We start from the raw sequence: 72,089 nt of genomic DNA, 5'->3' as shown, positions 1-72,089 counted from the left end.
TTATTTTTTTTTTTGTAGGGCCCCAGTTCACAGCCAAAGTCTGCAAAATCTTATAGAAAATCCATCTATTTTGCTCTGGAGCGAGGGGAAGCACTGAGGAGCGGTCTGCAGGGCCCAATTTGGCCAAATTGGTCCAATTGCCTTAAGGTCAGCCCTGATGAGACTGTAGGGGTTGGACTGACAAGCCCTGCACCTTCCAGGTCCTATTCAGAGTACAGACTCAAGGACTTGTTATGGAAATAAAGGGGAGGGCACTTATTGGAAATCAGTTTTGTCACCTATTGCCCCCCCCCCAACAAAGTGGCACTAATAAAGAAAAGTTCCAGGGTGGCAACAGAAAGGAAACTAAAAATGCTTTCACAGTTCATCAGAAATATCCAGCAATATCAAGTTATAGGAAAACTGGTGCTATTAACCGTAACCCTTCTAGTTGGTTAATTGATTCAGCAACTTCCATGCACATGACGTGTAATGCTATCCCCCCCCCCCGACTTAAATGATAAGTCTTCAGAGGCAGCTGCACTTACAAATGGAAACAAAATATCTATGAAAGGAAGAGGAGCAGGTTTGCTCAAGTGTGTTGCAGATGATGATGATGATGAGGTAGAAATACTGTTTGTAATGAAGTGAGAACAGTAGTTTACTTGCTCGAATTAACAAATAAGAAAGTTTTGAGAATTTACATGCTAGATTAAAAGTGATTAATTCATTGAGAAGAGGATTGTAAGAAAAACACTGGGGACTAATTTGAATAGTAGAGTGCCTGGTATCTGGTGGGCAATCTACTTTATTTCCACACTGTAGCTGCAGACCAAATCACCTGTCAGGAGAGCTATGAGATTCAGGTGAGGGTCATATGCCTTGTCAATCTCAGCAGGTATATAACAGGAAGACCGTCCCGCCAGGCCTGCGTCCTGGGTCTCCAAGAAGTAAGAGGTGGAGCAAGCAATTAGAACAAAGGAAGACCAGCAGGAGGCGGAGGATGATGCGGCGTATATCTGGCCTTGGGAGGGGCTGGAAGCCAGTTGAGTCAACTGACTCCGACAGTGAGGAATGAGTTGTGGAAGCTGAAAGCCTGTTATTGCTAAATAAACCTCAACTAGTAAAACTGACAGCATTCCGTGCCTAGTGCTAAACCTACATTGAAAATGCCAAACTTAGACAAACAAATTTTGATGAAGTTTTGGATGATTTTGCTATGAGGAAGGCTAGGGGGGAAACATTTTAGCCTTACTGTATTTGATGGTTGTAGTTTACTTTTTAATATGGATTTTAAAACTGACTTTTAAATGACAACATAGATTCTAAAAGTGCCACACTGTCGGGTAATCATGATAATATTATTTACACTTGCCAGGCAATATAATTTGTAAACTCAAGGTGTTGTTGTTTTTTAAGAATAACATTACAATTTCATTTTCCTAAAAAAATAATGCTTATTTCACAAAAGGTTTACAAAGTTTTTATTGCAAAAGTTTTTCAGTGTTATTTTTTGCATTTTTAAAAATCACCATGGTATTTAACAATAAGATCTTACATCCTTTAGAGGAGAAATTGTGAATTGCAGAATTTTAAATACCCGTCATCATCCTTGGCTTCACTCAGTTTTGTTTATAACACTCTTCCATTTTCTTCTGTTTGTGAGGGTGAGGGTGGGGGATGGGGATGGGGATGAGGATGGGGATGGGGCCTCACAAGTGGAATAGCCTAGGGCCTTTCTTCATCTAAATCCGGCCCTGCTTGCCAGGGTCCCATTGTGGTCTCCTCTCCCCTAAGGTTAAGGGGGAAACCAGTGGCGTAGCGTGGGTTGTCAGCACCCGGGGCAAGGCAAGTAATTTGCGCCCCCTAACCCGTGGATTTGAACCCCCTAACCCTAACCCCCAGATGTTGCGCCCTGTGCGGCCGGGCCCCCCTGCACCCCCACACTACGCCACTGGGGGAAACAGATGCACAGGACCAAACTGCATTGCGTCTAGTTTGGCCCTATGTTGCTTTGAGAAAATGTAAAGTGCAGTGTTGCAGTTTCATTTTTCATTCCCACTGGGTGGGGGGGGGGGAGGGGAGGTTTGGAATTGCTGTGTGAGATAATTCAACCAAACCAATATTAGCGGGTAGTTATGGTTATGATGATGCAGCCAGTCCTTTCAATGCCCAAATTATTTTGCCCCATTGATGCCATGTTCGCAAATGGCTGATCTGCCCTCAGTTTGCTAAGTTCATGTCTATCAGGACTGCAAGGCTGGGCATGCTTCTCTGGGAGTTAGTCACATTGAACTCTATGGTAATTACTTCTGGATGAGATCTGTGTATACTTGTGCTTTTAAGTGCTTAATGGAGCGGGGGGGTGGGGAATGACACCCAGTGATGTTATGGTAAATACAAGAAAGCTTTGTCTAGAGGCAAAGCAGAAGTAGAGACAATGTGGCAGGGCTAAGGGAGAGAGGGAGACATTATAAGCTTGAGCAGAGAGAGTTGACAAGGCAGAGAGACACAGGGAAGGAGTATTGCATAAAATGGATTAAGCCAGAAAAGCAGAAAGCATTAGAAAGAAGGGCTCGGGGTAGGAGGAGGGCACTCAAGGACACTGCAGCAGAATGTTACAGCACTGGGTATCTGCAGTGAACTTTACATTCCTAGCAGCATTCATTAGACTCTGCGGGGGGGGGGGGGGGGGCAGGCACTTGCTGAGGTAAAACATGCCTTAAGACTCTGCAATATTTATGTAGCCATGTGACAGTGGTGCCACACAACCAAGAGCATCATCACCACCATGGTGTGGGATTGAGGAGCTTCAACACAGCCGTATAGCACCAGAGCGGGAGCGGCAATTTTATTTTCTCCACTGGTGTTTGCTGATGTCCTGCCAACTGGACTGCCCAAGAGGCACTTCACCTTGGGAGGAATTTGAATGCTTCATTTTCATCTCCAAAGTGTCCCAGGTTCTGCCGCCTGCTTGTCAAAAGCATGAAAAGTGGCTTGTTTACTAGGCCTGAGCACTCTTTATTTTTGAGCAATTAGCCACTTGACAATCTTGATACTGTCTCTTTCTAAACGACAGTATCAGCAACTGTTTAATTATGGGCTTACGCAGCTCTGGCAGATAATTAATTGCGCCCACACACAAAATCACATCAAGGTGTTGCCAGTACCATGACTGTGTCATGTTCCAAAGGTCGGCTGGCAATGAGAGAGCTACGTTGAATGGTAAATTCCTCAGGTGGCTCATAGGGAGAGTGAGCCATATATCCTACGTTCCAGAGATTAGAAGGCACTCTCTTTTTGAAGGGCTATGTGGTCCAAATCCTATTTAAAGATAAAGAATGCTAAGAAGAGAGAGTGGGGGTCTTGAAGTAACAATCTGCACCTTAACAGCAGACTGATCAGGCACCCAAGTCACATGTCTCCCCCCGCTGTGCTGAGATGTATTGCATTTCTATTTATATTATAGTAATGAATTCTAAGTGTGCATCTCTACAAATAAATTAGCATATGCAAATTTTATGCAGATCTGTGCCCTTTTGGGTGCCATGAAGCATCTCTTTTTTTTTTTTTGTGATGTGCAAGTTGCCATTCTGCTAGTAGAAGCCAAGATTCAGTCACAGGCCCAGACGGGTGGGGTGGGGCCATATGATCCACTTGGCCCGGGCCTCCGATTCCAAAGGGGGCCTCAGTCAGCATATTTATCTATATTTTCCATTTTGTCTTTATATGCAGATACAGTTCAAGCCTTGAAATAAAATTATTTGTCAGCATAACTTTTGTGAAAATTATTTATATACTTACTTATTTATTCAGTTATCCCCAAGGTAAAAAAAGGGGGGGGCACATTATCTACCTGGCCTGGGCCTCTGCCTGGCTCTGCAAGGCCCTGTTCTGTCATGCTAGCCAGAGGAGCAAAGGGCAACCTGTGAAAGGCTGGCAGAAATGACATGTCGGAAGGGGACATGTGAACACGAGAAGCTGCCTTACACTTAATCAAACCACTGGTCCATCCAGCCTAGGGTTATCTATTCTGATTGGCTCTCCCAGCTAGAAATGTGAGAAGACAGTTGTTTGCCAGAAGCAGCACCATTTCTGGCAGCAGCACAAACATATATGTAAGCAACCATAGGAAAAAGGCTATTTGTATAGGGCCCACAACATAGAGAGAGATTAAAAAAAAAAAACTTCCCCCTTACCATTCCCCAGATCTGCTATTTGGCCTGCAGGGGAAAACATACATTGTTTCCCCTTAAGGGGCAAATAATAGCTTGGTGAGGGGAGTATCTTGTCTATTATTGTCTGTCCTGAAGAAAGACTGACTTGTGCCTCTACAGGTTGTGCTGAAGAACTAGAGGTTTCTAGGGGTTGTTACCTCTCCCTCCTCCCTTCCGGTCATTAATTAATTAGCTTTTCAGTCCCCATTAGCATGTATTCAAGTGTATCAACTTCCCAGCTCTGATATCACTGGAATTCATTGAATTAAAATTCAGCAGGATTGGGTTACTTGCCTGTTGGATAGCGAGCGTCATTCCATAGCAACGGGCATTGTGTCAGGGCCAAAGGGCCGGAGGATCACAAAGAACACCAGTTCCCCAAGACCTGCCAAGCGAGCCCACAAGGCCATGACGACAACAGCAACAACAAAACGTTTGTGCCGTTTCAGAGCATGACAGAATGTACACGGCTCTCAACCACTGAAAGGTCTGAGACTTTGCTGATTGACTAACAAGACCAAAACCGATCTCCAGGGTCGGTCCCAGCTCTTGTATATTCTTACATACCGTATTTTTCGCTCTATAACACGCACCTGACCATAACACGCACATCGTTTTTAGAGGAGGAAAACAAGGGAAAAAACATTCTGAATGAAACAGTGGATGTATCATTTTTGTGCTTCATGCTGTGGCCACAGACATGTGATCTGATGGTGAATTTGGGGTGACCCAATGCAAAAATCCTGAGAATCCCTGTGGATCCATGCTTTTTAACCACGTTTTTGCACCATTGCAGCCCCAGGCAACAGTGGGTGCGTGATTTTTGGGGGGCAGGCTGTAGCCATGGACATGCTATGTGATCTGATGGTGAATTTGGGCTGACCCAATGCAAAGATCCTGAGGATCCATGTAGATCCATGCTTTTTAACCACGTTTTTGCACCATTGCAGCCCCAGGCAACAGTGGGTGCGTGATTTTTGGGGGGCAGGCTGTAGCCATGGACATGCTATGTGATCTGATGGTGAATTTGGGCTGACCCAATGCAAAGATCCTGAGGATCCATGTGGATCCATGCTTTTTAACCACATTTTAAGTGGGGAGGGAAGGAAAAACACAGAAGGGACAAGGAGCAGGAGAGGGGTGTGCAGAGAAGCAGCTGGCTAAGAATGCAGGAGAGGGGTAGGGAGGAAAGGAAGGCAAAAGTTTTCCCTCACCTACCCACCCAAGCCAGCCAGCTCACTCTCTCTCTCTCTCTCTCTCTCTCTCCCTCCTGCATGTTTTCACTCTGCTTTCCCCTCTGCTTGCCTGGAGGGGAGGGGCTTTCCCTGCTTTTTGTTCCGTTTGAGCAAACACAGCAAGGAAACAGAGGTGGGTGGGCAGTAAGACCCTGAGGCAGAATGCCGGAAAGCAGCCGCTTCCTCTTTTCAGGTTTCCCTTCTAGGAGACGCGCGATTTGATTTTTGCCTGCTTTTTTTTTTGCCTCCCCTCGCACCATTTGGCTCCAGGGAGCACACATTCGCTCAATAACACGCACAGACATTTCCCCTTCCTTTTTAGGTGAAAAAATCTGCGTGTTATAGAAGGAAAAATACGGTATATAAAGGTCTGGGGAACGAATGAAGTTGCTTACAGTAATCGAAAAACAGAGATCCTTGCTTTTACTGTGTAAAGAACACAGCAACTTGCAGCACATAAATTGTTTGAATGAACCTGTTTCTGGCAGGAAGATAAGTGGAGAAGATAAGTAGCTTCCTTTGGCCAAAATGTGCGTGTCAGAATGGAACTAGACATTTGATGGGTTGTTGAGTTTGGGCGGTAGGGAGGCCAGGTCTGCGCAGGGCTATACTGCCCTGGAAGGAACAGATGCTTAGTTTGGGGATGCTCCTTGATCCATGTATGTCTTCGAGGAATAGAGGTGTTAACCTGTCCAGATATTAAGATGAGCAAGGCTGACTGGGAGTGCTTATTTTCAGCTTTGATTGGCCCGCCAGCCTTTCCTGGATAGGGATAGCTTGGCCACAGTGATTCACATGTTGGTAACTTCCAGATTGAATCTTTGCAATGGACTCTACCTGGAGTGTCCTTCAAGATGGTTTGGGAAATGCAACTAGTGCTGCAGTTTGCAACAGCAAAACTGCTGATGGGCATTTCTGGGCAAACATATTATACCAGTCTCGAAAGATCCACACTAGTTGCCAATTCACTACCAAGCCCACTGAAAGGTGTTAAGTAAGTCAATTTTTATTTATACCCTGCCCTCTCCAGCCAAGACTAGGCTCAGGGCGGCTAAGATCAAATATCAAATACATTAAAACACAATCAAACAATTGATTAAAATACAGCTTTAAAATTAGAATGAGGATAAAATTAATTATTTGCCCATGAATTATAAACATATTGGTCGGGAACCTCAAGTATTCATCAGGGCCAGCTATCCATGTTGGTACCACATGAGCCGATAAAAGGCCAAAGAGGTAACTTAAAGGGTCCCATAGAGGGGGGTGAAACTGGGCCCAGACCGAAAGCCAGGTGGAACAACTCTGTCTTGCAGGCCCTGTGGAAAGATGTCAAGTCCCGCAGGGCCCTGGTCTCCTGCGATAGAGATTTCCACCAGGCTGGGGCCAAAGCCAAAAAGGCCTTGGCCGTGGTTGAGACCAGTTTAACCTCACTGATACCCGGGACTTCCAAGATATTATTATTTGCTGACGGTAAGGTCTTCTGCGGGGCATACCAGGAGAGGCGGTCCCGTAAATACGAAGGTCCTAGGCCGTATAGGGCTTTAAAGGTTAAAACCAGCACCTTAAACCTGATCCTATATTCCACCAGGAGCCAGTGCAGCTGGTATAGCACTGGATGAATGTGGTCCCATGGCAAGGACCCCGTAAGGAGCCTCGCAGTGGCATTTTGCACCCGCTGGAGTTTCTGGGTCAGCTTCAAGGGCAACCCCGCATAGAGCGAGTTATAATAATCGAGCCTGGAGGTGACCATCGCATAGATCACTGTGGCCAGATCAGGGTGACAGAGGTAAGCGACCAGCTGCTTAGCACGATGAAGGTGGGAAAATGCTGCCTTTGCTGTAGCTGCAACCTGCACCTCCATAGAGAGGGAGACGTCAAGGTTTACACCCAAACTCCTGATGGAAGGCACTGGCATCAATTCGGCCCCTGCAAGAGATGAGAATTTGCCCCCCAACCCCATGTCATTCTGACCCAGCCAGAGGACCTCTGCCTTCAAAAGATTTAACGCAGACCAATAAAGCACTAAATGACGTTGGTCCCAAATCTCTAACACCTGCTCAGGTGTTAAGATCAACAGGGGAGCCTATGTTGGTACTGCTGCTATCTGTCATGGATGTTTCGGTGCAGATTCCTGCATTCAGGTGCTTGGACTGGATGACCCTCAGTTCCCTTCTAACTCTACAATTCTATGATTCCATGACACCTGGTTCCCTTAGTATATTACAAGAATTTTTCCTTGCTTCATACTTTACCGAAAAGGGAAAATCAGGGTCATTTTTGACTGTCAGTTTCTTAAAAAAACAAAACCCAACAGGCCTCATCCCTACAAACACTGAAGCAAATTAGGTCACATTCCTGCATTCATTCATGGGGTAGCCAATAGGGAAACATATGGAACTACTCAGATCAAGAAAGCGAAACACATGCATAAGCTGAGAAGATTCTGAAATGCTTTGGAAGGGCTCAGCATTGTATATACTGCAGAGAGCATATCCCACAACGTGAGTGACAAATGTACCAAGGGAGGGACATAACACTGTTTCCTCCAGCTATGAATCTTAACCGAGGCAGGCAGGGTCAACTGAAGCTCTACATTCTTTGGGAGAGAATTATGGACTGGGCAAACATTCCTTCGGCTTCTCAACTGTTTTAGTGATTTGCCACCTCTATGACCAAGCTGCTCACTCTGTAAATCTCCAGGTTCTTGAAAACTCTGCTGCTTCCTCCAGTTGCCAAGGAAAGCTAAGTATGGCTTTGACCCCAGCTTCTCGGAACATGAAACAAATGTTACTTTAACCAGAGAGATATATGGCTCGAAGATTAAATAGCATTCACACACCATGGAGAACAATGTTGGCTGATATACTGGTAAAAAAATTGTCTTGGGTGGGCAACTGAAAAAGAGCTCCTGCTTCTTGAGTAGTGGTGTACAAGCCACAGTTTCTGTAAAAGTAGCTTTTCATGCAAACTAAACTGGCTGAAATTCCATCTTCAACTTGGCTATTAAAGGTACAGGCGCCCTGGACTCTTTTTCACCAGGACATCCCATTTTTTTCTGCCCTAGCAATTAACTGAGCACCTCTGTTCTCAGGCTGCCAAATGTTTAACAACTTTCTGCTCCTGTACCATTAATTGCTGCTTGATCAGTACATGTTTGGGGTGATTTTATCCCACGCTATGAAGCTTCACCTGCTTATTCCTGCATATCAAGCTGCTCTTAAAGGTACAGGAGCAGGCCAGGGAGCTGCTTTTCTGGCCAGCTGACAGTCCTGTGTGGTAGTGGCTGCAATCTCTGGTTTTAAAGCAGCTAATCAACATACTGCTTGCTTATAAAAGCATAAAGTGCACTCACGTTAGATCACAAGTTCTCTTGTTCAAGGGCCCTTGAAGCTACTGTCAGGATGGTGTGTGCATGTGCTACTGAGCACAAGACTAGACTTCCTGAGAGTCTCATCCTTCACTTCAAAACAACAAAGCAGGCTTTATAGCCTTATGGCTACAAAAATGTGCACCTTGCATTTACATAGGGCTTGCAAAAACAGAAAAATACGCAAAACAATAAGGAATACAGTATAAGGTATGAACAAAAAGCAGCAGCAGCATACTTTGCATAATTTATTTGGGCTGCAGCATTCAGGTTTCCTTGGCATGGAGTCTGATTGCCTGGGCGCAGACTTTCAAGTTCAAAATGTTTGATAGATGCAACCATAACTTGCAGACAGGGCTGGCCTGAGACATTTTGGCACCGGAGGCGAAACATAAAATGGTGCCTGCCTCCCACCAGGGAAGAAGGGCAGAGGAAAGTTCTACATCAGGAAGAAGGAGGGAAATGAAGATCTACATTGGGAACAAAGGGATGAATCAAATCAACCTTACCCAGTTGTTGAAGTAGGGGACAGCCCCCACCATTTCCTCCCTAGGGGTGGGAGGAGAACAGCGATGCTTCCTATTCACTGAGAGGCTATTGTAGCGGCGGCATTGGTGATCCAGCCTCCAAAGAGCATGCCACAGCCATTGCTATTGCAGCAGCGGCAGAAGCAGTGGGTGATGCATTCCTTGGAGGCTGGATCTCCTGCCCTTGTGAATCCTGCCACCCAAGGCCAATGCCTCACCTTGCCTCATGAATGGGCCGGCCCTGATTGCAGAAGTGAATTTCTGGGTATAAAGCTGACGGGAGAGTGGCATACATGCTTAGCTTCCATATACTGAACCTATCTTAGAACTTTAACCCTCAGAGCATCTTTTCTAACCACAGGTAAAGCAAACTCCAAAAACCGGTTAGATATGTGCCAACAACTGGAGGTACAGAGATGGATAAAATAAGTGCTGAATCTTTTAAACAGGTATGGCTCCAGAAAATAAGGTGCAGTCGGAGTGCATGCCTTGTTGCACCGGAGACGTGTAAACTCACCTAAACATGCCAAACAATGATTTGTCATGCGGCAAAAGTGGGAACAGATGGGTAGTAGCCTCAAGGTAACTCTTGCAGCCCACAACTGGCAAACAGATGCCAACTGATACAGTATGATTCATACCCTGGCTCGGTCTCATCCACACTATGATTCCATTCACCTTTGTTAGGAGTCAAAATTGCAGTTTCAAGTTCCCATGCCGCAGCACAAGGCAATGCTTGGCTTGCAAACACTGCTCATTTGTCAACAACAAAGAGCTCTCTGGGATGACCTCATTTGCACCCCTCCTTCCCTAGCCCCTATGAGGCTCTATACGGATGTAATACAACCAAGGAATACAAACATTCCATCAACAGTCTCTCCCTCTTCCTTCTTTTCCTAAGCTCTTTCCCTTCATGCCCTCCCCACCAATATAGCAAAGAAGCTGCAAGGAGTTTCTTTCAGAGGTATCCCTTGCCGAAAAAATGCCTTCTTTTCTCATTTGTGATTCCCCTGTAGGGTTGCCAAACTGCCCACGATCCAGGTTTCTCTGCCTTTAATGTGTAGTAGGGAGACTGGCTGGAGGTTTGGCTTTTCATATCATCACGGGGCAGCAAGGAGAGAAGCCTCATCTGCCAACGTTCTCAATTGTATTAAAATTGTATTAAAATGTAGCTCCCAAATGGCGTATGGGTGTGGGTGGGTGTTTGATGGGATGCAATTGCCTTCAGTTGTCTGCTGAGGGTTAGGGCCACCTCACCCATAGGTACTAGGGGTGTGAGGCACCCGGGCGCCAGGCTCTCAGGGGTGCCAGGCTGAGAGTCCAGGGCCCGAAAGTTGAGTCCAGGGAAGAGCCCGCCTGTCTGTGCCTGCGTGCCTGGGACTGGGCAACATGGGGGGGGGGTATTTGCACCCTGGTGCCGCATATGCTTACAACAGCCCTGCTAAGGGTGCTGGGAATTGTAGTTCTGTGAAGGGAAAACCACAGTGCCCAGGAATCTTTGAGGGAAGTCATGTGCTGTAAATGTGAGAGGTCCTATGACACTGTTTATTGATGACTGTTCGTTCTTATTTGTTTATGGTGAAGTTAGATGGTGTGGAAATCACTTTTTATTCCACAATTTACAGTGCATATTCCTGCCTTTTTCACAACCGCAAAAAGTCCAATGGCTGGAGTGGGGGGTGGGTGCTGTTGTTGCTGCACAAGAGTGCTAAATCCACTTTAATTGTACAACCTGAATTTGTGATTGAAGCATCCTAGGGTTGTTTCTCTGCTTTGGGGGGGGGGGTGTTATGAGTTTTTCCCTTTCAAAACTGGCCTTCACGTTTGCAGTTTGCAATATTGAAAAGTAACCATCTTATAAATCATTCAAAGGCATGCAGTGGTGGTCTTTCAAAATCTTAAATTTGTAAGCAACTTAAAGGAAAGCCTGCAAGATCTATTTAGAACATGGCTTGGCTGTTTGCTCTTACACCTGCAGTGGTGAAACAGAAGTAACACAGCAGCAAAAGCCTGGTATGTTTTCAGTAGAATGATTTCAACTGGTGCTGATTTACAAAATGGAAGAAGACATGGAAGCATTACAAGAATTTGATCTCCCTAGCTAAGCTGATCATAGAGTGGTCTCACACAGATAAAAAAGAAGAGAAAAAGTGCCACTGGAAAGAGGGAACATTTGCATAAAATTTTCCTGTGTTAATTTATAGAGAGATGTGCATTTAGAAATCATTGCTATAATTTAAATAGAAATGAAATATATCTCTGCACACAGCGGGCGTAGATGGGGATCAGGTGACTTGTGGGTATGCTCAGTCAACTGACCAAATGCTGACTGTTGATGCACAACTACAAGGCTCCTCACTGTTCACACTGACACAGCACACTCCCCCATGTAAACCATTTCATTACACTATGTAAACCATTTTCATTGCTTCAGCTTAACCCAAAATTTACAATATTAATCCTGAGTTGCATTACAGCCTCTCTCTCAGCCACAATTTCTCAAACCAACAACACGAGAATAACAGGCTCTGTTGCCATTGGGATTTTTATATGATTTTAGATGTTTAGAAACTATGTTTGCTGTGGCTGGTTTTACTTTGTTTTATATTTCATGTTTGTCTTTTCTTCGTATGGTTTTAAATTTTACCTTAAACTGCACAGAGAATCTTCATAAGTGGGCAGCAAAAACTGCAAATAGAGTAAATAATGAATAATAAAATAAAATAAAAGCCTTTCAGAAGAGAAACTCGCTTATTCTAGATTAATTGCTTCTAAGATTAACCCCTTCCAGAACTGTTTCCCCTTATGAATGGGGTTTAGAGTCAACATTTGGAAGCAAATTTTCCATAATTTCTCAAAAAGTAGTGAGCACATTTTGAGCAGTGTTTTATTCACCAAAGCCATGCGGATAAAAAATGAAATTCCTTGCCTCTTTCAATGCATGCTTGCAGTAGTATTTTGGTAATCCAGGGTGTCTTTGTGCTCGGGTTTAATTAACCTGGAGGGTTCTTGCAATCATGAATACAGATTAGAATTGCCACTCCACATCAGGAACAGTGAAAAATATCCAGCCATTCAACCCATCAGTTCCACCACACCACACACACACAACTGCTTAACCACTTTAACTGAAGTGTGGTCATATTACTAATTAAAATCTATCACTATTAAGCAGTATTTGAGAATAACCCCTCTCCAGTGACTGAACTCTGGCTGTATCTGCCTTTGCCACCTGCATGTAAATGAACAAGTAAACAAAAGAATTACATAGATTTCCCTGTGTGAGAGTAACGTGTAAAGTTACCCATAGCTGACAGAGAAGAGGCAAAGGAACGATCAGGAAAAGTGGGTGTTTCAAAGCCCTCCAATGAGGAGTAGCCATGGGACGTAAGGAAGCTGCCTTACACTATTGGTCCATCAAGCTCAGCAACATGGGCTGGTAATAGATCTCCAGGATTTCAGGCAGAGGGTCTCTCTCAGCCCAACTATGAGATGCTGGTGACTGAACCTTGAGGTATGAAAAGTTGGGCTGCCCCGATGTATAGATGGCGTCTACAGAACAAGGCATTGCATTATGGGTAAATTAAGATGGTGAGCAGCCACCGCAGATGGGAGGCAAGTGGGGCTCCTATTTAAAAGCAGCACAGCTGCCTATCCACTGCTAAAATTCCACCCACAGGATCAGCAGAGAGGGCAATGAGTGGTGTTGCTGCTTTTGCTGCTATGAGTACAAAAGTGGTTGTGGATGTGAGAGTGGGTGCTGGGCAGGCGATGGGAGCACCATTGGTAATACCATGCCAAGAGTTTGTTGGAGTCTGAAGTTGACCCTGACAACACGGCTGATGCCCTTTCCTCTGTTGCTATTTCTCCTTATCTACAGTATATTGAATAAACATGGGCATTACTTCAGAACTGTTCAAAGCAGTCATCAGCCAGGAAGATCAACTCACAAGTAACAGATCCATTTTAGGATTGCTGTACCTCTGCTGACAGTTTCCCCCTCCTCACACACCCGGTTCATTTAGAATACCTTTTCTTCAAGAGTCCACAGCCTTTGTTGTTGTTCAGCTTTTTATTGCTGTGCAGCTCTTGCTAGTAGAGAAGGTGACTGATACCTTCACAAAATAAGTAAATAATGCCTGCAGCACAAAAGAGGAAATGTTAAGATTGCAGCTTCACAGCCCCACCTGTCAGCACAATCCTCCTTCTCCCAGCTACGGCGCCAGAGGAATGTGTCGATTGAAATTGCCAGAGTTCGATAATTGTGTGTGACTGAGTGTGTTTGTGTGGGTGCATTACGGGCAGAGTTGCAGACACAACCTTCCCTCTTCTGCAACGATTTCCTATTGACATTCAGTCTGCATTTCAGCTGATACTATGCCTGGCTAAAGCCACCTATTCCAGATTTCTCTGTCTAATCATTGGCAAGGACAAAGCCTTTTGAAAGTCAGTAACTGACTTTTCAATTTCATGGCCAGAGGTTGTCAAGACAGTTTAGGAAAACCTGCCAATTATTTCTCCTGGGCACACAGTTTTACTGCCGATGTGAGGCGCAGCAGTTCAAAAAAGTCTCCTTCCTTCTTAAAAATAAAATAAAATAAAGCACATCTTTTAACACGAAAGTTTCCTCCATGCAGTTTCTGTGACTGAGCCCTTTTTATTTCCCAGATTCCCAGTAAAACGAACAAACCCAACACCATACTCTGGAGAAATGGCTTTGTTGTTGAGCCAGACACCAGTCCTGTCCATGGGAAATGATTACAGAAGGAAAGTCCCCAAAGGTGCATTTTGCCTCAGCCACAAATGCCTTGCACAAGCAAGCAAGTCTCCTTCTCCTTCTTGTTCAGGAAATCATTGATAAAAAAGACCTTCAGGCTTTCAAAGAACTGTGGTCAGCAGTGGGCTCAGGGCTGAGAGGAATGATGCAACTCTCATTTCTAGAAGTTACATGGCATGCTTGCTCACCACTGCCACCAACACTTCTCCTTTTTATGGCTGGGAAACTTCTGCAGCCAGTTCTAGCTGAGCCCATCTAGGGATGTTAGGATCTGCAAATTTTGGTTCTCTCCATTTCTCATTTTTCCAAACTTAAATTCATTTCTCCACATTTCTGCATTAATTTTTTTGAAAAATCACCAGTGGCTGACATATATCCCACTCCCAATTTAGTCCCCTAGTGCACGGCTGGAAGTTCAGGAAGGATTATTGTGGGGAAAGAAGTGCTACTTGCCAATTTCAGGGATTTGTTTATCTTTCTGTTGTGTGGACTGTGCCCTCAAGTCTCAGTTGAAGCCATGGATGCTTCTGTTTGGACTTCTAAAGGATGGGCACTGAGTTGGCACAGATGTGGTACAACCTGGGGAGGTCAAATGCACAGAATCAGCCTGCAGGACTGCCCCCCCCCCATGAATGCCAACGCAAACCCTTGTGCAAATATCACATTAGAAGGCCTAGTGTGGGACCCTTTGAAATGCCAAGTGAAAATTGGAGTTTAGTGTTCAGATCCCTTGCCACCTAGGCCAACATTTGCATTCAGATCAGTCTTTTTCAGTGTATAGGTTTTATGCCTTTGAATGTGAGTATATATCTATCTCCCCCGCCCCCCTCACTGACAGATGGTACTGGGTAGCTTGCACTGCTTCTCAGGGCAGCTGAATTTTAATCAGGCACCAAGGACTGTGTTTGCATGCAAAATTCTGCCTCCTGCCACCTGCTTCAGTAGTCAGAAGAGATGCTACTCCTGTACTTAATGTACACATTTGGGCTAATGGTCTATCAGCTACAATGACATCTAGTCGTGGGGATAGATATACCTAAAAGTGACTCCCACAGCAGGAAAATGTGCTGGCATGGCAGTAGAAATTGCCACCAGTGAACTCATGCACTAAATTATCCACATGAGTAAGCTCTCATGTGGGAGGTTTATTTTGTATGTTTGAGCTGGCCTATAGTAAATATCGGTGACAAGTCCAAGAAACCAATCACCCTTCTAGCTTTACCCTCTGTGACAGAGGAGAACCAGAATGTTTTGTGAACTTCAGGGAGAGCAGGCAACAGTCTTGACTGCTTGCTGCTTACAAAACGCTGCAAAACACCTGCAATTAAGAAGAAACAACTGAGGAAAACCTTGTGCGGGCGGATGTTGCGAGCGATGGTGTCTGTGGTAATATTGGTTAGGAAAACATCCATTCCTATGGCACAAGAGTTTAGTTCACATAAATCCCTTCCCCCTTTCTTCTACTACCTAAAGACTTGACTCAGTCCAGCAGGAATGATGGATCAGTGCTCATGGGATTGAGGTGTCAAGCTTGCTCTTTTCCTTCAAACAAAACTCCAGTAGATCTCACAGTATCTGGAGGACCTGTTGATCTTGCGCATTACAACCAATAACTGAGACCCAAAATTTTCAAGGACTTCTTTGGCTCAGAAGAAACCAACTCACTTTTCCAGTTGAGACTGGCCCATTGGGCAAATGGGTGAGGCACTCTTCCACAAATCTCAGCCCACCTTCATATTCCTACCTTCTTATTTTCAATGAGTCCAGGGAATGGCACTGCCTGTCATTTTACTACTCCTTAGTCTCAGTGTTGCCCTTTGTGGAACTGAGAAGGGAGGAAGGTGGGAGCAAAACTAGAATGTAATTGGCTCTGGCTCCTTCTATTGTTGGCACCTCTGCCTTCCAACCAATCAGTCCCAAGGAGCACCAGCTACCACTGATTTTTCCAATCATTTCAGTGGGCTGCCAGGTAGCACTGTGTGCTTCAGTGCTAACATTGGAATCCAGACATCTGAATAGTGGGGGAGGTAAACCCTTCTGTCTGAGGCACACCCACCCTTCCCTGCTGTGCTTTTTCCCCTCCATCAACCATGTAAGATCAATGTTGGAAGTGTTCCTGTGTGTCAAGGGAGTTGGAGAGCCATGGTTGCTGAGCTGTGCTACTGCTGCTGGCTGAGTGTTTGCATTTCACTCATCTTGTTCTTGCAAGGATTTATTCTCATAGATTAGTTGCCATGCAACAAGTGCACATTCACGTGACTCATAATCATCTGGGTATCCCATGTGATAATTTGCGCATTATTATACATGCAAATTACCCCAAAAGGCAGTTAAAAGCAAGCTGGCTTTTGTGTTGCTGGGATTGAAATGTGGAGGTTCACAAGAGTACATCTCCCCAAATTGTAAAACAGCCTTATTTACTGCTTACATGAGATCAAGGGCACAAGTCAGCGAAAGCAGGTGAATATTACTACAGTATTTTTCAACCTGTTCTCAAAGCTAATTCAGAGCAAGCCTGCTCTCCACACCGCCACCTTATTTAACAACTGTGAAGCTGCAGTACCCTCTCGTGGCCAGTTTACATATCACACTTAGGGCTCAGCAGCACAGCTTTTTAGGCACAGCTTATGTGTCTGAGTGCATCTTCTTCTTTTTGCCCAGCTTTCCATGGGAAAACCTGCTCTTTAATGCTGAATGAGAACAAACAGAAATCCAGGTTTTTCATGGATTGCCACTTGCTCCGATTGGGTTTATGCAGGGAACCGCTGGAAGGGGAAAAAAATACTCAGACAAGGAGTTTTAAAGTGCAGACCTCTACCTAGAAACATGGCACAAGTCTGGATGATCCCTAAGTGACAACTGCAGACATGGCAGACATGTTAATTTAGTTCTCCTCCAAGGAGATCAGAGGGTTAGCACATTTTAACCTCACCTTAACCCTGTGAGATGATTCAGGCTGAGAGAAGGCATCCATGGCTGCAACTCCCAGTTAGTCTGCATTTTAAAGTGAAGCAGCCTGATTCAGGTAGCACGGTGGTCAGGGGTGGAAAGATGCAGGCAGTAACTCATGTCTGAATGGCCTGGCAAGAGTTTTAAAGAGTTGGTTCTAGTGGAGTGGAATTGGGGCTGAGTTTCAGGCAGCATAATTTAGTGAGCAAAATTATTTAGGCTTTGTTGTGGGTACATTAGAAAATTATTTGGATGTAGATTAAGTGACTCTAAATGTTTTAGGTTGAGTTTAGGCATTAAGAAAATGGCTTTTAATTGGGAGAGGGGAGTTAGGAACATTTATGATTTATACCCCACCTTTCTGTGAAATAACTTAGCTTGGTGTACATGGTGCCCTCTCCCACACTTTGATCCCTGCAAAAAAACAACAACACCCTGTGAAGTAGGTTAAACTGATAGTTACTGGCCCATAATCGGTCACTGAGCATAATAGCAGACTAAAAATTTGGACCCCTATTTCTCAGGTCTTAGTCCAACACTCCAACCACTATACCACTCTGGCCCAGCCTGCTGGTTCACACATGCTACAATTGCTGAGACAAGCTATTGCAGAGTAAATGAATATAGCAGGTAGAGGAGAGCCTTCAACGAGTGTTAAATGAGGGCCTCAGGTAGTCTTACTTTCCTACAAAAAATGGGGGTTACATGTGTCCCTGTTTTCATCTGAAATGTTGGAGAACACGTTAAGTCAGCTCCAAGTCCTGGCGGGCCCCCCCTTATATTGATGGCCTTAGCTGGCAATCCAAGGGTAGCTAGCAGTTCCCATTTCAGTTCCCCACAATGCCCCGGAGCACCTGACATGGTGTCATTCTGGGGCATCATCGGAAATTAAAATGGAGGCACACAGCATGGAGGGCCCAAAGCTGATGTCAACGCTGGACAGTCCTGCTGCCTTAGGACACCTGATGTTGGGCTAAGTTTCATTATGACTCACCAAGCCTCAGAACTGGAAATGTTTTGAATTGCAGAGCTCAGCTTTGGTACGTGCATGCCAGTAACAAGATACTGCCTCTAAATGTATATGGAGCGCATTTGCCTCACCACTGACCATCCACGATCCTCCACCAAACATCTGAACTCTCCACCAGGTGTCTAGACTAGAGACAGGGCCCCTGGTGCAACAGGAAGTTCCACAGGGCTTACTTCTGAGCAGGCATGTTTATGATTGTAGGGTTGCACACCCTAACAGCGCCCTAAATGGTCGCCCTAACAGATGATCTCCGCAGGCAGCTGGATCGAGGCGGGTCGGGGCTGCTGATTCTTCTAGACCTGTCAGCAGCCTTCGACATGGTCGATCACGAACTCCTGGACCACCGCCTTGCCGACGTGGGGATCCAGGGCACAGTCCTTCAATGGCTGCGCTCGTTTCTCTCTGGTCGGGGACAGAGGGTGGCGCTTGGGGGGGAATTGTCATCCCGCCACTCCTTGGTGTGTGGTGTGCCTCAGGGTGCAATACTCTCCCCGATGCTTTTTAACATCTTTATGCGCCCCCTCGCCCAGCTTGTCCGGAGTTTTGGGCTGGGCTGCCATCAGTATGCTGATGACACCCAACTCTATTTGTTGATGGACGGCCACCCGGACTCGGCCCCAGACACACTGATCAGATGCTTGGAGGCTGTGGCTGGATGGTTACGTGGGAGCCGGCTGAAGTTAAATCCTTCGAAGACAGAGGTCCTCTGGCTGGGACAGGACGACATGGGACTGAGGGGGCAACTCCCATCTCTTGCGGGGGTGCAATTAGTGCCAGCACCGTCCGTTAAGAGTTTGGGTGTAATCTTCGATACCTCCCTTTCCATGGAGGCGAAGATTGCAGCTACAACAAAGGCGGCATTTTTTCATCTCCGCCAAGCTAAGCAGTTGGCTCCTTACCTCTCTCGCCCTGACCTAGCCACTGTGATCCACGCGACGGTCACCTCCAGACTGGATTATTGTAACTCGCTCTACGTGGGGCTGCCCTTGAGACTGACCCAGAAACTCCAGCGGGTGCAGAATGCCGCAGTGAGACTCCTTACGGGGTCCTCGCTTAGAGATCACATTCATCCGGTGCTATACCAGCTGCACTGGCTCCCGGTGGAGTACAGGATCAGGTTTAAGGTGCTGGTTTTAACCTTCAAAGCCCTATACGGCCTAGGGCCCTCGTACCTACGGGACCGCCTCTCCTGGTATGCCCCACAGAGGAACTTACGATCTTCAAATAAAAACACCTTGAGGGTCCCAGGCCTCAGAGAGGTTAGGCTGGCCTCAACTAGAGCCAGGGCTTTTTCGGCTGCGGCTCCAACCTGGTGGAACGCTCTGTCACAAGAGACAAGGGCCCTGCAGGACTTGACATCTTTCCGCAGGGCCTGCAAGACAGAGCTGTTCCACCTGGCATTTGGTCAGGGTGCAGCCTGACCCCCTCCTCTGGCAATCTTTACAAAGCTTTAGTTTATGGTTGCCATCAATTTTGATTTTAATTCATTTTTATAATGTTTTATAATGTCACACTGTTTTAATGTTGTTAGCCGCCCTGAGCCCGGCTTCGGCTGGGGAGGGCGGGATATAAATAAAATTTTTTATTATTATTATTATTATTATTATTATGGGCATATGCATGGATGAGAGTGCTAGGGACAAAGATGCACACACACAAATACCCCCAACTCAAGGGATTTGTCTTTCAGAGGGATGTCAGGTGAAAAAGAGGTTACTGCACCTTGAACAGTTGTGCAGAATGGAGCATTTCAGTCTGTCCTACAAGTAGCCCTGTCCTCTTTAGGGAAGAACCTAAAGGATAACTACTCTAAGTAACCCACACGAATGGAAGTGTAACATGGCATCCCCAAAGGCAAAAAAAGAGGGGATAAAATGGGTACTGTGATGTAGGGTTGCCATTATTCTGAAGAGCAAAAAAGAGGACACATTTGCCGACTTCTACTTTTAACTGTCGGGTGGCACTGTGGGTTAAACCACAGAGCCTAGGACTTGCCGATCAGAAGGTTGGTGGTTCGAATCCCCGCGACGGGGTGAGCTTCCATTGCTTGGTCCCTGCTCCTGCCCACCTAGCAGTTCAAAAGCACATCAAAGTGCAAGTAGATAAATAGGTACCACTGCGGTGAGAAGGTAAACGGCGTTTCCGGCTCCCTCGGCCAATAAAGTGAGATGAGTGCCGCAACCCCAGAGTAGGCCACGACTGGACCTAATGGTCAGGGGTCCCTTTACCTTACTTTAAACTATGGATCGCTATGACGACTCTCATTTTACATCCCCATGAAAAAGAGGACGTGTTCTGGAAAAAAAAGGGAACATACGGCAACCCTATGTGCAAGGGACTGACAACCAGAAAACCCTCCTGCTAAACGAGCACATGAGGCCGGGGGTAGAGGAGGGAGTGCACAGCCCCGTCTTTTCTGGCGGCCCCAGGACTTGCAGAATTCAGGGCTGCAGCATTCAGGGCTGCTTTCCTTATCCCCCTTGCCCTCCCCATAGCTCATCTAGAACCCCGCCCGCACTTGAATATTGGCGGAGCGCGATGACTCCGCGCTAACCAATCCACAAATTTTGCAGGCTTTTGCAGCTGGGGCAGCTGTCAGCGCGTCCCAACGGAGCCTGCCAGATGGCTATCGCGATAAAAGCCTCCTGGGAGTCTGCGCCCTCCCAGTCCAGAGAGAGGAGGCCTCTGATTCCCAGCATGCAGCGGGAAGGCATGACGCAAATGCTCCGCGACGGTAACGTCACCAACAGCTGCCGCGGCGCGATCAGCAGAGGGTGCCGCGGCGGCGGCGGCGGCGGCGGCGGCGTTGCCACCATCGCCCCTGCAGCAGCAGCACCTGGCGGGAGCGAGGGCGGCGGCGGCGGCGTTCCGGCGGCCCGTCGGGCGGCGCTGGGAAGGCCGGGCGGGGGGATGGCGGAGCCTGGCGGGGCGTCGTCCGGCATGGGCGGAGGCGGCGGGAGCTCGTCGGGGCCTGGAGCCACGGACCCGGCCTCGCTGCCCCCTGGCGACGCGCAGCTCATCGCCCTCATCGTGGGGCAGCTCAAGAGCCGCGGCCTCTTCGACGCCTTCCGCAGGGACTGCCTGGCCGACGTCGACACCAAGGTAAGCGCCCCTCCCCGTCGCAGCCCCGCGGAGGGTGTCTCTGCAGGATCGTAAGGGGAGGCCTCGGCTAAGGAGTTGCCAGGATTCCGGGGACTTTTCTTTTTATTCCCTTGTCCTCTCTTCTCCCTAGTCCCCACCCAGCCCCGTTATGGAGGAACTCGCCCCAGCCAACGGGGTCAGCTGTCAGCGTTGGCGAGAGTTGCAGTCGCCCGGCTTCCCTGCCTCTTCGGCTGGGGTTGTGTGTAGGAGCCGACACACGAGTTCGCAGGAAAACCATCTCATAGCCTGCACTGTATCCCCTCTAATCCAAACTCCCGCAGGTGGGGGAGCTTTGCTAGCTCTTGTGGTGTGGTCTATTATGGGAAAGGTATACACAACCCCAGGCAAAACATTTATTTTCCTTTGGTGGTCACATGGCTTGCACTCTTGTTTTTGTGTTTTGTGCAAGTCGTAGTCCAAGATACACCCATGTTAACATTCTTATGGGGTCACAGAGGTTTTGGAGCATCTTTGTAGCTTGTCCTTGGCTTATAACTTCCTGTATATGTTTCCTAGGGGGGGGGTGCTTTATTGTTATTATTAGGCAACTCTCAAAAAGAGTAAAATAAACCAAAATAAATACATTCCAGCCCATGTTACCACTGAAAGCACTATAACGTAGTGGTAGAACTAGAGCATCTAATTTGCAGGCAGAAGGTTTAATCCTTGGCATTTCCAGGTAGGGTTGGGGATGGTTCCTCTCTGAAACACTGGAGAGCTGTTGCCAATCAGTGTGGACAATACTGAGCTAGGTAGACCACTAGTCTCACTTGGCATAAGGCAGCCATCTTTGAATATTGAGCAGACAAGCATCATATAGTGGTGTCCACATCAACAACATGGTTTTATTCCTTCATGTTTTGGAAGTTAACTCCACTGCATTCAGTGGCCTACATGTAAATAGGGATAAATGGTAGTCTGTCTAAGCCATATAAAGGAGTAGGAGGAGGGTATGTTGGTCCTGTAATCCATCAAGATTTTCTGGGGGATGCAGGTACATAGATATTGGCTGAATCTCATTGAACAGGGTATTTAGGTGTGTAACCCGCAACAACTGAATTTTACCATGGCCTCGCAGACACTGGTTGGAGTCTAGCTGGAGTTTTATTCCAGGATTTGAATGACAGAGCTAGTTGATTATGGAAAAATCAGTCTAGGATATTCCAACTAAACATTAGGAAGGACTTTCTATCTGTAAGAACTGTTTAACAGTTGAATGGACCAACTCAGGAGGTGTTGGAATCTTCTTCAACTCCAGCTGTAGTATACTTATTCTAAGGTATGTGTGCTCATGTAATTTTTCACGGCTACATGCATAATTTGGTTTTTCATAGGTAAAAACAAACTTGCTAAAGGCAAATGATGCCAATCCTGTTGAAATTTAATTGTAGGGTAAACAAGTGTGTTTCAGTGTGGTGTCAGTGGTCTGTGTGGATTTTGAAATAAACACTTCAGGATTATATTAATTGAGCTATTTTGTTTAGCCAGCCTACCAGAATTTGAGACAGAAAGTGGACAACTTTGTGTCTACCCACCTGGATAAGCAGGAATGGAACCCAGCAATGAACAAAAACCAGTTGCGGAATGGCTTGAGGCAGAGCGTTATTCAGTAAGTAAAAGCTGCTAAAATATAAGTGACAATAATGAATTGTTTTTTAACTCATGAAGGTAACCTACATTTGCACAAGACCCCTAAATTTTGATGGGATCGTCTAAGAAACACTCCTGGTAGATTGTGGCTCTTCATCCGTTGAAATTACTTAAAATTTCATTGCTAATGTTTCTCCAGGAGTGTCACTTGTGGCTGTCTAATGGAGATCTGCAGGCATCCACAGCTTTAAGAGGGAAAGAGCATCTGATGAACATGCAGTCTTAGTTCTGTTTGCTTTTACCAACTTCCAGCATGAGATACAGTAGCACGATGAGCTTAATGTCACTGGGGTTGGGATGCTGTCCAACAGAGTGAAGTAGTGTTTTGCTCCTTGAACTATTGCTGTAGTGTAACTAATCCAGTTCACTAAACACAACATGTTCTTTGCAAACACATTCTTCCCTAATTTTTTTGAAGGCCAGGCTGGGTTATCTGTATGTTCAATGTACATAATTTTAATTTTATATAATAAGCTGCTATGTTCCTGACTGATAGTGATAGGATTCAAGAAATGGTTCTTAAAATGTGCTTAGAATGAGAGCGGGAGGTGACTTGCAAGCTTTACGGAGTACTTCCATGAAGTTGCTTGGAAGTCAGTCCCATTGTATGCAGAGATGCTTTTTTCCATATATGTGTGCATAGGGTTGCAGCCTTAATTTATTAATCTGTATTATGGCAGATTAGTTATTTAGAAGACTTGTAGCTTGCCTTTTGGCTACAAGAGGCCGCATGGTGGCGTACAAAATAAGTTAAAAACAAATACAGATATAAATCACAGTAATAGCACAATAAAATTAAAAACAACTAAGTTAAAAACTAAAGCAGTACTGAAAATCAGCAGAATTCAAAGTTAAAATGATCCCCAATGCCTGGTGAAATAAGGTAAAGGACTCCTGGACAGTCAAGGTCCAGTCAAAGGCAACTATGGGGTGTGGCGCTCATCTCGCTTTTCAGGCCAAGGGAGTTGGCATTTGCACACAAACAGCTTTCCGGGTCAAAACAGCAGACAGACTCTGGTGGAAGATGGTCCTTTGAATTGCCTCGCCTCAAATTATTTAGGAATTTATTGGTAATCACCAGCACCTTAAATTGTTCCTGGAAAGAGATCAAAAGCCAGTGTCTTCCAGTAACCTGGTTACTACCTTTTGTACTTGCTAAAGCTTCCAAACAATTTTAAAAGACCACCTCAGATGAAATATCCAGCCTGCGTGTGGCCACATCTGCTGCTTCTTCAAAAAGAATGCAGCCAGCACACTCCAAGACTACAGACTTCAGGGTTTTTGCCCACATACAATCTGTGGTAGTGTTCAAGCAATGGTTCATTACCTCCATTGGATGAAAAAGAGAAAGCTGGGTGTTATATACATTTGGCAATATCATACGAAACTTCACCAGGAAGTGGTATGACCATGACAATGCGATTGCTTCGACAACCCTTCCTGTGTTTTCAAACCTTCCATTTCATCATCGCCACCAAAGACTTAAGTTGAGAGTGTGCCCTGCTACATGTATTGATTGATGTTAAATTGAGGCAGCCCCAAGGCTGCCATAAAAACCATGAAATCTAGAGGTGGTATTGGCATGAATACTGGAGAAGCCTTCATTGGGGTGTACAGTCAGAAGTAAATGAACAAGAGCTGTAATAATTATGATGAAGCTTAAATGCAAAAATGACAGGGACCATTCACAAAACAATATTGCTAAAATACCTGACATCTGGGCATTGAGTGTTGGCATTAAGCTGTGAGTGTTGTCCATAGTTGCAGACAGTGAACCTATAGGGTCGTACATAAGTCTGTCTCAATGGCTGTATGACTCCATCAACATAAAGCACAGCTTACATGCTAGGTATTTCTCTTGTATGATAAGCTCATGGTAAGTTATTGTTGAAACATCCTGAGTTGCATTTATAAGCCATCTGCCTTGATGGAGGCATGTTCAGGTTAAAACCTCTAGTTCCATAATTTCCATTGTGAAGTAAGACAGTGAGGACTCATCCACAGGTCCAAGTGTTTTTGCTCTCCCCCCGCCCCCGGAAAACCTTCTCTTATCACTAAATTGGAGCAAATGTCATTATGGAGAAAACACAATTGACGTTTGCTCCAGTTCAGCAGTAAACAATGGATTTCCCCAGGGCAAAGCAGCAGGGTAGCAGGTGTGGATGAGCATTGAGACAGTGGTTACTATGAGAGCTTTCCCCAGACCATCTTGTAGTCAAATTCATGTGCCTCTGAAGTGGTTCAGCCATGGAGCAGAAGTTGCTTATGCATTGTGCTCCATCGATTCTGTAACAGGTTGTTTTGCTGCAAGCAGTCAATGGCGGGGAGACATGCTAAGCTTGTCATGTCCTGGTTGACTTCCTTGCTCAGTTTTTGTATGGTTTTGAAACATGTTGTGTACACCACCAACTGAGTTCTCTTTTGTTTGCCTTCATTAATTCTGGGGATGCACAAATGCAGACACTTCCAGACAGCCTGTTTAAATGTACAAATTTGGTTGTTACCCCATTTCTAGTGCAGTTAGTACATCACTTTCCTCACTGCAAAAGTCCAGTAAGAAAAGTGATTGGAAATTAGGCTAGAAATTGTGGGACAACAACCCCTAGCTGGCAGTGCCATATAATCTCCACACAAACATGAACGTTCAATAAACTGGTGTTGTATAACCTCCGCAAGTTTTGCATGACTATATTGGCATGAATGCTTTTCCAGCAGCCAACCTGGAAGCTTCTTGTGTCTTCATCTGCTACTCTTAAGTACCCAGGGGGCCCTGCAATGAGAGTATTGCTGCAGCTGTAGAGGGCCTGCCTACCAGGCTGGCAGCACAGCAGCACCAACCTGCATTACACGTAGCTGCCATTTTTAGTACGTGGCACAGTGCACAAGCTGCAGGAGCTGGAAGAGCATTGGAACAATCTGACCCCGGAATTTGTGCCAGGGCAGGCATGCCCTTCATGGAGACCAAGTGTCAGAGACTTCAGATCTTCTTAAGTGCCCACGTAGACTCAAAACAATATTGGCTGTTTGGGTGTGTTTTTTCTACCCAGGCAGCTGCTTCCCAAAGGCTGTGCAGTGTCTCTGTGTTTGCCTCCCCTGGCCTGTTGCAGACATGACTTAACCCCACCAGACAGCCCATGCCCTGCTCTTTTTATCCAGCACAGCCTTGAAGTAATAAGTCACTTTTTGGTTTCTGACACTGTTCCCAGAAAAGCTCTTTGTCTTGTGTTGCTTGTGTTTATTTTTGTTTGTCTTGTAAAAAGTGCCGGTGTGTCTAGACGGGCAGATGTGGGGAGCAGCTGATCGTGGCAGGTCCTGGGGTGAAGGCCGCCTTTCTGCTTTTTCGTCATAAGTGCACTAGCCAAAAAGATCACCTCCCCTCCTATCCCGCCTATCTCCTCCAGTGTGATGTTTTTTCCTCTTGTTGATGCCAAGTCAGGTTTTATTTGCTGCTTTGTGTGCCATGGACACCCTGCAGTGGCTCCCACCCAGCATACATTTTTTTAAAGCAGTTGGGTGAGCAGATGTCTGCTGCAGGTTCTGCTGGGGCCCTCAAAGGCAGCTGGTTCAAAACCTCTTGGTTTTCTTTTCACCGGGTAGAATGCCTGTCTAGTGATACAGGAGCTACCAAAAGAGCCATAGTTCACACCATGTTAATGCTAATTGCAGCTGACATGACGGCTGTGGAGGGCTCCAGTGGGGGGAAGAAGGGAAGCTTTCTGGAGGAGCTGAATGACTCCTTTGTCTCTGCCCCAGGTCGGGGATGCTGGAAGCTGGAGTGGACAGAATTATTTCTCAGGTGGTGGATCCAAAACTAAACCACATCTTCAGGCCCCAGATAGAGAAGGCAATTCATGATTTCCTGGCTGCGCAGAAGAAAGAGGACTCGGTGCCAGCTCCTCCCCCGGAGCCGGAGAGTCAGGATCCTTCCCCTCCATCTCAAGATGCCTCGTAAGGTCTGGTATTGCTGCTTCTCTCCCTTCCCCCTTTGCATGCACTTGCAGCCCTTTTGTGTCATCACTCATGTGAAGAATGTCAATGGCACTAGCTAAAAGGCCAGAACATGCTGGGCTAGCCAGAATTGCTGTGAGAGGAAAGAACAAGCTGTGATCTTTCAAGATCACAAGCCTCCTTAACGGAATATGATTAGAAACTTCACTTTATTCTTCTTGGCTTCTTTTCTTTTTAGCAGCAATGCACCTTCAAATAGGCTATGGACCTACTTGGATTACTGAGGAACTGCTTGGGCACAAAAGAGTAAAAGATACGCATAAGGAAGATGCTATCTGGAAGATCTGGGAGCAGAGGCTGGCTCTAATGAGAGTCCATTAATTCTGTGGACCAAGCAGTTCTTGGAAAATGGGGAGAGCTACTTCAGTTTATTTGCAGAGGCATCCTGCTTTGGTTGCTTTAAAGTGCAATCTTATGGATGTAAAGCTACAGGCCAGGCAAGCTGTCTGAATAATAAAAATTGCTAGTGGCGTTCTTCTATCCCAAGATGCCATACTTGGCACTACAAAACTCAACATTCTGCATCAAGAAGTAAACAGCTTTGAGGGTCAAGCAGTACATAAATTTTATAAAATAAAATAAGAAGTGATGGATTCTGCTGGGGATCATAATTTTTATTGCTTTGTATCCTCTCCTGGTCACATAGGCGTTCTGAGGTTGTGCCATCTTATCCTCAAGGTCTGCCTCCCACAGCCTGGTGCTGTCCAGATGTTTTGTGCTATAATTCCCATCAGCCCCAGCCAATGATCAGGGATGACTGGAGTTGCTGTAGATCAACTTCTGGAGGGCACCAGGTTGCAGAAGGCTATTATAGCGTGCATGCCCTCAGCAGAAGCCAAATGGCCATGGAAGAAATGGATTGGGCAGTTTGCCATCTACTGTTAATAGAAGGCTACCAGCAGATGTCCTCTCTTCATCAGATCTGACTTGCCCTTCTGTAGATGGGTTGACTGTGAGTGGAAAGGTGGACAGGCACAGGGCCTGGCACTCTTCAATGCAGAGGAGATGGTCTGGTGTGCAGAGGCCCAGAAGTAGAGAGAGAAGGGAAAGGGTTGGTCTCTGACATCATGCTTTATGTGCCTCCAAAGTCCAGTGCAAGGTCTGACCCTCTTCTGGGCTCAAAAGAAGGGTAGAGATTCTCCCTGATATCGCACTGTGCATTGGAGGCACTCTGAAGCTGCCATCTTTGCTGTTTTCAAGCCTCTCATTACTTGCCACAGTGTTGGGGATGGGATCCTGCCCCTCACTGATAACCATAGTTTCTAGCTTTGGAGAGACTATATCTGTAGTTCTCTGTCCTTGTGCCAGTGCTGAAATTATGTCTTATTGCCACTGCATGCTGGTGTACAGGATCAAGCTGAAGACAAACTGTGCAACCACAGTTTATTTTCCCACTACTAAACTTAAAGCATGCAACTTTGTGGTATTTGGTGGCTTCAATTTTTGTATGCTCACATGAAACTCCCAACTAAAACTTTAAATCCCAAAAAGGTAGCAGTCTCAAAATTGGTGCAAGTAACTTTATAATTAACCAGCAACTGTCTTTTAACTTTACATTAAGCACTAATTTTTGTCTCTTCCTTTTGCAGTGCATTTCTGACGTTAAAGCAGCTGCAGTTGCAGAACCCAGAGTGAATCTGGCAGTGGGCTACATACATATCTGCAGGAATACAGTTTGTTAACTAATATCAACCGTGGCTGAAGGGAGGTTTTTGGCAAAAGTCACATGTGGTTTCTACATAGTGCAGAGGGATTGGTTAAATGTTGAAAATATATTGCTATGGGCAGAAGTAGCATGTGTCTTCACTAATTCTGTATTTGGGGGATTGTTGCCACCTTTGTGGAAGCAGTAGGGTGAAAAATGGTTCTGGTGTGATATTAGTGAAATTGACGGTGGTTGGGATGTAGCAATAGGAATAAGGGAGTTTGGGGTATGCTTGGTTTCCTGAGAGCTACAGTCTGTTGGAAACCTTTCTAGAGGGGTTTGGACAAGGGAGCGTTCAATGTACGAGCATGAAGCTGATCATTTACCAGCAAAGGATCACAGAGTGCTAGATGCTTACTTAAATTCAGTAATAACTCACAGTGCCCTCCTACCTCTGACACAACTGTATAAATAGTCCATTGTTGGCTTTCTGGGTATATCTAGGGGCAAGCAATCAAGCCTCTGTCAAATTTCTGGAAGTGGTATGCACCATGCCTTGCAGCTTGGCTCTTTGGCCAGGCTGATCAAGAAAGTGTGTCAAAGTGGGTGTGGACAAGAGACTTCTTTTGTGAGCTTTTCAACCGAGGGAATGTTCTCTTGCCTGTGATATTCTTCAGGTGCCTGTTAGAAGCTGCTTAGAGGGTTGCATAAGCTCTCAAGTAGGCATTTGTGCTCAAGTATTTGACTAGCAAATATCCAGAATTTTTTTTATAATAAAATACTAGAAAAGCCTAGTTGTGTGAGAGATTTTCTTTCGATACAATTCTTCTCATACCCAGGAGGTGATGTGCCAACACAGGGGTCTCCACTGAAAGATAATTGTCCACCTTGAATTTCTTCAGAGTCTGTCAGGTTGCAAAGCTTTTAAAAAAAATCAACTTCTTGACATTTGAATTACTATTATCATCACATTGTGTTTCCTTATAGCAGTCCCTTCACTGTGACTAGAACATAGTGCTCTCTATAGAAAGCCGCACATGAATATTTCTAATATTCTCAGAACAATCCAAACCCTATCTGGGGAGCAGTTAGGCAGAGCTGAGCAGTGGATCAGCAACCACATCTGAAGCTCTTCCACTTGTACCAGCCAAAGTGGGCAATTTTGTTAGTGATTTTTGCTGCACCAGCTCCAAGGTTGAAATGAGAGACCCCATTTGGGCCCCCTCTCAAGGGAGATGGAGCAGCTTTGGCTCCTTGGCTGACTGTTCCACCCCTGCCCTTATAATGATTTAAGTCAAGGACCTACACTTGCTACCCCAGCTGCCTGCATTTTTCAGGGGGCACAGCAGTGGCCTCTGCAGTGGGGGATGGGGAGGCCTGCTGGCAGAGCCCAGTGGAGGGATGCTTCCAGCAGCCCAGGTCTCAGGGTTTAGGATTGCTCTGTAAGGAAGCAAGTGAACGCACAGAGATGTTACTTAAGGGTGGGGTTTTTAAAAAACATTTTAAGAGGCTGCAAACTTTGGAAATATTAAATGTAAGGGTCAGATGTTTAGTAGGTGAAACTTCCTGACACGGATACGAAGGAATGTGTTACGCTTCAAGTAAATTTTTTTGTACAGTGTATTTATTTATTGTGTTCTGAACTGTTTTGAATGTTAATTAATGTAACTCGCCCTGGGATCTTAGGGTGAAGAACAGGTAATAAAGCAAAATAATAATAATAGTAATAATAATAATCAGCAGCTTGGGGAGATGGCTACTGCTTTTCAGTTGTAACAGAAACTCTTAAGTATCTGCCTAGAAAACAGTTGACACCAACAGAGTTTCTGTTGAGATGTGTCATTGCCCATGCACTGAAATTTGTGCACCTAGTGCCAAATGATGACAAGAAGGATCACCTCATTCCCTTATATATCCAGTCGATCACTATGCTCCTCAGGTGAGGGCATCCTGCAGATACTGTCTTACCAGGAGGTCCAAAATTGGGATTGGACTTACCCTTTAGAATTTCCTCCTGTTAAATATTAGACAGGCACCTTTTCTATTGTTTTCCCCCAGCACCTACTGAAGACCTTCCTCTTTTAAGTAAAGGGCTTTCCCAATCTGCATGTGTTGAAATTGTTTTTAAAATGTTTTAATTGTTTTGTGGCTTGTGTATTTTCTGTCCTGGGCTGCTTTGGGAGGACAATGAGAGATAAATTTAATTACTGAAATATAAATCCAATAAATAGTGGCAAAAGGTAGAATAGGAGGAATTCTCATTTGCTTTAACAATAGAAGTAACAAAATGGCCCCCTGCCCAAATTATATTGCTGAAATGAAAGTATGAAAGCTTGGTCTGACCAGGAGTAGATTTGTGTGTGGAAGGACTGTGAGCCCTGCTCAGTTCTGGCACTCCTGGGCTTGGAATTCTTTAATTCTGAGTTTGTGCCTTTTATACCAGGTTCTGTTTGGTGGGTCTCAGGGTTCTAGGTCTGTTTTTGACAATGTTATATTAGAGTAAGTATTTGTAAAGTGATAGGCTTTGGATTCACTTAGAATAGAAATGTATACATCTGTTTTTGATTTGGATTTCATTTCAAAGGTAGGGCATTTTTAGAAATGGGGTGGGGGTTGGTTTATAAAAGTACAAGTTGCTGTATCAGAAGCATAATGCACCTGCACTAGATTTGTAAAAGATATTCATCCACTTCATCCTTTCTTATCCACGCTTTCTTTATGTCAGCCTCAAATCTCTGCTTCAGCAACCTTGAATTGAAAATTGGGGAGAAAGGAGTACTTCTTGACTCACGTGAGCCATGTGAAAGTACTGGTTGCCCTTAGCCAATTCTTTGGCAGGTTACAAAGTGTCCCAGTAATTTGTCAATCCCTTTCACTGACCTGTTCAGCCTGGCCCCAGTGGCTGAATATAATATCCAGTCCATGGACCTGGCTTCTCCTCCCAAGCCTATTTTCCCCCTGCCCTGCCCATATATGACCATTATTCAATCTTGTTTCCCCTCCTTGTCCTTTCATAGCAAAGTTCTTCACCTTGTGGGAATCCTGCAGAGACTTGGACTATCCTAGCAGAGTAGCTCCTGGCAGTAGGCAGTTTCCTGTGCCATTTTTTGCTTTCTTGGTATCCCTCACTAGGGTGGTATGGGAAATGCTTGCAAAGAGATGGAGTGCAAATGCTCGGCTTTCACAGGAGCCTGATGACACCTTGGCTTCACATTTGGGACTTCCTTTTGTCCATCCCGGCATACGCAGGAAGCAATGCTGTTGAAAGGCTATACATGGCTTAAGAGGAGGGAGAAGACTTGGAGGAAGGTCATAAGAACATTGCAAGTTGCCTTGTCCTGAGTCAGAGCACTAGCTTGTCTAGCTTGGAATTGTCTGTGCTAGGCATGGGGAACATGTGGCCGTCCTCCAGCTTCCATCAGTGCCTGCTGGCATGGGCAGTGGGCAGAGATGATGAGAGTTCTAGTTCCAACATCCAGAGGACCATATGTTCGTTAGTCCTGGTCTACACTGACTTTACAGTGGCTCTCCAGGGTTTCAGACAGGTGTCTTTTTCCAGCTTTATGTGGAGATGTTCTATGAATCATTGGTTATTTACTTTGGCTCTTAAGGGGCAAAATGCAATCATCTAAAAATTCTGACACCACCTTGCATTGCCTCTGAGGAACTAAGCAAATAAAGGCACCCAGTGTTGATGTGAAATCACCAAAGAAGCTGTCTTGCATTTAACTAATGAATGCAGATCAGGTTTCCTTAATCTTTCTTCCATGTTGCTAGTCAAAAGAGCAGAATTGGGGAGGTGGTTGTGCATGATCTTTTATCAGACCCTGGATTTCTACGGCATAGAGGAGGAATGTTAGAACTTATGTATTCCAAGACCCTTGTGTAGATGGTGGTGAAGGCTTTAATAGCGTTGGCTGAAGTCTGTCCCTAAAAGCAGCATCACACTTCACACAGTGAGCATTTCTGCATGCCCACCCGTGTTAATTAAGGGGGGTTAAATTTGGAAGGACATGCATACTTCTTTTAAACACTTGAGAGCACATTTCCAGGAAACCTGGACACACATTATTAGCAGCTAAGCTAAACTGCACCAATATGGTGTCTTCTACTAGGCACAGTCATGCTGTCTTTTGAGTTGAGTCTCAGCTACCTATCTTTGTTAAGAGTCATTCTTACCCAAATTGCCCTTGGCCTAGACCATCTAGAGGAATTTATTCTGTTCAGTTGATGCCATGTTTTCCATCCTTCTACCCTGTCCTGTCATATTTTGAGATGGTAAGTGATGGTGAGGGCATCCTAGAGGTGAAATGATTAGAAGTGGTAGGCCCAAGTGATGCTGGGTAGAAGAAAAGGAGACCCCTTTTCATGGTTTCTGAGGGATTTGAAAGAGTAGACCAGCCAAGGAGAAGAGAGGAAGGCAGACTCCCAATTCTTCTGACATGTTACCATTCAAAAGAATCATCCTGGGTGAGTATACCTGCCTAACAGTTTAAGAAAGTAATCCTAGTCCTACACATGTTTAGAAATAAGCCATTTTAGGTGCTGGGGCTTGCTACCAAATAAGTGTGCATTCTAAGGCTGCAGTCCTAACTGCATTTAATTGAAAGTACCATTGAATTTGATTTATTGGAAAAGCAAATGTGCTTAAGAATGCAGTGCAAAGCCAAAAAGTAATGGGCCCACTCTGTCTGGCCTTTAACCCCCACTGAAGCATCTTGGAAAAGTTGCTGATTTTCTTCTGTCTGCTTGGAAAACATCCCTAATTATTCCACAATGAAAAACATGGTGCAATTTAATATTTTAACATCTAAATATTTAACATTGACAGTGGAAGCCTGTTTTACAGCCATCCAAGTGGATTGCCTAGGGCAACAGTGAAGGACATTTAGAGCAGCCGGTTTTATTTATCTGTGTCATTTGTATACCACCCAGCTAATGTCCTCTGAGTGGTTAACAATAAGTTAAAAACCACAAAAACAAACAAGAGTGCCTAAAATTAATAAAATCACCCGTGCTAAAAAACTGAATACATAAATTAAACCACCACCAGCAAACTTACACAGCACAGCTAAGTATTGGAGATCTTAAAGTACCTGGGGAAATAAAAAGGTTTCATGTCATACCAAAAAACCAGGGGAGCTTCTCTGTGGACGATGTTTCATAATCAGGGCACCCCCACCAAAAATGCCCTTTCTCTTGTAGCCACCAGTCATACCTCAGTGGAGGGCACTGAGAAGAGCCTCTGAAGATTTAGGGCCCAGATAGGTAAGTTTACAGCATTTGAATTTCTTTCTGTATAAAGGCTGAACCCTTACAGCTGCCATGGCAGCCATTTTGTGGCTATGCCCTCAACGCTTTTTCAAATTTCCAAATATTGGGTCAAAAAGATTGGGAACCCCTGATACAAGTTGCTCTATTGACAACAGCTGAAATATTTAGGCGGTCTCGTGGGTGACATGATTGTCACTTTTTCCAGCATTCCTGGGAGCAAAGTGCTTAGGTGTGTTTTGTGATACCCAGGGACAAAGGAGACACAAAATGGATGAAGCTTGGGTCTTAAACTAGATGTATTCTTGGGTAACATGAAATACTTGGAGATGATAGATGATGATGATGATGATTGTTATTATTATTATCCTTGAAATCCCAGATTTCCAAGGTTGTGAATCTTGTAACCTTAAAGGCATCCTCCATGACCACAGGCCTTCTTATAGGAGCATCCTTTCATATTCTTAGTGACTTCTTGGAAATCTGGATAGAAGGCTTTCAAGGACTCTTTGGTTTAATGTGCTTTGTTGTTGGCATCTGTCAATGGAGTGCACCTCCGGGAGTGAAGTCAAACTGCTGTATTAGCAGCACTGAAGGGACCTCCCCAGGGCACAAGCCTGGGCAATGTGTATGGAAGTCCTGGGCTGCCCAGATATCAAGACCCCTCTTCTCATGCAGGGGAAGTCCCTAACTCACCAAGGGTTTGAGACCCATCGGCTACCCTCTCCTGGTTTGGCTGGCCAGTTGAAGCCATTCTCAGGGTGTGGCTGCTATTGCATACTGACTGCTTCTAGGAACCTCAAGTGAGAGCTGAGTGCAGGGTGGGGACCAAAGGTGTACAGACTACCCCAGAAGGAGCATGATGTGTCTCCCACCAGAGGTACTACCCCTCCCCTAACACTCCATGCACCCCAGTGTTCTTTAAATGCTTAACATTAACTGCACTTCACAAAATACTGCTGCACTGAACCTGTATTTGTCATGGTACTCTTAGCTGGCTGTCATGCCAAGTGAATTCTAGCTCCGTAAACTAAGCATACTCACATGGAAGTAAGTCTCATTGATTATTTTTTTCAGTTGGACTTGTAAGTGTGCTTAAAATGACAGTTTACATTATATTTCTGGAGCAAGAGTCATGTATACAAAGTAAGTGGAGCCGTCACACAGAGAAGGTCATTGAGTTGGCAGTTTTACATGCGTCTCTGATGTTCTCTTGGGTTTTTCTCTTTTCAGCGCAGCTCAGGAGTGGGAAGGGTTTCTGTTCCCCCTCGCCCCCACCGGTATTTCCTGGGCAGCTGGTGAATCGGCCATTTATCTTGTCTGTCTGGCTTTTAGCAATGGCCTAAATTAAATAGGACAAGCCATGTGAGCACTGCGGCTTGTCTGCAAAGATGAACGAGTCTTATCAAAGGTGTAATTTAAGAGGTAATTGGTTGCTTTCCTTGGAAAAGGTGCCTGAGGAGCAGACAGATAATATTTATGGGTTGTGGCTCACAAGATCAAATAGGCCTTTTTCTTCCTAGAATATTTCTTAGGTTCTAATTGAAATGGTTCCTGTTTCTTTGAGCGGTCATTTAATACCTTGAATGTGCTCACTTGGAAGAGCACGCTAATAGGCCTCAGGAAGTTGCTGCATTTTTTCATCGGATACATTCATAATGTGAAAGGGCTTAAAGGATTTTCTGCCTTCTCAGCTTTCTCCTATCCTGGCCGTATGTATTAACCTGCCGAGTCACAGCAGACCAGCTGTGGATTTATTTATTTCTTTATTTATTGGCAGAAGCTCAGCCAGTGATTGGGAATTGCATTTCCAAAAACCCACATAATTCTTTCAGTGGGTTCCATCTATATTCACAGATTGGCTGATTGCAAGGTCATAGATCTTGCTAAAAAAATCTCTCAGTACATCAAATGGAAAATTTAACCTCCTTGAAGGATGCCTTTTTTTTTACTTCTTTCTCATTCATACTTTAAGGAAATCTTTTGTCCTTCCCTTTATATTTTAAGTGTGACAAATGCTGCTAATGTGTATTTGAAGCTACAGGAATGCAAAATTTATAATGCTTATGAAGTTCATCGACGTTCTCTTGGTACCTCCCATTTGCAGGCTTTAATATTTTTCTTTTGGGGGATAAATAGTCTGAGAGATGCCCTCTTCCTCAGGCTGTGGAGATGTTCTCTGGTCCAAGTGGGTGACAGACTACCCCAAACATTCAGGTATTTAACTATTTGGATAGGTGGGTTTCAGAGTTATTGGGTTGTTTCTCACACAAAAAATTATTCCCCTCCTCTGTACTGCAAGGATTTGGAGAACCTTCCTGAAGGCCACATGGAGACAATTACATCAAGTGGCAGTACCTGAAGAAAGGTAGATTGGCACTCCTAATGCCCCCCTTGCTTGCTTGCCACCAACCAACTACTGCATCTGCCTCAGAGTGAGGTAATTCTAAGCATGCTGACTCATGAGAGCAGCTCACTTACCACTGCTTTTGCCCATAGCTTGTAGAAATTCTGGTTAAAGTTATTTTAAAATTGGGTTTAAAAAAAGTTTAAAATACAATTTCTAGCTGCGGTGACAAGAGCAGCAGCAGCACTCTGTTCACCTTACCTACAAGGCCTTGCTAAGGGAGAGCGAGGCCTGAAGGCCACAAATGCTGTCCTCATTAATGGGGCAGCAAAACAATAACCAGTGGGGAGAGGAGGCGAAGTGGGTGGAAGAGGCATTTTCATAGCTAAAGCAAAAAGTCAAAATGACTATCCTCTCCTCTTATGTTTTCTCATGCACAATACATGAGTTAGAAGCAGGGAAACGGCACCTTATCTGGAATCTGCTACCTCAGGCAATTGTTTCAGGGTAAGAATGACCCTGTAACAGGGCAGGTTATTGTACACTTGACTGGAATTAACACTGGTGCAGAGGGCTAAGAATAGAAAGGAGCTGGTATCTTTTGTCCTTATTAAAAGGAGAGCATGTGCTGACTCAGCGGCAACACCGGCTCAGCTGCTGGGATGCACATTCTGACACCCCACAGTGGGTCACACTTTGGTCAAGGATGTCACAGTGATAGCTAGTGGGTTATGCTAATCAACTTTCTCCAGCTGGCTCTCTTGGCAAAAGCACAGCCTTCAGAAATGAGTCAGCTGGAAGCCAAGCATCGGACCCACATTTCTGTGGCTTTGTTGCTGAGTTGTAGATACAGAAGCTGGTACTTTTTATGATGCACAGAAACTGGTATTTTTTTACGATGCTCATCTCCTAGGACTCCCCTCCTCCCCCAAACCTAGCTTCAATTAAACCAAGATTACCTTTTCCTTGGAGGGTATTTGGGGTTGTCTACTGCAGTGGTGCAGCTCCATGCCGTTGGTTGTGGGTATCTGAATGCAGTGGGCAACTTGAAGAAGTGGCCGGAGTAAATATTTGAAAATCTAGAACAAGGTTGTAATGGGTGGGGGAAGCTGAAGGGTGTTTTTAAAAAATGCTGGCATAGGAAGGAAGGACACATTTGAGGGTGTACTCAAAGTACATGATGGTTGACTGCAAATAGTATCAAGACAGTTTATAAAGTAGTTAGAGTAATATATAGGCCATTCATGTAGACTGAGCAAGGGGGGTTGGGGGTCTCTTTGGTTGCTGTAAAACGCAGGATCTGCTTTAATAAATATAATGGAAGGAATTCAGCATTGTGCTAAGATGATTGTTCCATCGGGGCAAGCATCTCTTCCCTCCGCCACACTGTTCCAGAGATTCTCATTTTGATAGGACTACTGATAGGGCCGGGTACAAATAAAATTTATTATTATTACTATTATTATTATTATTATTATTATTATTATTATTATTTGAACTAGATCACTGTCAAGGGCCCCTTCCAGCTCTACCATTCTCTGGTTCTAGTCTCTATGGGACCATTGTTCCTCTTCCTTTTCCATATGCAAGAGGTGCTAGCCCTGTTCAGAAACCAGGCTAATGCATGAATGGGGAGCTGTGCCAAGTGGCCACCAACATCACCCCAGTGTCCTAAAGTGCAGTGTGAACTGCTGCATGAAGGGTGCCTTCACATGTGAACAGTTGTATACATGAAGGCTGCTAAGTGATGGGTTAGTTGATGCACATGATGGGGCCTGCATACACAGACTTCCTCAACTGCAGGGTTAGTCTGCACAATGTCCAATGCCAGTGTGGCTACCTGCTGAAGCCCCATTCTGCACCCATGCATTGGGACTCCTGTGTGAACATAACATCTTGGTAGGGCTACTGTTTCAGTAAGATAATAGCATGTTTTTATGTTTGAGTACAGAGGCAGCTGTTACGTGATTTCTTCCTTACTGATAGATACTTCAAGCTTTGCTTGTGGGAGGGACCTTCTCCTCGCTGTGATAATCCATCTTGTCATTTCCCCCTTTCGAAAACAAAAACTGCTACTCTGGTGAAATCCTTATCTGATTGTGAAGCCTAAAGAATAGCTGTAGTCATGAGCAGCTGTACTGCAACCAGCCATAAGAGGGAGATAAGATATCACTTGATTTTTCCTTCCTCCATCTTGTACCATACCTGGCTTCATTTAAGTCACTGACATGTACTGTTGTAGTGGCATTATTAAGGGAACATGCATTGAGCATGATTAACTTTAAACACTGAATGTGCTGTGGTTAATTAGCCAAATTTCGTCGGTGGACAACCTGTGGCCCTGACCTCCATTTTCTAATGCCTCCTGAAGCTGCCCCCATCCTTCCATCCCATCAGCGTTCCTCCCTCCCTGTGGGCTTCTGTTTTACTTCTCCTGGTTTTTAAAAGTACAGTTCATGTCATTTCAGGACAATCGACAGTCTTTTTATTCCACGATAATTCATTTAGAAACATACTTTCCTGGCTGTACGGCATGGGGAATCTCCCTCAATCTTCAGTTATACACACGTGTGTTTAGATAGGGATTGCTTTTACTTGCTTTCCTCTACACTAACTATATTAACTTGTTGCACTGATGGAAGAAAGGGAAATCCTCTATATTGTTAATGTGAGTAGCCCCATCAAACCCAGTGGGGTTTATTTCTGTGTACACATGCCTATGATTTTTAATTTTAATCTTAGGTAGTCATAGTGAAAATGGAAGCAGTGTGGTTCTTATTTTGGATTCATTTAATGCAAAACACTTTTTTTGTCTCTGGCTCCACCTCAACAGCTCTGGCTTTGCCTATAGCTGGCATGCTGCCTCCAGACAGATCACCCCCATGGGAATGTGTCCCTTAAAGACAAAAGGCTGCCCACCCCTTCGCTAATTTATCATTGTACACTGTCTTGGTGGGCCATTTTGAGGTCTGAAAGGCAGCATAGAAATGTTTTTCTATAACTAAATTAAAAACAAAATAACCATATTAAGTTAGAAGATGTTCCAAGTATTCCAGTCATCAGACGTTTGGCTCAAGTAGTACTATAACTCATTGGTCGTCCCCTGTGTTGGTGACACTAACTCGACGTCAACACAAAACTGAACCTTTTGTCTCATTGGCCCAGTCCTGTGGAATGTTCTTCCCATACAGATTCAGCAGGCGCCTTCTATTCTAACCTTTAAACAGTTCCTGGAAATTTTTCTGTGCTGCCAGGCTTATGCACGCAATTAAGAAAACATCTTCTTTAATAGTTAGAATCAAAGATCGCCGATCAACTATGTGAGTTTGTGTTTGTGTGTATTTGTTGTAAACTGCTTTGATATGTTTTTTTACAAAATTTTGTGGTATGTGGGTATTTCCACGAATAAATGCTGTTGATCTATATGGCCATGTTGCTGCAGGGTTATATGTGGGGTCTGCAAAGCACTGAGCATTAGATGCTGTTTGTAAGTTAATTTGCACATTCTTGTACATATGGAGGAAGTTTCTGTATAAAACATTTATTTGCAGTATGGAGGAAGGGATCTATGGGAGTGGATATTTGATGATAATTGTATCGGTTTGTTTGTTTCTTTGTTTGTTTACAGATTTTAAAATACTGTGCTTTTAAACAGTGTCAACCATGTACAATATGAATCATTATTCATTAACACAAAGCACAAGTATAAAACCTAAAACAATATGAGAGCATCTAAAAGCATTAAGCGGTCGGCGCCAGCACTTAATGGCGGTCCGAGCCTCGAGCTCCGAGGCAGGACTGCTCCGTTAGTTCGGGTCTTACCCGCTACGGCAAGCGGGGGACCCCTAAAATCACAGGCGCGGAGCCTGTGAACAAAGGAGATTCGGTGGGCACCTTTTGCGCCCCCCGGTACTGTGAGGGAGCCTTTTTAAAGGCTTCTGAGCGGCATCGGGGTAAGCGCGGTGCTGAGAGTCGTCACCCAGCTAGCGGAGTGAAGCCGCGTCGCCATGAGCGGAGAGCGCCGATTCCTTCCTGCAATTGGAATTTGACTACAGCACCCGTGAGTAAGATTGAAAAAGTAACGGGACATTAAAAAAGAAATTTGGCTGAAAACGGGAAAGGCAAAAATTAAGGAAGTCTGCCTCCCCGGAACTGCAGAAGAGATAAAGCAACGAAAATCAAGCTGCACTTAAAGGGAATCTTTCTAATTTTTTTAAGCTGTCAAACTGACATCGGACTTAAAACCTCCCCCCAGATTGGCAGGAGAAGGGGGGAAGGGATTGGAACGTTGTTAACCTGCTGGAAAATTAATGGAAAATTAAGATCTTCCATTGCCAAATCCCCCGGGGTCGGGCTGCCCAAATAAGACACCGGGACGTGGACTGTCAAACTTTGAGAAGTGGGGGCTTGTTTGCAACAAAGTTACCGGACCTTAGACGTACCCTGTTGCATTTTGGCCACATAGAAAATAGAGACATTACAATTTGGATATTGGAAACTTCTGGCTACTGTTATACTTCCTTGCTTCTTTGTTTTTTTTCTATCTTTGCCATTTGGATACAATTGAATGCTCCCTCTAGAGGGTTCTATGTGAAACTGTTGCACTTGGAAAAGTAACAGTGGGATTTTCCACTTGGGAATCAACTCTGTGAAAACGACCTTGAGGATATGAGTGCCCCTACAGAAGAGATAGTAACAAGGCAGAAAGCAAAACAATCTCAGAAGAAAAGGGGCTCTATATCAGGAACTGTAGCTGTGCAGGAAAAAACACCAGCTTCTATGGATCCTATGACTCAGGCACTACTTAAAATAAATCAATCCCTGGAAGCATTGACAAAGCTATCGACAGAGAATTCTAAAAAATTAACAGAGTTGACAACAAGGTTGGATGTGAATACAGCTAGTGTTAAATCTAACACAGATTCTATAAATAGATTAATTCAGGAAAATTCAGAAACACGAAAGATTGCAGAAAGTGCAAAAACAACGGCTGAAGAGACAAGGGAAAAGTTTGGGCCTATTATTAAAAAAGTGAATGAGCATGATGCAGCCCTCTCCTTACTGGAACTTCAACGTAAAGAGAAGAACTTAAAATTTAGATTGGTGCCTGAAGGGGAAGGGGACAACCTTGTGAAATTTCTTACAGAGAACATCATAACTTTTTGGCAGGAGGAATGGGAGGAAGACGAGGAACTTGAGATAATATCAGCCTTTCGACTGGGTAGAAAGCAGGATAAAAAACCAAGGGACTGTCTAATTACACTGAGATCAAAAGAAGAAAGAGATAGAATATTGAATTTGCATTATCAAAAGGCATTGGTGATCCAAAATTGTCAGATACAGATTTTTAAGGACATTCCTAAATACATTTTAGAGGTGAGAACATATTACAAAAGCCTAGCAGACCTGCTGAAGAAAAACACTATACCATTCAGATGGGAGTTTCCACAAGGATTGTCCTTTAACTTCAAAGGAAGGAAGATTAAAATAAAAACAATTCAGGACAAAGAACAATTTCTGGAGAGGTACCTGGAGGATCTGCAGAAAGGAACTGTGGAGGAGAGGGAACCACCTGATATAGCAAATTTGTCATTTGGACTTTCACTACCACCATCGGAGGAAGAGCAGAAGCTTGGAGCAGTTGGAGGAACAGCTACCTAAATACAAAATGTCTCTGCAACTCCTCAGTTGGAACTGTAACGGTTTGAACCTTCCTCGGAAAAGAAGACAGGTTTTTCACATTTTGAAGAAAGAACAATTAGACATAATATGTTTGCAAGAAACCCATATTGCTAGGATACATAGGAAATTACTGATAAATAAGAGACTTGGTCAAGAATTTATCTCATCAGACAAAGTAAAGAAAAGAGGTGTGGTGATCTATGCAAAGGAAAAGTTGGCTCCAAAATTGATATTTAAAGATGAACAAGGAAGATACCTGGCAATTGAAATACAAATTCAAGGAGAAAAGATATTAATTGTGGGAGTTTATGCCCCAAATGAAGGGAAGGCCGAATTCTTTAGGAAGTTGCATGAGACATTAGTTGACTTTTTAGATTATAAAATCCTAATGATGGGAGACATGAATGGAGTTGTCTCAACAAACATGGATAAAGCACAGAGACAAGTGATTTCAAAAGAAGGGAGACTACCAAAGATCTTTTTCGAAATGACTGAAACAATGGACTTGATTGATATTTGGAGAATAAAGAACCCTCTAGAGAGAGAGGGAACTTTCTTCTCTGAAGCAAAAATGACATGGACAAGAATAGACCAAATCTGGATCTCTAGCAGTCTGGCGCCAAGAACAAAAAAAGTAGAAATATGCCCAAAAACGTGCTCCGACCATAATGCGGTGAAGATGGAGATGAAACTAACAACAACTGGATCCTTTAGATGGAGAATGAATGACACCCTATTTAAGGATGAAGAGATCCACAAGAAGGCCCTTAAAACATTAAAAGATTACTTTGAGATCAACAGGAAAACAGATGTGGAAAAAAGAATAATTTGGGACGCAAGCAAAGCCGTGATGCGAGGTTTCCTGATTCAACAAAATTCTATTAAGAGGAAGCAACAAAATGAGAAGAAGGAAAAAATTTTAGAAAAAATAAAAGAAGGAGAGAAGAAGTTGAGGTCTAAACCAAAATCCCATGAGATTTTGAGAGAAATAAAGTTCTATCAGATGCAGTACATGGAGCTTATGAACCAACAAATAGAATGGAAGATAAGGCAAATGAGACAAAGAACTTTTGAATCAGCGGATAAATGTGGGAAACTTCTGTCATGGCAATTGAAAAAAAGGCAGAAAATGAATACTGTAACAAGTTTAGAAATGGATGGAAAAATTATCCATAAACCCAATGAGATCAACAATTGTTTTCAAAGCTTCTTTAAGAAATTGTATGCACAAGGGCCAATCAACGAGCAAGAAATAGAAGAATTCATCAGAAAATACGGTTTACCAAAAATCTCAGAACAAAGTAAAAGGATCTTAAATGAGGAAATAACAGAACAAGAAATAGAGGGTGCCATTCAAAATATGAAATTGGGAAAATCACCAGGACCAGATGGCCTGACGGCCAAATACTACAAAATGTTGAAAGAATGGCTGACACAACCATTGAAGGAAGTTTGCAATGAAATTTTGAAGGGGAAAAAGGCACCTGAATCGTGGAAAGAGGCTTTCATCTCACTTATACCGAAAACAGAGACTGAGAAGAACCAGGTTAAAAACTACCGCCCTATATCTTTACTCAATGTGGATTACAAAATTTTTGCAGACATTTTGGCAAAAAGATTGAAAAGAGTTTTAGCAGAAGAGATTCATAAGGACCAAACAGGCTTTCTCCCAGGTAGACATATGTCAGACAATGTGAGAAACATTATAGATATTTTGGAGCTGTTGGACGTTGACATTAATAGGAAAGCAGTTTTGATTTTTGTGGATGCAGAGAAAGCCTTTGACAACATTTGTTGGACTTTTATGAAAAAGAATCTCCAAGGGATGGGGGTAGGCCAAGGTTTTGAAAACGGTATAGGTGCAATATATTCTCAACAAAAGGCCAAATTAATTGTAAATAATGTGGTAACAGAAGAAATACCTATAGAAAAAGGTACACGACAGGGTTGCCCAATATCCCCTTTGCTTTTTATATCAGTCCTGGAGGTATTGTTAAACATGATTAGAAAGGACCAGTTGGTTAAAGGAGTTCAGGTCGGAGTTAGACATTATAAATTAAGAGCATTCGCAGATGATCTAGTATTGACTTTGCAACAGCCAGACACTAGTACTAAAAGAGTATTAGAATTAATTGATATATTTGGTCGAGTAGCAGGTTTTAAATTGAATAGACAAAAAACGAAAGTGTTGGAAAAAAATTTAACAATGGAAGAAAGAGAGAGTTTTCAGAATGAAACAGGCTTGGAAATAACAAAAAGGGTAAAATACCTGGGGGTAAACTTAACATCCAAGAATGTGAACTTATTTAAGGACAATTATGAAAAATGTTGGTCAGAAGTTAAAAAGGATTTGGAAATATGGTCAAGGTTGAAACTTTCCTTGTTAGGCCGAATCGCTACTATTAAGATGAATGTATTGCCTAGAATGTTGTTTTTATTCCAGACGCTGCAGATTGTGGACAAGATGGAATGTTTCAAGAAGTGGCAGAAAGATATATCAAAATTTGTCTGGCAGGGCAAAAAGCCCAGAATTAAATTTAAGATTTTAACTGACGCAAAGGATAGAGGGGGGTTTGCCCTGCCGGACTTAAGACTTTATTATGAATCAGCAGCTTTCTGCTGGTTGAAACACTGGCTACTTCTTGAGAACACTGACATTTTGGACCTGGAAGGGTATGACAATAGTTTTGGTTGGCATGCATATTTATGGTACGACAAGGTAAAGGTGTATAAAAGCTTTAAAAACCATATTGTAAGGAAAGCATTGTATAAAGTTTGGATTAGATACAAAGATTTGTTGGAAAGTAAAACCCCTAGGTGGGTGTCACCAATGGAAGCTAGGGAAGTAAAAAAGCTTAATATGGATTCTAAATGGCCAAAATATCATGAGATTTTAGAATACGATGGTGAAAGGGTGAAACTTCAGAGTTATGAGAAACTAAAGCCTAAGGTTCGAGATTGGTTGCATTACCATCAAATAAATGAGACGTTTAAACAGGACAGGAAAATAGGATTTCAGAAAGAGAAGTCAAAACTAGAAACAGAACTGTTGGAATCCAATACTAAGAACTTATCAAAAATGTATAACTTGCTGCTAAAATGGAATACACAGGATGAAACGGTGAAATCAGCTATGATTAAATGGGCACAAGATATCGGTCATGATATTATGTTTGCTGACTGGGAACAGTTATGGACCACCGGTATTAAATTTACTGCATGTAATGCATTAAGAGAAAATATTATGAAAATGATCTACCGGTGGTACATGACCCCAGTCAAGCTTGCAAAAATTTATCATTTGCCTAATAATAAGTGTTGGAAATGTAATGAGACTGAAGGCACTTTCTACCACCTTTGGTGGACCTGCCCAAAGGTTAAAGCCTTCTGGGAAATGATCTATAATGAAATTAAGAAGGTCCTTAAGTGGACTTTTCCTAAGAAACCAGAGGCTTTCCTCTTGGGCATGGTGGGCCAAGTGGTGTCAAGGAAGGATAGGACTTTCTTTATGTATGCCACTACAGCAGCAAGAATTCTACTGGCAAAGTATTGGAAGACGCAAGAACTACCTACTCTGGAAGAATGGCAAACAAAGGTGATTGACTTTATGGGACTCGCCGAGATGACGGGCAGAATCCGGGACCAGGGGAAAGAGACAGTGGAAGAGGACTGGAAGAACTTCAAAATATATCTTAAAAATAATTGCAAAATTGAGGAATGTTAGGATGTCAGGGGGTAAGAAGTAAAGAATTGCAGCAGTAAACAAAAAAACTTAAGAAATTTTTATGAAAGGGAACTAAGATAATGGACTTAAGGGTTGCTAAAGAATTATTAAACAAGGATGCAGGGATGGGGAGGTATGGGGAAGTCAAAGAAAGAAGGGTAAGAACCGATGAGTATGATGTGACACTGTTTTACATTGTTCTTTATTATATGTGTGGAAATTAATAAAAATTATTATAAAAAAAAGAAAAAAAATAAAAAAATAAAAGCATGTAAAATAGGTTTTCATAACCATAAATCATTATTTCATTTCCTATGAACCTAAGCTGGCCGCGGACCTATGTACACATTTATCTGGGCCTGAATAAGTCCCATTGAACTCAATAGGGCTTAATTCTGTGTAGACAGTGTGAGACACACCTCCCAAACATATTAATCCCAAACTACCTGTCTGTTGGTGGGTATAATGAAACAGTCCTGAGAACCCAGAATTTCAAGAGCTAGCCAATCAGCTTGAGAGGACAGAGGCTAAAACAAACACTTTCTGCATCATCCTCCCAAATGGAAAGGCTCAGTGCTGTGGCTCAGATATTGAGAGTTGGCAAATTTGGCTGCATCTGAATCTACCCTAGAACTTCTCAGCAGAAAGCCATGAGGAGAGCCTCTCTGAGTAACCTGAACAGGAAGGAAGAATGTGAGAGGATATGAGGAAAGAAGGGGAAAGAATGAAAGGAACTGTTTTGTCCTGCAACTGGATCTCAAAAGAGCTGTGCTAAACAATGGGCGTAAGTGCTGAAAACCAAACACAGGATCTGACTCAAACCTAGACTCATTGTTCCCAGGGGCCTTTTATGACGGAGTTGGTGATTGTCTATAAACTTTGATGTGCTGGCAATTAGTTCTGCGATGAGTGCCCAAAGTTTGGCAAATGTTCAGATTCTGAACTAATTCCAGTCTTAAACAAAGCTTGTGACAGTTCAAAATCTCAAGAAGAAAAGGGCTACATTAGTTGCCAGTTTGTTTCTGGATCCAATTTAAGAGGCTTACATTAATATTAAAAGCCTGAAATGACCAAGGTCCCAAGTATATGAAAGGCCGCCACCCTATTAGGTGTTAAGATCAGCAGAGATGTCTCTCTTGGTAGTTCCACTACCCTCAGAAGTAGTTGAGGTGGGGATGGCCCAGGAGAGGGCATTCTCCACAGTGGGCCCAAGCCAGGGAATTCTCTCCCTTTAGAGTTGGGTCTGGAAACATCCATCACATAGATTTTATCATATGCTGAAGAGTAACCTCTTTATCCTGACCTTTGATGCATGGCATGAGATATATTATAGGACCCACCCTATTCTTTTGACTATAATTTGATTCAAGTATTTTTAATATGGTATTTTCAATGGTTGTTACTTGCCTGTGACCTCATGGTGAAAGGCAATGAGATGATGAACATGACAATGAGGATGACAATAATAATAAACAATACATAAGTCATCTAAATGTGACCCTCCATATTATATGTCCAAAAAGTGAGGCAACCGCTGTCATATTTTTGTCCCATTCATTGAAAGGAATACAAGGTAGCAAGCATAGTTTTCTCCTTTTTCCCTCACAAGACTATGAGGTAAACCAACCTCGGAGTTAGGACCCCCTACAGCACACATTTAAATCACTCCTATTCCAATTTTAAGAGTCATGGCTTCAACCAAAGAATCCTGACAAATAGTTTGTTAAAGGAGCTGAGAGGTGTTAGGAGACCCTCATCAAGCTACAGTTCCCAACATTCCTTGAGGGAAGCCATAACTCTTAAAGCTGATTCTGCCCCGAACTCAGGCTTGAAAGGCTCCAGATGACGAGTCTCAGCCACAAATGACGACTCTCTCAATTACCTTACCCCCTCAACCCCCATGCTGTAGTTGTTTCAGATATTACAAATGTGTTAATATTGCCCCCCCCAAAAAAGGTGGGGGAAATCCTGTGTGCATGACCAGCACACACTCTCAGTCAGTATTTGCCTGGAAGTACTAGTGGTACAATATTTATATTATTGCTTAATAGTCATCGATCCTGTGGCTCGCCCAGATGTTGTCAGATTTCAACTCTCATTAACCTCAGCAAGCATAACCAGTGGTCAGGGATGATGGGAATTGTAGCTGGGCCACAGGTTTCCCATCCCTTCATTACTGCTTTAACTTCTCTCAAAAAGTAAATGAGGATCATCAGTTGGAGGGACTTTCTCATTCCTTTTTGATGTTCCAGCCTCTGTTGTATATGTATATGCAGAGATGTCAAAAACTATCTTTGAACAGTAGTGCAGAATTGGGGAAATAAAGGTGATGAAACTCATAACTGTCTTGCTCATGCTGTCACCTGCGATTGCAGACATGGCTACTCTGAGGTAGGATGTTTACTAGAACTTTGTGTGCACTGGATTTATCTTCCACACATGGTGATAAATGATGCTTCCTGGGCATAACACAATACCCCTCCTCTTGCAGTCTGTGTCAAAACACATGTCGTTCTGCATCAAAGACTGGGAAATTAGTTTAAAAGCATATTTTGATGAAAGAAGGGCAAGCATTTTGGACTCATTGACATTAATGACTGGAGAATGAGGCCAGCAGACTTCCCCAAAAGAATTTAACTCCAGCTGGTACCCATTCCCTAGACTGTGTTGTTCTTGGATGGCTCAGTTAGCAGTGTAAGCAAGTTCAGGGCAATTCAGGGGCTGCATGATTCTTATATGGAAAAGCACCTCAGTGTTGATTAGATAGTGGGGACCATTCTTAAACACTGAGGATGAAAGTAAAGAAAACATTTGCATACTCTTTAAGGCTTTTTAGGTTGTTTTATTATAAAGGGGGGAAATTAACATTTTCTAAATAGACTTTCCTTCTAATAAGGAGCAGTAGATTTCATTTAATAAGGGCATGTCCACATTTGAGCATTATTTAGCTGTTAATCCACTTCCCCCTCCTCCACTTGAATTAGACAGGAGAGTTTCCCACCCACTTATATTTGAATGTGATTATGAGGAGCAGTTTTGATATTTCTTGTTTGTGCCAACAGGCGTAACTCCCTGAACGTGGGCTCCTTTGGGAGAAAGGGCAGCATATGCATCAAAATAAAATAATAAATAAAATTGGGCTTCTGTTGAGGCTTCTGTGCCTCCAAATTTCATCCACTTCTGTGACAAGAAAAGCTATAGCCATATTTATATTCCCCATTATAGTGGGTGGGAGAGGGGAAAAACAAATTTTCCTTTTTTATAGATATAGTTTGTCCTAAATAAGGAGTTGAAATGGAAAGTCACAGAATGACTCTAATTGGCATTTCCAAAGCTACAGATACAGCTACAAGTTGAATCTTGATGCCAGTGCACATTCCTAGATAAGACTATTTTGAGAACATAAATAGGTGTGTTGAGAAGTGGTGGACTTGTGGCTCCTCTTCTGTGGAGGAATTTAAGCAGAGGTGAAGCTGAATGGTCCACCTGTCCGGGATACTGTAGTCGGTTGTATCCTGCACTGAGCAGGGGATTGAACTGGATCTCCAGGCTCCCTTCCAGTTCTATGATTCTAATATCTCTAGAAGAAACCTATATTGAGGCTTTGATAATATGTCCATCAGTTAAAAGTCAGGTTAATCAGATAAGTATTCCATTGATGATTTCCTTTTGTTATAAGTGCTATATGCATGGAGAACAGAAACAGATTTTTCTCTAAACACAACACTCTGAGACTACTGGGTTTGCTGAATGTTCTTAAATGTCATAGCCTTGCAATCCAGTTTTGCTAAGCGATCTGAAAGACAAGTTGGGTCCCCATCACTCCCATGGCTTATATATTTGTTATGATCTATAAATACTCAACAGATGGAGTTAAATGTTTTTGTGGAATGTGCACAATTTAGGAGCAAACGGGGGCCCCTCTATGAAGCATTGATTCTGTGTGATTTGAGTTGATTAAGTGTTGCAAGAAATGTAGAAAGGAGACTTGGCTATGATCATGTGCATAGTGAGCAGATCGGTTTTGGAGAGTGACTTTTCTGTCCATTACTGCACTGCAAAATAATGTCACATATAGTACTGTGCTCTGGTCCATGGGGTCACGAAGAGTCCGACACAACTAAACGACTAAACAACAACAACAATCTGTATTATAAGATACATAACATAATTTATTTTAAGGTTTATCCATTGTATGGCAAGGTGACAAATACTAGTAAACTTGTGGTGCTTACTGTTTTGATAGTGTTAGCTGAAGATATTGCAGCTTGTCCTTGCTCTGAATGTGACATGGTAGCAATCATGAATATGTGCACATACACTGGCGCACGCCCACAAACAAGGTCCTGCAGTTTCAGTTCAGCACAGCTTTATATCAATAATTGGAAGCAGTAGCATATTGATGGAGTGTGGGATTGGGGCCATATTAATGGGATTTTGCATGCCTTTCTGCCATGTCATTCTTGCCGACTTCACAGACTGCTAAAGGGTCAAGATGTGCTCTGTGTGGTTTGAGGAAATTGAATGCACTAATGTATTCCATACGAAAAACTTGTGTGACCAGGCTCAAAGTACATTAAGAGTGAGTAGTCTCAGCCTGAAACACTGGCTGGCAATCCATTTCAGAACCTCATACAGTATGCATTTTAGAACATGTGCTTAAATTTTGGGTAAGAGAATGATTACAGCATTGAGTGTCATTGGACATTAGTAAAGCAAGAAGGATACTTCAAGCTGATGTCCTGCAACTACTGTTGATGGCTTCCTACTGAGTGGATCAGAGGGATTATTGAATGAGTCTGTTAATTGCCTCTTGAACAGCTTTTCGTAATTGCCCTTTTTTGTGAGTTTCTTTTCTAGAAGAGGCTTTAACTTCTCATCATTTTCTCCTTTTCCTTTTTACAGTGAAATAGCAGTATTTTAGTATATAGAAGTGAAAACAAAATATAATGGGCGGAAATGTAGTTTTCAAGCATTCCTGCCCAGGAACTGACCTTAAGAGGCAATTAAGAAATGCTATCTGAAAGTCAATTAACAGGCAAGTTATCAGCAATCACACTGTGCACAACAGGAAGTACTAACAGTGTAGAACTGTCAATTAAGAAGCTTTTAATTAAAGACACAGGAGCCAGCTTTGCCTACCAACACTGGATAGGCAGATGCTGTAATTGTGTTGGAAAATAACTTAAAGGTAAAGGTAAAGGTACCCCTGCCCGTACGGGCCAGTCTTGACAGACTCTGGGGTTGTGCGCCCATCTCACTTAAGAGGCCAGGGGCCAGCGCTGTCCGGAGACACTTCCGGGTCACGTGGCCAGCGTGACATCGCTGCTCTGGCGAGCCAGAGCCGCACACGGAAACGCCGTTTACCTTCCCGCTGGTAAGCGGTCCCTATTTATCTACTTTCACCCGGAGGTGCTTTCGAACTGCTAGGTTGGCAGGCGCTGGGACCGAGCAGCGGGAGCGCACCCCGCCGCAGGGATTCGAACCGCCGACCTTTTGATCGGCAAGTCCTAGGCGCTGAGGCTTTAACCCACAGCGCCACCTGCGTCCCTGGAAAATAACTTAAATAACTACAAATCAGATATGGGGAAAATATGGAAGAGCAATGCAGGCAGCCAGTGATTTGACAATGACATTGTCTGGATTTTCCATGCAAAGTGAGCAAGCAAATCATGGCAACTTGTGCAAAAGCAACCTTAGATGTTACAAAATATATGATGTTGCTAATATGTACTGCTTGTCCCTTTGACCCATCTTCCTCATAATCTCTAGTATAAAGCAATGTGTGACATTGCAGCAGTGTCTAGTTCTCTGCTCCCGCTGCTGATGCCTAAGGATGTGAGACTTGGGCAGGACAATGGTAATATTATTGTGCCATGTGCTGTGTGATGCAAGACACCATGAGGAAGGGGGCTGGGGAGAGAAAGGCAAAGAGTGGCAACAGCATCTCTTGTAACATTTGCTTTTCTCACAGTAGAAGGAATGTCCCAGCATATCTGGAGAAGCTTTTCTGTATCCCATAGGTGAAGTGTGGGATGTAATCCACTGAGAGCAGTCAAGTACAACATTCCTTGTTTTACTAGAGTGGACATGCAAGGGAATGTTTGGTCCAGCCAGTCGAAACTTCCTGTTCCTCCTTGCCTTGAGCATCCTTCCTTGCTTGTGACTAGTGGGTGGGTATGACCTTTCCAGACCTGGTAAAAGGACAAGGCATGCTGCCGCTCTCTCTCTTTTCCATCTTCCTTTCATCCTATGAACTTCCCGGACTGCTAACTGCAGTCATTAGGTCAACCCACATATGGGGTAAACCTGTTTGTATATGCTTGTAACTTTAAGCCTTAAGCCTGCCTTCAGGGAGCACACTGTGCTCTGCCTGATCGTGAGTAAACTTTCTTTTTATTGATTATGTATAAGACTGTGGTGTCTTTATTCTTTTAGGAGGGATTCAAGGCAAGGGGTCTTACCAGGAAAATATTAGAACAAGCCAGATTGAATTGCATATTGTCTTAAGAAACTCACACGAGTTTGCAACTAGTTTTCTGCTGTGTAAAGGGGAATGCACTCTGCTAAGTAAAGGAACTTGCTAGCACAAGTTAGGAAGGATATTAATAAACAAGATATCCTCTCCTGCCACCCTGAACATTCCCACACGAAGGTGGGGGAAACCTCATGCTCCAATGTGGCCCTCCAGGACTTTCCGTTCAGCTCTTGGGACTCTTCCCCAGGCCACACCCCACACTCGTCCTTCTCCATGTCCTCCTTGAATGCTATTACCAAGCTGGAATGTATCCTTACATGTTTGGATGGAGAGGGCTTTATGTGTTTACAGAGGACTGAAATATATCATGCTGTAGAAGGGTAAGAGTCACATTCATTGCCTGTTCCACCCACTTTTGCCTCTGGTCCCACACACCGCTAGCATGCAGACCCTCACACCTCAAGTTTCCCCACAAGGGACTGCATCTTTTGGGCTGGAAAACATTCCCCATCCCTGCCACAGATGTAGCCCTTGGAAACTAAATATCTTTGTCATCATGACTGTTTGAAGAAGACAGTGTCGCAGTTTCACTTTATTTAATAATTAAAGATCTCCTGATCTTCAGCCTCAGTTTAATAACAGATCGTTTATATCTCTTGGCTACATTCACTTTCTTCCTAGGTGAACTCCTAACAATGCATGGACAGGAGTCTTCACATTTCTGTGTTGTACCAGTTGGTATCCTATCCTCAAGTAATTTCAAAGCCTTTTACCAGATGTCAGATTTCCTTTCCAAAACCAAATATTACTAACGTGGCTGGAATTTACACGCTCACAATGATCATCATGATCAAGATACATTATAGTCTCTCATTACCTTGTAATAAGAGTGGCCAGGCATAGCCATAAAGTTTCATGAAGTTCTGAAGGTTCTGAAGACTTTGGATGTTTTATTAGGTGAAACGGTTATTCTCCATTAAAAATAGCATCGAGTTTCATTAGTAAGTCTAATTTTTCCACTGTTAAAAATGTTCCGTCTCATCAGGGAGTGGCAGATAAAGTCTGCAAAGTTTTATGGCCTACTTGTCCCAAAAAAAGAAGCCACCTCAGCCGGCTGAGGCTGCAGCTCTGACCATTCTTTCTTGGGAGCAAGTGCCCTTGAAGTCATGACACCTCAGAATAAACATGCTGAGGACTTGGCTGCAAATAACTTTACTCTGTGACATCGAATATGACTATGCAATAAAACCTGCAGGTTGGTGGGATATTGAACCATGGTGATGTTATAGCACTTAGCACTTCTGGACTTCCACAGATGTCGGAGGGAAAGCTATTTTTATTTTTTAAATGCTGGAAATTGAGTTTGCCACAAAGAACAATTTAACACGATTCCCAAACTTTGGAAACAGAATGTGGTCTTGGAACTGATTGGGAGGTGGGAATTGTTTTTCTGGGTGGAGGGACTGGCAATTTTTACATTCTTGGTGCAGGATCAATCCTTTGTAGTAGGATAGTTTCTGTCTGAAATACAGGAATATGCTTTTTTCCTACCCAGATATAGCCATTTAATAGGCTTTAATTCCAGGATTTGACAGTGGAAAGGTAAATGTTCTTTTTTTTCCTATTTTTCAGGCCTTGCCCATCTGAAGCATTTTACTGCTATCAGTGGTCGAAGTGGATAAAAGGAGAGGTATAGAGTATTAGAAAAACCTTTCTTCTGTTTTAATACCCAAGCACAGAGCTGGTATAAAATTATGGGAGAGTTAGGAAAATACAGGATCCACTTAATTCCAGGGTGCCCATGTAAAATTATTAGCTTTATAAGAACTAAATACAGAAATCAATTCCATACTCTGGATATGGGTAATATCTAAAAACTTAAGAGTTCTCTCCTCCCTCCCTACCTCTCCCACAACCATTTCTTCTCTACTGAGGTTTTGAAACTGATCCGGGGCAGACTCTCAATATGTTTTAGATGTATTCTGTTAGATCTTGAATTCAGTTTTGTTAGCTACATTCTACTTTTACACCTAAGGTCCAATCACTTCTACAATTACTCAGGCATGTACCTAGAGGAGTTCAGCAAGATCTGGTTTTTGCTACTAAAAGCTCAACATTTCAAAAACCTGAGATGCTCTGGAACTGTTGATATAGGTGAAATCCAATGCAGTGCAAGCAGACATAGGCCTTTGCCCAGTTCTTTCCCTTCCTCTCCGCCCCCTCCCTGCAGCTCCCAAAACTTCTCCAGAGGATTGGGGGACACTTGGTAGCAGATTTGGGGGAGGGAGGGTACAAGGGCTACAGAGGAAGAAGAGAAGCTGGAGGTCCTGTTGCACAAGTGGATTTCCATTGTGGAAGGAGGTGAACAGCACTGGATGTTGCCACTTTAGGACAACTGCACAGAAATTATGATAGACCTTACCAGCATTGCCCATCCAAAGTTAAGTACTTGTGGCCTTGTTGGTTTCTATGGGGGAGAATTAAGTGGGAGTTTTAAAATGATTAACTCTGTCTGAATTGTGCCCTGTGTTCTTGATTAAATGCAGTTTTGACAGACATGTTTAAAACATTTTTGGCACAATCTCTGGCCACACACATGCACCACAGCATGTCTGCCGTTACCAGCAAACAGGAAATCAGTATTGTTCTTACTTATGTATCCGTCTCCCCAAGGCGCCAGTTCTCGATATTCCTTCTCCATTTGGGGAATTTTGGCTGAGAAGCAAAATAAAAATCCAGTAAACAAATAAATCAAATATAACAAAATATCAAACTTCCCAATTCAGATGAAAATTGAAGGGGAATTACAAGAAAATATTTATCCAAGGGACAAGTGGGGGAAATAATTTACCAGCTCTTCCCTACCCACCCACCTCAAATATTGTCTGAAAAAAAGAACATCTCTTCTGATTTATCTAATGTGATATAGCTGAAATCCTGATATATTAATTAGAGTTTAAAGAATCTTCCTCCACCCATATGCTACAATTACTTGGTCCAAAGTGATCCATAGTGTTCCAGTGGTAATAATTATATTGTTCTGAATGCTGACCGGCCAGGCTGGCAACATCTTTTGCTAGGAAAATTGCAGGTTACTCCCTCAGGGTGGTTGTTAGATATTTCTCTTTCGCAGGGATGGGGAACCAGTGTCACTCCTGAAGTTCGTGGATTCCAGCTCCCATCAGGCTCAGTCAGCATGGCCGATTGCCAGGGATAATGAAGATGTAGTCCAACAACATCTGGAGGGCCAGAGGATCCCCATCCCTGGTTTAGGGAACTAATTGGTAGAGGATAGTTTCTTGAACATCTCTGAAAAGTAAGGGCCATTTTAGGGAAGGAAATTCACCACCCACACCCAGTTAGGGTGCTCTTAGCATTTGGTGTGGGGAGGGCTGCCATTTTGGAGAACAGAGTCATTCTGAGGCAGCGAAAGAAGTGGCGCAAGAGAGATAAGTTGTGAGCTGAAGGCACCTTGGGGTGTAGGTATTGCTTTCTGGGGGTCTCATGTGGATCTTGGAATTGGTAGGAGTGCTTGTGCTGTTTGCTTCCACCTATGCTCCTATTTTTGCAAAAAAAGAAAAGAAAAAGAAAAACATTACAAAAATCTCCTAAATCTATTATCTCTCTTCCAAAAGGTAGGCAATCCCAAGCAATGCTATCACTGGAACTTCTGATTGCTTGGGAATGAGGAGACAGCCACCCGTAGCACTGTTATTTTTTGCAGCTGGACACTTTAATACATTACTAATGTCATAATAGTACTTTCCTAAGGGTGATATTGCTTTTCCATGTATTTACAGTGATATTTCAGAATGGACAGTGCTTGAGGGTGGGTGGGTGTGCAAAGTAATGGTAACTTTATAGGTAACTAATAAAGTATTCCCCCCCCCCCATGAGAAGTCTGGATGGCCCTATCCATTTGAGCATGAGTGCTAATCATCTCTTAGTGATTGCTTAGGAACAGGAAATATGAAGAGTGCTTTAAAAATAAACCTTGCAACATTCATATGCCACTGGTTACAAGACGGTAGAAGAACACACAACAAACTTCTCTGGAAATTTTCAGGGTGGATATTATGTTGTTAAGTGGCAGCAAAACTGTAACACGGGTGACATCATGTTTGCCCTGCACTGGTTTCCAAAACCATGAGGTAACTATAAAGTCTGGAGCATTTGTAGGCCAAGTTGGCTCGGTGTGCCCCTGATCTTCATTCACCAGCTGTCATGCCCTTGATCTTGTGGAGCTGATATGGTTAACAGCTTAGCTTGGCCCACTGTGGGGCTGATATGGTTAACAGCTTAGCTTGGCATACCAGGTCTGTCAGTGCAGGAGGACATTAACACCATGTGGTGAGCACTGCTTGATCCACCTCTATATTGGGTTTCATCACGAGGATCTCAACTATGTGACCCAGAATATTTGGCCTAATGTCAGGACTCAGGAGAGGCCTGGGTCTATTGAGCTGTTTCACCAAGACTCCCTGCCCTCTCATCACCGCTGGAATCTGATCCAGTTAATGGAACGTGTGAGAATTTTCAGCTGTCCCAATCGCACAAGAAACACTAAGAGCAGTGCCTGTGCTGCGCTTATATGTATATAGGAGCAAAGGGTATACCATCAACCTCATTTCCTTGCAACAGGTCCTTGCAAGGTCCTAGTATTTTTACTAGGACTGTGAGTCAAATGTCAATAATCAGGTTCTCTACTGTGGTTCTAAATCTGACGGAAGTATGACAAATTTGTGCTGGGATTGTTGTTGGCCCCTTTCATAGTCTGTGGCCACGATTCTCACACTGAAGAAGGGGAGGCATCACCCGCCCTGCTCCTGGACCATTCAGGTTCGATTATATGACCATGTCTGACTCCTCTGGGTCACGAGAACACCCCTCCAGTGCAGTCCCCACTGCCTCCACCTCATAGGAACCTGTGGTTTGGAAGAGCTCAATGGCCCTTTAATTGAGCATGGTGGGGCTAATAGGACGTAGATTGTCAGGCAGCCCTCAGAAGGCCCCTGTAACATGCTACTGAGACAGCTAATCTCTAGAGAGTGAGGTTGACATTGGCTCAAGGAGCTGTCCAGTGGCTTCAAACTATCCTCCCTGAGTCCCCAATCTGCAAAAAGACATGACAGCTTCCTGGCTGGTGAGGATATCTCCATCTACTAGGATGCTGGGTGTGTGGGGAGTAAAAAATATGTTCTGATTCTGGAAGCTGGGGGGCAGCTGATGCCTGGGAAATCCCGAGCACTCAGTGCCGCCGGCTCTGAACTTGGGCAACCTTCTTATTGAGCTCAAGAGCATCTGCTGCTGCAGCTATCAAGAGTTTGTTTGACTTCACTTCTCCCAACATGATATGTCACTGATAGCTGCCAACAATTTTCTTTTACACTTTATCGAGGACATCCTCTCTGAGTAAGAAAATGTGTATGGGCCCAGAATGAGCATTAGAAATGTGAATGAAGAGAAACGACTGGGTTAACAGTTTTGTGTCCCTTGGGCGCAAGTTTCTCTTTTGCAAATCTCTACTACCATCATCCCTTGTGTGTGCTTTCAACACTTTTATTGTCCACTTCATGTGCTGGAAGTGGTCTGTCTTGCACTTGTGCCCAAATGAATTCATTCATTTATAAAAGTGCCACTTCATCCTGTGGTGTAGTTTTCATTTATTTTCCTCTCTATCTAATCTTCCTGACAAAGCTGCCAGACCAGTTAGGCAGCCAGCATATGAAAGGTGGATTGGCACAAATGTGTATTCAACCTTTGCAGAAGTGGAGCTAGACTAGAATTTTCCTAGAGAGATGACTAAGGGGGAAAAAGCAGTCTACTCGGCCACCCTAAAGTGGAAGGATTATGAGGTTTAGTGATAAAGTCAATAACTGTTGAAATGTTTGCATTCCCTTGTGCCTTATTGCGAGACAGAAATGGCAGCTCCCCCATAGTTTGCTTATGTTGGGTGATACTAGAATGTTATTGCCTTACACGTGTAGGACAGAAACTGTATTTGTGCTTTGTTGCCTCCTGCACAACCTATGTTCTTATTCTACATCTTTGGTTTACTTTTTGGACATGCAGTGTTGTGTGGTTATTTGTTGGCTAGAGCACCAAAGCAAGCTGGTGACCTTTGGGGTATGACTTCTCAGAGGCAAGAAGTGGGGGGGGGGCGTCTCTTCACACATCTTGAAGGGTGTTTGGTTCAGGGCAAGCACTGATGCTGCTGTTTCCTGGAGAACCACAATACCTATAGAAGCCTGCCTGACACTGGCATTTGTGCACTTTGGAGTGACAGATCCTTGTGCCCAGGTGAGAACTCACTTGAGTTGGTTTGGGCTATTATTATTTTTTAAAAGAACAAGACTTACTTGGAGGGTTTAGATGCCAAGGTTTCTGTTTCCAGAAGTGCTGATAATTGGGAAGCCATTTGAAAGGCATTCAATCTAGGCTCATTTCTTACTAACATACCTGCTTTTGGGCTGTGCTACTTGAGACTGTAAGTGGAGACTCTCATGACTGAACAGAAGTCCCTGAACAAAGGAAACTAGCACATCAGGGAGGAAGGTAGACTAGAATCCTCTCTGATATATATTTTTTGCTGTGCAGGGCTTCTTTTTGTATGAAGGAGCACCCTTTATCATGTCAGTATGTACCAGCAGGTCTGGTGTACCATCTCGGTGAGACCCAGGTCATAGTGATAGTTATCACTGCCATCTATTTTGTGCTTTAGACTTCTCAAACTCCTTCACATCCATTACACTGTTATCCTTATACCAAGCTCATAAGGTCAGTCAGTATTATTGTTCCCATACTGCAGACCTGCAACAAAGACTGCAGCACTGTGAATTCATGGCAGTGGCAAGTTTTCAACCAGGGACTTTGTGATTTATAGCACAGCCTCTTGTTTACTATGATGCTTGAAGTCTCATCATGATTATGATTTACCATTTAATCATATTTCGTCTGGCTGCCACAAATTACATAGCGCAAATTTAAAAAGGCTCATGCATCAAGGTGATACTTTGAACATCCAGTAGCTTTTCTCAGAACTGATGCTCTTTGTATAAATAGAACATCAATATGAATAAACAGATGTCACTCTAAAGAGCCTCACAAGCTGGTGATATCATATTATTATTTTTAAGGATGGTGTCAGTGCTAATTAAAGGAACCAGGACAATCTCCAGGCTATAAAAACATTCTCAGAAGAAGCCGTGGAAGAAAAGACCAGCTAATTTCAAGACACCCCTTAGAGACATATTCATGGAGAACCCAGCCCCTACAAATTGCTTTGCAGGAGGTGTGCAAGAAGAGTGGGATACAGTTTCCCTACTCATCATCCAAGGCAGTTCCTCAGCTTATCTTATGTGATCTCATAAGCCCTATGAAAAAGAGGTTTTACAGGAAGGAAGGGACAAACAGTTTCCAAGCCTAAGAAGCATCTTCCAGGCCATGATTATATCTAGCCTCTTATGTCATCGGGGTTGCTATATCTCCCATACTTAGCCTGGAAAACTTCCAGAAGTGACATTGGATTGGAGCATTACATCAGCAGTGCCAAAAGGTGACTGTCCCACCATGTCCTGCTATAGACTGTACATTGGAAAGAGTAGAACGGAAACAGCCATCTTGCCATGAAATATTAGGTATCTAGCTTCAGCTGATTTCATGTAGACATTCATGTGGGAAATAAACTGTAGGTTCAGCTTAGTCCACCACTCATTAACTGAGTTGCTGTACCTTGAGGAAAACTACAATGAGTCCCATAGTATGTAAGACTTCTGCCTGGCCAGTACAAGAATATCTCCTCTGTAGGCTTTGACTATCTGAATCTTTCCTTAATCTAAACCTATTGCATGTTGCCTTATGGGTGATATTCAACTAAGTTTTATTCAGAGTAGTCATATTGAAATTAATAAACATGACTAAGTGAGGGCCATTAATTTCAGTGGATTTACTCTGAGAAAAAATTAACTGACTACCACCCGATATGTTCTATGTCTTCAGCTACCAGTAACCTTTGGTGGTAGACAAACTGCACACTCCCTGAGCTGTGTACCTATGGCATGCCTATGGTCATTGGAATAAAACCCTAAATTGGGTGGAATTCAACGTAATGCAACAATACTTTCCCCCCTCTCCCGCCGCATGCATCTCTTAAACCTGTTCCAGGGGTTCCCCCCAACCACCAGAGCAGATTTAGTAAATGGTGGTGGGAGAGGAGAGGGGTAAAAGATCTGTTGCACGAACAAACCTTGTTTCATGCACCCAACAACTTGGTTGAATATCACCCACACTAATTACAGCCATCGTTTATCTGTAGGTGTTCTATTACTTACACATCTGCAACATTTAAATTGCCAAACCCTACAATACCAACAGCAGTTTGCAGACCCTTTTGTCGTGTGGATAACCATATTTATTTTCCCATGGATGCATACAAAGAAACACCCACACACCACTTCTGTTTATTTATTTATTAAATTTGTATACTGCCCTTCATCCAAAGATCACAGGGTGGTTAACAACATAAAAATACAAAATGAGAACACAAAATACATAAACAAAAACAAACCAATGATCCGCCTCCCACAAACACATTTAAAAAGCCATAGAACATCATTCAGCCAAATGCCTGTTTGAAGAGAAAGGTTTTTGCCTGGCACCAAAAGATATGTAATGAAGGTCCCAGGTGAGCCTCCCTGGGGAGAGCATTCTAGAGGAGGTAGAAATGTGACACATTTTAGTCACTTATTGACCAGCTTGCCCACAATCTGCTTCTTGCTTAAGTTCCTCTAAGCCTGTTGAGATAGTTACTGACTCATTAGAGGAAGCTGTGGCAGAGGAGGATGATAAAGAATCTTCCAGCGATAGTTTTCATTAAATAACGACTGGCAACTTGTGTCCATTTAGGACTAGAGGGAGAGCAGTGGAGGATGAGCACCTAGTAAGATTTACAAGGCCTCTAGAGTTACCCACATTATCCTGGGATAGAGCTCTCTCACTTGAGGATGACCAGTGAATGGACTACGCAGGTTTTAAATCATTGCACTAGGTGATACGTTCCGCCAGAGTTTATTATTCTTATTGTATTTTAATATGATGATGGTGTTAAGCTTCTTTTCTATTGTTTGATCTCCTGATTGCCCACTGGAGGGCACCCACATCTGTCTTTATTGCAGAGATAATTTCAGCTGCACAGAGTCAAGAGGAAGCAAGCAGCAAACTGGAACGGGGATGCCTTCTGTTGAACTTACCTCTGCTAGTGGGAATGAACAAATGTTTAGGTTTCAAAGACAGCTCTTTGTCAGTTTAACTTTGGAAGGCGGCATGCAGAGGAAATCAGAAGAGCAAAGTCTATACTAAATCTAATTAAGACATGTCTAGCTTCACAGCTGTGCAACTATGAAGACATGGAAAATTGGTTTCACCACCAGGTCTTCTAAGGAAGAAATACATGCTTAGCTTTTTACAACAGTGATAAGTAAACCATGGGGATCCCTAAGGATGTGTATTGAAATTATGCTACTTAGCAACTACTCACTTGGAGTCGTGGTGAGTAGTGAGCTAGGCAAGTTTGTTGATGACACTGAATTATTCAAGCTGACAGATTCTCTAAAAATTTTATAAAAGGAGTCAAGGCAAGATATACAGAACAATAAGCAAAATTGATAAGTAAATAATGTATTGACTGAGAATTATAAAATAACTAAAGGCACTAGACAAGGCTGTCTGCCATTGCCTTTATTCTTTATATTAGTTTTATAAGTTTTTGCGCAAAGAATAAGATATAATCAAGAAATTAAAGGAATATGGGTAGGACAGAGACAATATAAATTAAAAACATGTGCAGACAACGTGGTGATATCTGTAGAAGAATCAACAGAATTTACAGCATGTTATGATTTAAGAGCAAATTATATGAAAATGTAATGTAGATGGTACCTAACACCTAGTAGATTGGCAAAAATGTATATATCAAAAATGAATAAGTGTTGGAAATGTAAAAATGAAAGAAGGTGTCTTTTCCCATATGTCTTGCAATAAGGTTAAAGCTTACTGGGAATTGATATATAATGAATTGGGGGGGGGGAGTTTAAGATAACATTCATTTAAAAAAAACCTGGAAGCTTTTCTCTTGGGAAGTATGGGTTCAGAACTACCTAAACAGTATAGAAATTTATTTAAGTGTGCAACCACAGGTGCAACAATGTTATTCCCAAAAATGGAAGGAAGAAGAAGTCCCAATGAGAGAAGAATGGTTACAGAAACTAATGGAGTATGCAGAAATGGCGAAACTTACTGGAAGAATAAGAAATCAAGATAACAATTTTTAAAGAAAATAATGGAAATGCTTTATTGAGTATTTACAAATAAACTGTAAACAGATCAAGACGCTGGCAGGATTACTGTAAAAACCTGTAGTTTCAGAAATATATATGAGATATATATGAGAATAGATGAATAAAACAATAAGTTAAGACAATTTGGAGTATGAGAAAAGGACGAAAATAAATGTAAAGAGCCGCAGAAAGAGGGGGAAGGGAGTCAAAGTCGGAAATGTTAAAATTATGGTTGAATGATTGATGCAATGTATATAAATGAAAATTATAAAAAAAGAGTTCCAAAAAGACACTTCAAAAATTTATTGACCGATGAGGTTGTAGTTCTTGAGAGAGCCTGTCACATAGTAAGGCACACCCCTCCCTCCCTCCCTCTCTCCTGAGAGGTCTGAGGCAGCAGCTCACTGCTCAACATCTGCTGTTTTAACACTGCATATGCAGATGTTGGATCCATATCCCATGATTTTAGCTTGCTAGGAGGGTCAGCCCTAGCACTAGACAAATGGGGTGGGAGACAGCTGTTTCAGCTCCCCTCCAGCCATTTCTTCTCACCCCCCCCCCCAGCCAAGCTGTTCCCTCCTCATGGAGGACAGAGCCATGCGGTCTACCCAACATCCTGTGGAGTGGGGGAGGGGGCTGCCATCTCGTCCTTTGCCTCAGGCAGCAGAACTTCTTGGGCTGGCCTTGTACCTTCCCACCTCAGGAAAAGTTAACAGTAGATTTTAAAAGCTTGGCTGAAACTGTCACTGAAGCCCCCGGGAGTTTTTCCTCAATTAAAAGCGATTGCATTTGGCATCGCAAAAGCAAAGCAGCCCCCTAATCTCTCAGACTCTGTGGTTTGTCTTACATAAAATACATGCTGTACTTTTTTGGTGCCAAGGGAAAATATTTAAGTCCTTATTATGTGATAAAGAAGATGAAAACTTATTGGAAAAAGCCTTCGGAAGGAGTATTTTGGTTTGAGTGAAAGAATTCCTTCATTCTCTACTACAGTTTGTTTTGCGGATGCCAGGAGCACAGCTCAGGTGACCAGCACAATAAGGTGCTGGGCAGCTGAACTGAATATTTGGGTAGTTTTGGCAAAATCCTAAATTGGGAACAGCTGTGCACAAACGAGCAGGGTTCAGCTTGCTGATGCTGCCACATTGTGCTGCTGTTACAGTTTGTCCTCCATGGTATCTGATCTCCGGTCAGGAGTATTACTTTTTACATGCATTTTTCAAGGACAAAGGGAGAAAGAATGCCATGCGTGTTCCAGGCTGTGCATCTTTTGCAGCTGTCCTGACCATGTGCAAGACTGTGACTGGCCATAGGGGCATTGTTAGCGGTTAGCTGGGGGAGGGGGACCTGTTGTGGCCTGAATCTCCTACCCCTGCCCCAACACTTTAAAAAAACTTTTTAAAAATGGACTTACATTATAGCATTCCTCCTGAAAGTCGGCCTATACATCTATACATATAGATGCAAATTTAGAATATGTAAATTTAATGCAAGTTTTTGCCATGTGTCTGTTCCCCATAGTCTTTTAAGGATCCAGCAGCACCTCTAGCAACACCACTGGCCATTTATTTCAGGGTGGCTGGGGGTTCCTCCTTTCTACAACCTTGGCAACGGTAACCGTCAAAATACTCCTAGCTAAGCTCAGTCCTGCAACCTCAGTGTGTTTTGCTTCACACTGCTGTTTGTGCATGTGAAGTGGACCAAAAGAAACTCACTCCACAAAATGTGTTGCCTTCCAGGGCCCAATGAACTCCTGTGAACCTTGTGGTAAGCCCTATGGCCTGCTGTTTCCTTGGGCACTAGCTGTACCGTAACAGTAGCTCTCCTCATTAGAGTGCCTCATGTGATAAGAGTTCAGGACCTATTATTAGTTGTGTCTCTTTACAGCCTAAAATATAAACTTTAAAACTCTTTAGTGTGACAGCCCATTTCTCTGTGCAATTAAGGTAAGGGGGAACAGGACAAGGAAGGGGCTGGGAGCTCGTCATTGCCTTAGGTATGCGAATGGCTCTTGTCGCTAAAGGTTTTGCTCAAGATATCTGTGAATTTTATATATTTGCAGCCATGGACAAGTCCATTCTATGCTCATAAGTGGAGCCATTTTGACCTAATGTACCTTGGGCAGATGTCTGTCAAAGCCTTATTACTTTATCTTGCTTTCATCTCAAGGATGATTTCTATCCTGCCCATCAAACTATTTCAGGACAGCTTACAACACACAAATAGAAAACACAACTAAGACCATTTAAAAACACTTATACACACACCATACAATAAGATCTATAGACAGCAAATCAATTTAGAAAAAAACAGTGTAAAACCACCTGCAGATATAGAACACATCATCTTAAGATTAAAGCCTGGAAAAATGAAATGCTGTGCTAAAATTACACCAGGGCAGGAACTTAATAGCATAAGAAGAGCCTACTGGATCAGACCAGTGGCCCACCTAGTGCAGCACCCTATTCCCACAGTAGCCAATTAGATGTGGGTCTGTGAGAAGTTGACAAGCAGGAACTGTGCAGGAGCACTCTTCACACCTGCGATTCCCAGCAAATGGTGTTCAGAAGCATTGCTGCCTCCTACCATGGAAGGAGAGCAAAGCAATCACTGATAGCATCACTTGCCAATAATCCTCTTTTAAAACCATCCTAGTTCTTGGCCATCGCTACCTCTTGTGGGAGTGAGTTCCACAGTTTAACTACGTGGTGCCTGAACAAGAACCTTCCTTTATCTGTCTCAAATCTTTCAGTGTTCAGCTTCGTGGGATGTCCACAAGTTCTAGTGCTGAAAGGAGAATAAACTTTTTCTCTATCCACTATCCTCTATCTCAATGCCATGCATTTTTTTAATATAAACTTCTATCATACCATCTTTTCTCGAAACTAAAAAGTTCCAAATGCTGCAACCCTTCCCCACAGCAGAATTGCTCCATCTCCTTGATCATTTGGGTTGTTTGTTTGTCCAACCTTTTACAATGGTTAGTAAGTTTTATAGTGGTGTGTTATAGACGTGTTTTCATTTGCTGCCTTGGGTGGACATAGTCTGAGCAGGCAACATAAATATTTAAAAATGAATACCTTTGGGTCTGTTCTAGGGTGCACTCAGCTCACACCGAGCAACAGTGAGCCCCAGCAGGCCTGGACAGAGTCCTGCATGAACAGAGTGTGTGCCTCAGAATATTTCTTCGTATACTTTGCATCAATGATCAACAGTTTGTAGCAGATGTGCAAGAGCGCCTTGGCATGGTGTGGAAGGTACTCTGAATTGAGACAGTTTGCAAATTCCTGCTTTGAGCCTAACTCAGCCTCATCACTTTACCACCACCACCACCACCCATTCCTCAGTACAGTGGTACCTCGGGATGCGAACGGGATCCGTTCCGGAGCCCCGTTCGCATCCAGAAGCAATTGTAACTAGCGACGGCACGTCTGCGCATGCACACGTCGCTTTTCGCCGCTTCTGCACATGCGCATGACATCATTTTGAGCATCTACGCATGCGCAAGTGATGAAACCTGGAAGTAACGGAGCACAACTTGAACGCGCTCAACATGAAGCATATTCAACCCAAGGCATGACTGTACAATGTAAAGGTAAAGGACCCCTGACAGTTAAGTCCAGAATGTAGAGGCCATGTAAAGTGCTCCTTGGGCAGATCCTATTGGAGCAGATCCTTGTTTAGGGCACCAGATCACTTTACTAGCTCACCTGTGGAGCTGTGTGAATTCTTCTAGAGGTTCAGCACACAACACTGTCCAGAAGCTTGAAGGTGGGGGACAATGAAGAAATGGAGATCAAACCTGAAATGCAAGTGGCAAACTTTTTTAAACACCTGGCCATTCTAATAGGTTGCGAGAATTTTTCAGTTTTTTCTTTTTCTCAATAATATTTTTTAAAAAAACACCTTTACCTGCTTTTATATACAGAAGAGAGCAGCGTGGCCCAGTTTTAAACATGAGTCAGCTCAGCTATAATGTTAAATTGGGGAGGTGGGGAAAACCTGAATTCAAATCTGCAATGCAACCTTACACTTGCTAGACAGGACTTTGGGGGCAGGTGTCCCGAGACCTCCTCAGCAGAAGGGGCAGGAGGACACCCCCCCCCCCGCAACACAACAGAACTTGCTTACAACACTCCACAGCAAGGGAAGTACACATTCCCATTTAAACAACTCCCACCTCCTCGCCCACAACTGTTTCAAAGTGTCAGTAGATAAAAATGGTCCAAGTTAACCCACCACTGTTCAGGAAACTATTCTGGCTGTTAATGACAACTAGGCATTTAACTCCCATTTAATGTTAGCCCATTTACAGTGGTACCTCGGGTTAAGAACTTAATTCATTCTGGAGGTCTGTTCTTAACCTGAAACTGTTCTTAACCTGAGGTACCACTTTAGCTAATGGGGCCTCCTGCTGCTGCCGCCGCCACGCCGCTGCTGCGTGATTTCTGTTGTTAACAATGGGTAGTAAGTGGAAGGAGGGAGCAGGCAGTATCAGTGCTGCACACGTTATTGCAATGTTTTTAAAGGTAGAATAAGTCAAATGATGGGGGGGGGGGAATCAATGAAGCCCTTAATGAAAAGGACTACAGAAATAATAATTGTGGCTTTGGCTAGCTAAGCCTAAACCAAAACAGAACAATCGTAAGAATGGTGGTGAATTATGACAAATTTAGCCAAAGGAATAATAAAAGTTGGTATTCTGCTTTAGATTTGGTTTTCTTTTTTCAGTCTTTGTAAGACTTCTGCCCACGTGAAGGTTTCTTTGCTGCCACTTTACAACTAACTAAAACTAAACTAGTGAACTAAGAAAACCCAACTTAACATTTGTTTAAAATCCTTTTCTTATTATAATCCATATCACAATACTCCAGTACAGTGGTACCTCAGGTTACATATGCTTCAGGTTACAGACTCCGCTAATCCAGAAATAGTACCTCGGGTTAAAAACTTTGCTTCAGGATGAGAACAGAAATCGTGCTCCGGCGGCGTGGCGGCAGCAGGAGGCCCCATTAGCTAAAGTGGTGCTTCAGGTTAAGAACAGTTTCAGGTTAAATACGGACCTCTGGAACGAATTAAGTACTTAATCTGAGGTACCACTGTATTGTGAAATGCCTACTAAATAGGCATAACTATGACTGAAATCTTGTGCACACGTTTTTGAGAGTAAGCCTCACTGAATACTGTGGATGCCTTGAACATCCAAGTGGGAAAGTAAGAGACTGGAAAACACTACTGATGAATGGCCACATCCTTCCTTTCTCTTGTAAAAGGGATCTATTTCCACCTTTGCCTTTACTGGTCCTGGTACATTGTTCTAAGAGTACTTTGTTGCCCTAAATTGTGTCTTTGGCTACTGTGGCTGTGATACCTCCAAAAACTTGTTGATCTCCTAGGAATGAGTGTATTTGTTAATTTCAGTTTTTCTCAGTTTCTTTGTGTGTGTGTTTTTCAATCTTATATTTAGTTTGCCACCTTTCCACACCAGTTTGATTTTCTTTTTTAAAGTCCTCATTAATATACTCTTTTTTTGCCAGCAATGTTCTCTAACACAATGCATTTTAAACGTTAGTTTCACTAATATAGGGATTTTTGTGCATACTTTCCTCTAAAATCCACCTAAATCCCCTAAAATCCACTAGTTTTAGTTCAAAGAAGTGTGAATTTCAAAAGATAGCTGTGTTTTGACTGACATATGTCTTCAACAAGTGTGAAGTGGGTAGGGTTGCATTAAAATATGAACAGAACTAGATTTCTCCTCCATCCCTACCACTTCAGGTTCCCATTGACCATGAAGCCCACCATCTCCATTATTGCTTTGCCTTGAGGATTTTAGGCCTCAGAAATGAGACCTTTCCTAGCCTCTGGAGTCCTATGCTGTCCTTGTTGTCCACCCGTACAAAGACTTTTACCCATTTTGCTTAAGAGTTTATGAGACTTTCCAAAAAATGCACTTGCGTATACAATCCCGAAGACTGCAAAGCACGTGGGATCAGACTCACAGCAAGTCTCCTTCAGGCCCGGTTGCAAGGCCTCTGTAGTCTTCCTTTGGCAGGAAGCCATGCAGACATGACGGAGACCTTGGATAAATGTGGAGGGAAGCGCAAGTTCTGTGTCCTTAGAGGCTGTAAATGCCAGGGTGTGTATGCATTTCTGCTTGTGTGTGGAGGGGTACCATTTGTTGATAGCAAAGGGCAAAGAAAGTAACAAACAAAAGGATTCTCTCTCATGGAGCTTCAGGAATTTATATTGGCTCATAACCCTTTGAGAACAAGCGCCCCGAGCAAGCTGGCACCACATGAGAAACAACACTGATAGCACAGTGCCCTTTTGCATTTTAGAGCGGGATCACTATGTACTAAGGGAACCGTGCCACTGATTACCAATTAATCATGCTCTAAAAGCTTCACAAGTGAAGAATCCCACAGGCACTTCTTTCTTAAAGAGGCAAAGGCACTGAGGAGCACAGATGGGGCAGGGAGGGAGAAAGAAGCACAGAGGGAACCACCAAATCGAGGACGTGCAAAATTTGCTTGGCATTTGGAATTTGCTTATTGTTTTTGAAGAGTTTTTCTTTTTTAAAAAAAAAAACAACAACTCATAGGAATGCAAGAGGCTGGCAGCAATGACTGCGGCAAAGAATAATGTGAGCAGGCATTATCCACAGCGGGGCCTTCTGTACATGTGTAGCCCCTCGTCATTTTGATTTATAGCTGCTCTTGCTGCTTTCTTATAGCTGATGAGGTTCTACCATTCCACCACCCGTGTTTCAGTTCTGGATTGATTTCAGACTGATAAAACTGTGATGCCCCTTTTCTCACATGCTTAAGGATACCAGTGTTTTTCCACAATGCGCCTTGCCCCTGCCAGTGCCCCTGTCCATCTTGCCAAGTGGCACCACTGGTTACTGCAGCCTAGCTCTTGGTGTTATTGGAGGCAGTGGCCTATGCTTCTGCATGCATGCAGTTCTGTATGGCTTTTCTGGATGATGTGGGGTGGGGAGAACACAACAACACTGCTTTGACCCAAATGTTTTTCGTTATGTGGTGTAAAAGGAAAGTAACCTTTCTCACTTGCAGATAGGCTCTGAAGGGGTAAATGTGTACAGTGGTACCTCTACTTACATTCACCTCTGGTTATGTATCCTTTGGGATACGTGCGCAGCAAACCCGGAAGTATTTTTCTGGGTTTCGCTGCACGCGCAGAAGCGTTAAACCGTGCCACACACATACGCAGAAGTGGCACCTCCGGATACACACAGCTCAGGATCTGACTGGAGCTCCGGAACAGATCCCGTGTGCAACCGGAGATACCACTGTACTCTTGAGTTGGTGAGAGGGGAGCACTCATCTTCCAAAGAACATAGGAAGCTTCTTAATACTGAGTCAGATCTTTGGTTTATTGGAATCAGATTTATCTTCCCACTGACTGGTATGGGTAGGGGATGAATTTAATTATGTTCACATAATTAAGAAGAATCTGCCTAATTCACGCTTCCTGAAAAGCAGCCTTTCTTCAAAATTTGCAGTTTTCTGAATTTTGCAATGTAGTTCCCAGCTATGTAATATGTACAAAGATGCATATACTGGGGTAAAGTGTTGATAAAAATACAAATATTAATCAAAATAATATACAGAAATTCAGCATTTCTATGGGGAATTGTTTTGCAAAAATGTACATGTTGGGCAAAATCGCATTAAAATGGATATATTTAGCAAAATTTGCATCAAAATGGTGATTAATTTTCATGCTTAAAAAAAATTTGCACACTGATGTGGAAACGTGGAGCACTGAACTTCAGACTGCGGAAAAGCCCCAGAAAGAAATGGAGAAAGAGAAATTGAAATTGACAGATTTGCCTAACTCTGCTGAGGGGCAGCGGCTCTCCAGGATTTCAGACAAGATCCTTGTCAAGCGCTACCTGAAGATTTTTGGGGTGGGATGTGGAACTTTCTGCATGCAGTGCATGGACTCTACAGAAGAGCTATTGCCAAGGATGTGGGAAAGGAGAAATGGCTCATTTACAAGATATTAATTCAGATCAGAGTAGCAAAGGGTGATAAACAAAAGTTAGGGGTGTGCCATGGAGGAAATAAAACATAAAATACAGCCTGATCCATTTGCTGCATGTTAACTTAGAGGAAGTTCCCCAGGCCTTGCTCCCAGGTAAGCGTTGAAGTTTCAGAAATGTATCTCTGTGATGTGGTGAGCTGTTGGCATGGGGAAGCTATTTTCACACTTGGGCAATTTCAAATGAGTGCCTCCCAGTGTGAAAGAAGATGTGAGGCATACCCTACATGGATCGGCTCTCATGCTTTAGGAGAAAGATGGACAGTTGTACTAACTTTGCAGGTCATCCATGAGAGACTGTGACTGGCTCAAGGTCGAGGAGTTTTACATCTGAAGAAGTGGAAATTTTCATCTTGGTTTATAGAGGCTCCATAGCCCAAGGGCTTGAGAATACTCACTCTAAAAATAAGTGTGCTGACTGAGTCTGTTTGAGATTAGGACTCTCCAAAGCCAGAAGAATCAAGTTTTTATTCAAGCGGTATTTTATTTCTATTTGCCTCAGGAGCCAGGGATCAGATTATTTGCCCATTTGCTTGTACAGTTTGGTTCCATGACACAGTAGTCAAAATGTCATGAATTGCCCACTTTCCTCCTTCTTGGGCTGGCAGCCTTTGTGCCTCTACAAAAGTGGCATTAATGAAAGCCAGTAAGGAAAAGGAATGGCCTGTGTGATATGCTACAGAAGACTGGCAAAGAGCCAGAGTACAAAAGGGAAGAGCTTTTGCTCCTGACTTAGAGCATCCAATTTTCTCATAAATAGTGTGTGGTTCTTGGATGGGCGGAAGGCACCTCATGGTGGTTGAGCTGACTTGCCATTCCACCACCCAAAATATACAGAAAAAGCTCCTTTGGTGATGCTCAGTTTGCCAAGCAAATCTGCCACTTCTAATTGTCCGTCTTTAATTCCTTTTCCTGTTGCCCAGCTCAACAAACAAGTCTCCTGATAACTGCAAGTCCCATTATTCAGAAGTCTTTGGGTATCCACAGTCCTGACAAATGGCCAGGGCCTGTTGTTTTGAGGGTTAGGCTCATAAGCCGCAGAAAAAAGCAGCATAATGGTTGGCACAATGGGTCAGCGCAGTGGTTGCTTGTGTAACCCAGCCTTCAGACAGGGTCCGGCTGCCCAGAAAGTTCACAGTTAGGGCATGATAATGGCAAAAGTTAGATGCTTGGGCATGGAAGGATCCATGAGTTTAACTATTCTCCAAGCATTTTTCTAAAAAAGAAATTTACGTTGATGTCTTACAGCAACTGTAATTTATGCCTTACATTTTTATCTCATCTTTCTCTAAAGAATTCAGCCAGAGCAACATACATGGTTCTCTCAGCCCACACCCCTTTTATCCTCACAACAAACCCCATGAAGTGGGCTAGGGTGAGAAGCAGTGACTAGCCCAAGGTAGCACTGTGTGCTTAATGGTGGAATAGGATTTGAACCCAGCTATCAAGATTCTGACATTCTAACCATTACGCCCCACTGGTTCTCATGCATTGTTCAAAGGAGTATTTCTGTTTTATCAAAAGCCCTCCTGCCTATAGACTGGACAACCCCATCATATTTTCAGATTCCTTCTAATTATATACTTTTGGAGCCCATATTTCAAACCTCTACAATATTCCCGCTTAGTTGTCTTGTTTCTGCTCTAAAAAGTCCC

General features: G+C 43.4%; 1 protein-coding gene and 1 long non-coding RNA gene across 4 annotated transcripts in view; both read left to right on the top strand.

The window, feature by feature from the left end:
- The first annotated feature begins 16,518 nt into the window (after positions 1 to 16,518).
- On the top strand, positions 16,519 to 62,652 carry BOD1 (biorientation of chromosomes in cell division 1). 3 transcript variants are annotated; one of them, XM_079964875.1, is made up of 5 exons: positions 16,519 to 16,565; positions 20,658 to 21,186; positions 22,710 to 22,834; positions 26,629 to 26,823; positions 61,204 to 62,652. In XM_079964875.1, exons 1-5 carry the CDS (start codon positions 16,534 to 16,536, stop codon positions 61,385 to 61,387), a joined length of 1,065 nt encoding a protein of 354 aa, XP_079821001.1. In that variant the 5' UTR covers positions 16,519 to 16,533; the 3' UTR covers positions 61,388 to 62,652. The 3 variants fall into 3 exon arrangements, with proteins under 3 accessions (XP_079821001.1, XP_079821002.1, XP_079821003.1); XM_079964876.1 differs by lacking the exon at positions 61,204 to 62,652 and adding an exon at positions 28,473 to 29,322; XM_079964877.1 differs by lacking the exon at positions 61,204 to 62,652 and adding an exon at positions 28,473 to 29,322 and having other exon boundaries at positions 26,629 to 26,828.
- Positions 62,653 to 71,117: 8,465 nt separating this feature from the next.
- Positions 71,118 to 72,089, top strand: part of LOC307209643 — a 14,538-nt gene continuing 13,566 nt past the window's right edge. The window contains exon 1 of the long non-coding RNA XR_013835685.1: positions 71,118 to 72,089. This exon is cut by the window's right edge and continues 1,616 nt beyond it. This is a non-coding gene — a long non-coding RNA (uncharacterized lncRNA).

This window comes from Podarcis cretensis (genome assembly GCF_951804945.1).
Source record: "Podarcis cretensis genome assembly, chromosome: 2".
Taxonomy (NCBI): Eukaryota; Metazoa; Chordata; class Lepidosauria; order Squamata; family Lacertidae; genus Podarcis; species Podarcis cretensis.
Note: the sequence above shows the minus strand (reverse complement) of the source record. Positions and strands in the feature narration are given on the sequence as shown.

Bases quoted from the DNA above. Each gene is read 5' to 3' on its own strand.
- BOD1 (XM_079964875.1), top strand. From the start codon at position 16,534: ATGAGATCAAGGGCACAAGTCAGCGAAAGCAG. The intron at 21,187-22,709 runs GTAAGCGCCCCT...TATTTTGTTTAG, and splicing joins TGGCCGACGTCGACACCAAG to CCAGCCTACCAGAATTTGAG. The intron at 22,835-26,628 runs GTAAGTAAAAGC...TCTCTGCCCCAG, and splicing joins TTGAGGCAGAGCGTTATTCA to GTCGGGGATGCTGGAAGCTG.